We start from the raw sequence: 72,089 nt of genomic DNA, 5'->3' as shown, positions 1-72,089 counted from the left end.
GATAATAGTAAATCTATGTTTAAGGAGAGTAGCAAGGAAGAAGACACATAGGGAGTCTCCTATGGTGGGATAGATAGTTTGGAATTTGTTATTCAGACAATAGGAAGTTGCTGGAATTTAAAAAGGGAGAAGACACAATCAAACATGTTAATTAAATGAAATTATATTAAATCACGTGATCATGTTTTCTTACATGTATCAGACCAGAAGTTATTAGGGGCATAAATCACAGAACTGAGAGAAGGAAAGAAAAAAGGAGAATAATGACAGTGGTGTCTGAGGCAGAAGAGATCCCTGGATAGTCCAGGCTGGGGGAAGAAAAGGTGTCTGCTGTCCAGGAAAGGATTTTGCTTTCTGTCATGTAAACAGCTGATTTTTTACAAGACTCCTCTCAGTGATGAATAATGACGCTAGTATATTGTGACCTATTGTATAGGTCTGGTAAATTATTCTTAATTCAAAACTGATAGAGTGGCTTCCCTGGTGGCACAGTGGTTGGGAATCTGCCTGCCAATGTGGGGGACATGGGTTCAAGCCCTGGTCTGGGAAGATCCCACATGCCGCGGAGCACCTAAGCCCATGTGCCACAACTAGTGAGCCCGTGAACCTAGAGCCCATGCTCTGCAGTGGGAGAGGCCATTGCAATGAGAAGTCTATGCACTGCAATGAAGAGTAGACCCGGCTTACCACAATCAGAGAAAAGCCCGTATGCAGCAACAAAGACCCAATGCAACCAAAAACAATAAATAAATAAAATAAAATAATAAATAAATAAATAAATTTGTAAAAAACAAAACTGATAGGATTTAGGTAAGGAAAGAAAAGAGTAGAAAAGAAAAGAAAGAGTAGAAAAGAAAAATATTACTTCTGGAATTTATCTGTATCTTTTTTTAAATAAATCTATTCTCTGATATTTCCACGACATTTTAAAGTTCTCAAATCCAATCAGTTGGGGAAGTGGCAATATTATGTTACGTACACAAATTTGTTTCCAGGTTCAGTTTCTTACTTGCAATCCTTATTTGACCACTTGCTAGCTGTATTACTTTGATTTTTTTTTTTTTTTCCGGTACATGGGCGTCTCACTGTTGTGACCTCTCCCGTTGCAGAGCACAGGCTCCGGATGCGCAGGCTCAGCAGCCATGGCTCATGGGCCCAGCCGTAACGTGGCATGTGGGATCTTCCCAGACCGGGGCATGAACCCATGTCCCCTGCATCGGCAGGCAGACTCTCAACCACTGCGCCACCAGGGAAGCCCAGCTGTATTACTTTTAGAAGGTTACAGGATATCTCTAACTTCAGTGAAACCACAAATGGTTGTTGTGAAGGTTAAATGAAATAGTGTGGAACAAGCACTACATGTACTGCTGTCCCAGAGTCACAGCCTAAAAATGTTGGAGGTATTCTCAATATGCTATGCACCCTCAATCCACTTTTCTTGAGACCTAATTTATATTGACTTTCATTTCATCAACAACAAAAAATAATGAATTGATTCATTCAACAAATATTTATTGAGTCCCCATATATGTGGCAGCCCCTAGGAACCAAGGAAAATTAGTTTCAAAAACAGAAAAAAAAACCTTGCCCTCATGGTATTATATTTTTTTATTTATTGAGTGTTTTAAAAGTTAGTCACTGGGAAGCACTTCCAGAATGGCATTGTAAGTACCTGCAAAATTCTCCTCCTCTTTAAAAGCAATGAGAAATTGGCAAAAATGGTCAAAATCAACTTTCAGCACTCTGGAAATTAGCCAAAGGTTTGCAACAATCTGAGAAACTTTTATTAAAGGAAAACAGCTACAAAAAGAAAAGAAAACGTTACAGCGTTTTCAATTGTCCTATTCTCATCCTTCCACTAACAGCCTCATGGTAGTCTCAAAAACAAACAAACAACAACAACAAAATAAACTAGCCTTGCAGTCACAGTAGATGAATACCAACAGTCGAGCACCCTTGGAAGATGGAGAACAGGTTTGGAGCTCCACCAAAAGCCCCAATCCCAAAGAATTGTCAGTACTTGTCCTGTGTGGCAATTCTTTGAAAGTCCCACTTATTGGGCTCATCTTAATTGATCTGACTCAGGTTTTGTTCAATTCAAATAGTCTTTTGCCTAGGTACATCTTAAAATAATCAGCAATTGCCTAACATCACAGATGACTGAGGAGGAGTACCCAAAATGAAAGCCAGAGAAAGAGATGTGCAAATGAGACTCTGAAGTCTGAGATATATCCTGGGAATCTGGAAGGCCAGCGACATGTGCAGGACTGTGTGCACCCCCAGGAATGACCTGAGAAGGCCTGGATCTCTCACCCCTGGCTGATGCTGAGGCTCTGCACAAGCAGGAAGTGAACAATAAGGCCAAGATGGAAACTACCTGATAGAGTCTTGAAGATAGACTCCAAACACACACCACACACAGAGCCCTTCAGAAAAAAAAAAAAAGGCAGTAGATTAAGACAATTAAGGAAACGTCTGTCCAATCATGACCTGACAATTAAGCCAACTAAGCTGAGACTTCAGTGGTCACACATGACACACAATACAGACCTTACAGACTGCAGGAAAGCTGCTAAAAACAGCAACAAGGGCAAATCTTGGGGAAGAAACTGGAGAATGTGATTTCAAAAGTTCCTAAACTATGCTATTTAACATGTCCAATTTTTAACAAAAATATTCATGTCATGCAAAAGACAGGAAAGCAGGGTCAAAAGATAGAGAAAAAAATCAATAAAACTGTTGTTGAGTTGACCAGACATTGCACCTACTAGTAAAAGATATTAAAAGCAAAATTGGGTTATTAAAAGGAGAAATAAAATTAACAAAACTTTATCTTAACAAATCATCTGTTTACAAGAGGAGAATCAAATCACCAAAGTCAATAATAAAAGAGGATACATTACTTCCAACTGTGGGAAATAGAAAAGATTATGAGAAAACATTATAAACAATTGTATGCAACAAATTAGATAACATAGCTGAAATGGACAAATTCCTTTGAATGAACAAATTACTGATATGACTCAAGAAGAAACAGAAAATCTGAATTGACCTATACAATATTGAATTAATAACCAAAAACTTCCCAAAAAGTAAGCCTAATTGTAGATTACTTTACTGGTGAATTCTACAAAATGTTTAAAGGAGAATATAACACTAGTTCTTTACAAACTTCCAAAAACAGAAGAGGAAAAACAAAACAAAACAAAACTTCCTAACACATTCTATGAAACTAGGATTACCATGGTACAAAAATCAGACAACTACAACCTAAGAAGACTACAGAACATTATACCTATGAATATAGGTACAAAAATTCTAATACTAGAACACTGAATGAAGCAAAATATAAAAAGGATTGAACACCATAATGATGTGGATTTATCGTGCAAAGCTGGTTCAACATTTTTTTAAAAAATATATTTCACCATATCAATGGAATAAAGAAAAAAACCACATGATCATCTAAGAATATGTAGAAAGTGTATTTGACAAAAATTAACTGTAGTCAGCCCTGCAATACACAGGTTCTACATCCATAGATTCTATGAACCATGGATCAAAAATATTTGAAAAAAATAATTCCAGAGAGTGCTAAAAAGCAAAACTTAAATTTGTTGTATGACAACAGCTATTTACACAGCATTTACATTTTATTTACAACCATTTACATAGTATTTACATTGTGTTAGGCATTATAAGTAATCTAGAGATGATTTAAAGTATATGGGAGGATGTGTGTAGGTTGTATGCAAACACTTAGCCATTTTATATAAGGGACTTGAGCATCCATGGATTTTGGTATCCAAGGGTATTTTCATATCCTGGAACCAATCCCTCATGGATACCAAGGGATGACTGTACCTTTCAAGATTAAAAACTAAATAAAACAAAAACTCAAATGAACTAGGGACAGAATGCAAATTCTCAAACTGATAAACAGCATCTATGAAAACCACACAATTAACATCACACTTAATAGTGAAAAGCTGATCACTGTACCTCTAAGAGCAGGAAGAATACTCTGATGTCTGCTCTCATCACTTTAATTCTACCTTATTCTTGAGGTTCTAGTCAGAAGAACTACTAAAGGAAAAGAAATAAAAGAAATCCTGATTGGGAAAAAAATAAGTAAAACTTTCTTTCTTTGGAAAGGATATGATCTTTTTTGTAGATATTTCTATGGAATCCACAGAAAGATTGTGAACTTATCAAAGAGTTCATCAGAGTTGTAGTATATAAGACCAATATACAAAAATCAACTGTATTTCTATTCATTAGCAAAGAGCAATCCAAAAATGAATTAAGAAAATAACTCCACTTAAAATAACATCAACAATAACACAATGCTGAGGAATAAATTTAACAAATGAAGTTTGAGACTTACCCTGACACCTATAAAACAGCATGGAAGCAAATTAAAGAAGACCTAAATAAGTGTATTCCATGTTCACAGATTGGAAGACATAATATTGTTGAGATGGTATTATTCCCCAAGGTGATCTAATATTCAATATGATACCCTTGAAATTCTAGAGAGCTTTTTGCAGAAATTGGCAAGCTGATCTTAAACTCATATGAAAATGCAAGGGACTCAGAATAGTCAAAGCAATATTACAGAAGAAAAATGAAGTTGGAAGACTCACATTTCTTCAGAACTTACCTTGAAGCTACAGTAATCATGACAGTGTGGTGCTGGTATAATGATATGTAGGACAATGGAATAGATTTGAGAGTTCAGAAATAAATCTACACATTTATGGTCTTGGTACTTGACAAGAATACCAAGACAATTAAATAGACGAAGTAATTTTTAAAATAGTGTGACTGGGCTTCCCTGGTGGCACAGTGGTTGAGAGTCCGCCTGCCGATGTAGGGGACACGGGTTCGTGCCCCGGTCCGGGAAAATCCCACATGCCGCGGAGCAGCTGGGCCCGTGAGCCATGGTCCCTGAGCCTGCGTGTCTGGAGCCTGTGCTCTGCAATGGGAGAGGCCACAACAGTGAGAGGCCCACGTACCACACACACACACAAAAAAAGTGTGAGACAACTGAATATCCACCTGCAAAAGACGGAGTTAGAACCATATCTCAAATCACATACAAAAATTACACATGGAAATTTAACAGGTAAAACTGTAAAGTTCTTAGAAGAAAACATAGGAGTAAACCTTTTAATCTTGGATTAAATAATGACTTCTTAAATATGACATCAAAAGCCCATGTGACACTACATAAAAAAAATGGAACTTCATCATCACTTTTAAAACGTTTTGTTTCAAAGGACTACTATCAAAAAGGTGAAATAACAGTTCATAGAATGGGAAAAATATTTGCAAATTATATATCTGATAAGAGACTGGTATTCAGAACATATACTCATAAAATTACCATAAAAGACAAATAACTCAATTAAAAAAACATGCAAAAGAATTAACAGATATTTCTCCTATGAATGTACAGAAATGGTAAATAGGCACATATGCTCAACATGATTAGTCAGTAGGGGAATGCCTATCAAAAACACAATGAGGTTGTTTTTTCAACCCCAGTAAAGTAGCTAAATTTAAAACGACAGACAAAAACAAGTGCTTATGAGGATGAGAAATTTAAACCCTCATACATTGCCGGTAAGATTGTAAGTGATACACACACTTTGGGAAACAGTTTGACAGTTTCTCAAAATGTTAAACATGACCCAGCATTTCCACTCTTAGGTACATACCAAAAAGAACTGAAAACATATGCCCATATAAAAATTTATACATAATTGACCAAAGCAACTTTATTCATAATAGCCAAAGAAGTAGATACAGCACAATTATCTATCAATTGATGAATAAATAAGCAAAACATGGCATATCCATACAATGAAATATTATTCAGCAATGAAATGGAATGTAGTACTGATTGTGCCACAACATGGAAAACCTTACATAATGCAATGTTACAAAATGCATTATGTAAACTGAAGGAAGCCAGTCACCAAAGGCCACATACTTTATAAGTCCATTTAAATGAAATCTCCAGAATAGGCAATCCACAGAGACAGAAATTAGGTTAATGATTTCCCAGTGCTCAGGGGAGGTGGGTATGAGGTGTGATTGCTAATGCATATTAGTTTTTTGGAGGGGCAATTAAAAATATGCTAAAATTAGATTGTGGTCATGGGTGCACAATTCTGTAAATGTACTGAAAAACACTTGGATTGTACACTTGAAAGGGAAAATTTTATGATATGTTCATTACCTGTCAATAGGCCTGTTATCTAAAAAATTCTCTGTTAGGAAAAGATACCTCTGGGGTCATTTTGCTGTGCATCTTTAATACCTTCAGGATGTGTATTAAAAAAAAAATACAGCCACTACTTATTGCAATGCATTATTTTATAGTGTCAAGTTTAACATTATATTATGTTCCATTTTGATTATAGAGGTAAATGTTATGTGGGAATCTCAATCCTCATCAATATTAGCTGCTCCATCGCCCTCTGATAACCACTTGGGTCATTGATGGATGACTTACAAATTAGTCAATAAATAAAGAAATCCTTAAATTCTTCATTCTTGAATCTGACCATCAAAGGTCACTTGGATCAGAAAAAGAAGTAATAACCAGAGTGCATATTTATTCTTCTAGTTTTTAATTTCTTCTAGCCCCCTTGTGAGGATTTGCACCACAAAAAAAAAAAAAAAAAAAAAAAAAAAAGCAGGTAAAGAGAAGAACCACTCACTGAGGATTAAGAACCTCTATTCCAGACGCTCCATCAGAGCTATAGTTAATGGCCAGCACCTTCCATCACTCAGGGAGCGTATGAGCTCAGCAACTTGGAACTGTGAGGGCAACATTGTGAAGAATCTGGGACAACAGAATGTAGAAAGCAGGCATCTCAGTGTCTTATTTTTGTGTCTATGAATTAGAATATCCTCCCCTGGGACATCTTGGAAATATTAAAAAGTGTGGCTCTCCCATTCACTCCTCCCTAGGGATGAAAATTAAAGATGGTGAGACTGGAAAAGTGATCTGTGCATAGGTTTTCTCTCTCACTTCTGGCTCTATCGTCCTGGGGTCAACACATCCATCTAGTTCTCCTGGCCTCCATATAGTGAGCTCACCAGTTGTGTGCTGGATTCTACTTATTAGAGGCAAGCCAGTAGGCAAATTCCTAATGCTGCACACTGTTGAGTGCCCAAGAGCTACAGGGCAAATATTCCTCCTTACAGTTGCATCTTCTTCAGACACAAACTCTCCCTTATGCAAAATGTCCCAAGATACAAATTGGAGGACCTAAGTTATTAATAATATGGAGGAACTCCATCTGACCAAACTACTTTCTGTTATAGGAGTAGCAGCAAAATCCTGACCATTGTAATTCTGAATCATGCATCTATGTCTCAAATGATTTTTTTAAATTAGGAGGAGGAGGGTGGGTATTATTGAAATTCAAACACTAATTCATTATGTAAATACTTATACTCCCTTATCAAAATTTTTCTCATTATACTATAAAAATACAATTATTGTGGGCTTAACATCTAACTGTGAGATTGAATGTCATTTTTAATTTGCCATCACTCATTTTGTTCCAAGAATAGGCTTGCTTGGCACTTATAGGAAAATTAAGTAAGTTTTGCTCTGTAGCTGAAAATAAGGAAGAATGTTGTCCTGGTTTCTGGTAGCAGTTATTTCGTGACCATAAAGAGAACCAAACTTAGGGTAAAGCTAAAAGTACACAGAGAAATGCGAGGAGATGCTTGGAACCTGGGACCCTGAAGACACATTTGAACCCTGAAGTTTGTCCTCCATCTAAACCTCCCGTCACGTGTGTGATTCTGTCTGCATTACTTAAGATCATTCAGCTGGGGTTTTGTTAATTAAAGTATATATCAGTTGATTCAAAATAAGGTACTATCTTTGGGTCCCTGCAAGGACAGATTCTAAAATATGGAATTACTTGTAAGGAAAAAGTAGAACTTTAAGCAATGAGGTCTTCATAATTCCTGTCTGAGAACTTGGTTGTGAAGTTGGCTAGGCTGCTGTATGTTCTGCATTGTTTCCAGAACAATAGCCAACTGAGACCACAATATTTCTGCAAATTGTAGTCAAATTATAGAATATTGGTGTGTGTTCACAATTTCTTGTGGCCTTTGGCAAGTTTATAAAGGAATAGGCTAGTTTTGTCTGAAGGTGGCTATCTAAAAAGCGAGACTAAATAAGGACAGTTTGGTCGGAGGACTGTTTTGCCTGTGACTTCAAAACAAGCTGCCTGAGATTTCCATAATTTAAAAAACTGGAGTAGAAAAAGCTTGAATCCTCAATGGCTTCTAAAGCAATTGAATCAACAAACATATCCTGAAGTTTGCCCTACTTCTAAACCTTCCAACTGGAGATAATGAGATCATTATTTGCTAGGCTTCTTTGAGATTGGGTTTCTAATCTTTGCATTAGTAAACATCTTAACAAATACAACAAAAGAGCTTATCTGCTTGCATAGCCAAGGTTTAACTTTGGGGTTAGACTTCAAAATAATTGAGGGTTAGTCTTTGCCATATTTGCTTTTGTATTTCCAGTAAGTCACACAATACCTGGAACATGATAACATTCAATAAATATTTGTTTAAAAGATGAATATGGCAAGCATTTAGCAGAATATCAGAGCCTCAGATAAAATGTTGAGGTTCAGTATCAAGGGGAAATGTTGGCTATGATGGAGATACACAGCAGGCTCCACAAGCCCTTCTGAGATGCTGTCTGCCCTTTGATGACTGGATTGAAAGCTGGAGATGGGCTTGTGGCATTTAGAACTAATTAGTAGATGTAGTCACAGGACAAGTCAAGACAAAGGCAAGGAAATTGATGAAGTGTCTGATATTCCCCTAATTTACATATGTAGTCCTACAGTTCTGGGAAGCTAAGGGTCATTAATCATCCAAATTAAACTTTGTTGCAAAATAGGCTCTACTGACACTGATGAATAATTAACTCCCCTTAGATGTGCTGCTAGTTGCTATAGACCAGATAGTACCTGATAGCAAGTTTGGCTTCCTACCAAGCAGAGTCCTGAGACACTGACACAGCCTTGGCCATCACCAGTACCATAGTCACCATTTGCGAGACCAATAGGCCTCTCCCGTTTTCCCAATGAGGAAAACACCACTCATGCTCACAGACATAATTGGAACTCAGATATGAAAAAGCCTTCATGGGACAAAAAGCCCAGATATAAAACAATAGGAAAGAAGTCAAAATCATGCTACATCAATTGGCCTTACTATTAGTAAATAGTGTAATATTTAGTGAGTCAAGCAGACAAGGTCATGTGAAATCCAGTCCCATATCCATGAATCCAAATACCTCATCTTTGTATGGAGAGATATGCCTGTGCTTTGCTGTGAGTATAGAACTGTTTCCCTGAACAAGCATAACTGATGGAATGTAATCCTAAAGTGCTTTTCATTTTTAAATTTGGCTGGATTAGTCATTGCTCCCTTGGACTGGGAAGGGGGACATTATCAGGTCCCAAACATTTTTGATAATCCTAAAATAATTCAGGCTCCTCTCATCAGGAATTAAAATGTCTACCCCAACATAGCAGTGAACACTTTGAGTGACTTCATGTCATGGCTATTCTGCTTTCCCTAAACCACTCCATCCCTCACTCAAATGTGAGCAAACTTTGAAAAAGTGTGGTATGTTTCTCCTCCTTTAATTTCTTGCCTATTTCTCCTCCACCCAATTGGATTCTGAACTTGCAGCGCTAGTGCACAGGAACAGTGAAGAGGTAAGTAGGCAGTAAAGGGTTCAGTCAACAGGTAGCATCATACCTATGACTTTGGGAACTGTATAAGCCCCAGTCTCTTACATGACTGTTACCATGCATTCCTCAGATACATGGCTGGGAATCTCTCACCTTCAATTTTGGAGAGTTTCTCCCTGGATCATTGCTTTCTAACATATCTCCACCCCGGTATCTAATAATACCCCTAGGTACTCTGGCAAGATCTGTTCACCTTTGCTCTTAGAAAGAATTCTGTATAACCCCATGCTGACTCTATATCATTTGTGCTTTACATCAGGTTGATAGGCAACAGAAAACATACTGTTTACCTTAATAAAATCTAAAAGTGCAGGATGGTAAATATAGCCCTCCAAATTTGGTTCACCCCTCAGCATCTAGGCAATGCAACTCTCTTGATTTTAGATTTGAAAGGTGAGGACAGACATAGGTCGGCTTCAGGGACAGATTTCAAGCTAGGTGATTCTACTTACTACCTGTTACCAGACCTATAATAAAGAGCAGGAAAGTCAAACCATCACCCTCTTTAAAATGGTGGAGCTCATGGGTCAACAAAAATTAATGTGTTTCTCTCCATGCTTCTTTTCTCAGACTTTCCAAACTCTTTTGAAGCATAGTTGGTTGAGTGTGGAGGTTGGTTGGCAGATTTTCTGTTATTAACATTTTGCTATTCCGGGAGAGTGGTTTTAATGCATTGCCAGTTGTTCTCAAGCCTCAGCTGAAACTGATCTTATGTTTCTAATTACACCTTTTTCTCTTTTTTTGAAGGTGTATAAGTGGGTATCTTCCCAAATATGAAATTCATCCTTTTTGATATGTTTATACTTGAGTGTCCTTAATTACATTCTTTACTGCCAGGCTTCTGATCCACACATATAAAAATAAATACTCAAAGTTTCCAGCCAAGATGGAATAACAGTGATTAGACTTACCCTCACTTTTGAAATAAAAACAAACAAAATGGACAAGATGTCTGAAACAATGGTTTCGCGCAATTGTATATCAGGCAACAAAAACAATGATTCCTGAGAGAGAGGAAATAAAGGAGGTGAGCCCTAAAATTGCCAGATCACAGCCTTGAGAGACTGTCCAGGGGCAGAGGACAGGGTTGAACCTGGTCAGAGGATGGTAGACTCCCTGTTTTGAGGAGATAGACATGGGGCCCAAGATAGGCCAAGGCATCTTCAGTACACAGGACAGAGTACTAGATGGGAGAGAGCTGCACAGAGAAGAGGACCCTAGAGGTAATCAGGGTGTTCCCCTCAAATCTTCAGCTGACTACTGATGAGCACATATGTGTCAAACGAACTACTGGAGTCCATGAAAAAATATTCAATCTCTAAGAAGGCCAGGATCTGTTCACATTGCTACCAGCCAGGATGGAATGCTTCATAATTCAATACAGTATTTGGGAGAGTACCCCAAAGGATATTGCCTAGGCAGTGGGCAAAACTAGTCTTGAACTGAAGTCTGCCCTGACCTTACCTAACAAAGTATAAAGCAAGATCTGAAATGATCAAATTGTTTTCATGTATCTTAACTGTATTTTAAATAAAATCTAAAGAACATTTGTAGAGAAAGTTAAATGCAGAAGAAATTAAAACAAATAAATAGAATGGGATAGAAAGGATAAAATCAGTCGAGAGTTATGAACAGAACAAGTCATACAAATTATAATCATCTTCATCAGTTCATTCAGTCTCCTGTAACTAATTCTTGTTTTGTTACATCTTGGATTATCAGAGTTATGAATCAATGTTTTCCATTAGAGTTTTAGAAATTCTTACTTAGTTCAGTGTTATGATCTTAGAGACACCAAACCTGTATTCTAGAGTAGTTGCTAGAGTCTTTTCCATGAATCTCTTTGATGATGAAGCATTTTTGTGTACAGTTGATTGTAAATGCTTTCAGATCAGAATCAAGAGTAAAACAATAATTGTCTGTGAGCAACAAAAGACATGAAAATAGCTATGGTTAAAGATTTGGTGAGTGTTCACCAAAAAAAGTGAGGCAATTGAGAAGCAAATTGTTATTTTTTTGATATACAGTATTATAAATAATACTGGAACTATGAAATATTACACCAAGATATGCCAGAATTTTAGAAGTTTCGTATAATTTCAAGAACACATATTAATAATGTATACACATTATATAAAATCTAAGACTGTTAAACATTATTTTTTATATGATAATGTTTCCCATGCAATTTAACACATCAAATAAACCTAAATAAATTAATATTTCTCTTTTTATAAGGAAAGAGAACAACTCTCAGATCTTTTGGGACCTTCTGGACACCTAGTTTGAGGACAAATGGACTTCATATAGAGTTTGATATGGGGAAGTTTGTTAAAAGTGTCAAAAAATTTAAAACACTTGATCAAATAAGACCACAGGTCACTGTGAAACAATACTCAGTTATCCACTCTTCCAAAGTGACAATTAAAAGACTTTAAAAGCAAATACAGAAAGTTATATAGTTGTAAAAACAAATAAATAAAACCTTAAGGTATTTTAATATTGAAAAAACTCAGTTTTTCTAAGTAATCAAAAACCTTATACAGACAACATGAAGCATAAAAATATTTTCATAAGGCACAGAGTCTTTGTTTCCTAGGCAAATTACATTATATGTAAAGAAAAACATTTTATAATATTTTACTAAGATCAGGGCAATAATCTAAGACAATTTATTATTTTAACAGAGAGAAAATTAAACATCAGTTTTGTATCTACACTACTGAACACATTAAAAAACCTTTATAAATAAACATATTCAATTCTACCTAGCTTTGATGTCATAACATAAAATTTATTTTCCATGATCCTTCTGAAATTTTCTATATCCATTTAGGTCTGTCATTTTTTCTCTTTCCTATTGTGGAAACACCAGTTTCTTTCTTTCTTTTTTTTTTTTTTTTTTAACATCTTTATTGGAGCATAACTGCTTTAAAATGCTGCTAGTTTCTGCTTTATAACAAAGTGACTCAGCTATACATAAGTATGTATCCCCATATCTCCTCCCGCTTTCATCCCACTCCTACCCTCACTATCCCACCCCTTTAGGTGGTCACAAAGCACTGAGCTGATCTCCCTGAGCTATGCTGTTGCTTCCCACTAGCGATCTATTTTACATTTGGTAGTATATATAAGTCCATGCCACTTTCTCACTTCTTCCCAGCTTACACTTCTCCCTCCCCATGTCCTCAAGTTCATTCTCTACGTTTGTGCCTTTATTCCTGTCCTGCCCCTAAGTTCTTCAGAAACATTTTATTTTTTTATATTCCATATATATGTTAGCATATGGTATTTGTTTTTCTCTTTCTGACTTACTTCACTCAGTATGACAGACTCTAAGTCCATCCACTTCACTACAAGTAACTCAATTTCGTTTCTTTTTATGGCTGAGTAATATTCCACTGTATATATGTGCCACATCTTCTTTATCCATTCATCTGTTGATGGACAATTTAGTTTGCTTCCATATCCTGGCTATTGTAAATAGAGCTGCAATGAACATTTTGGTACATGACTCTTTTTTAATTACAGTTTTCTCAGGATATATGCCCAGGAGTTGGATTGCTGGTTCCTATGGTAGTTCTATTTTTAGTTTTTAAGGAAACTCCATACTGTTCTCCATAGTGGGAGTATCAATTTACATTCTCACCAACAGTGTAAGAGTGCTCCCTTTTCTCTATACCATTTCCAGAATTTATTGTTTTAGACTTTTTGATGATGGCCATTCTGACCAGTGTGAGATGATATCTCATTGTAGTTTTGATTTGCATTTCTGTAATGATTAGTGATGTTGAGCATTCTTTCATGTGTTTGTTGGCAATCTGTATATCTTCTTTGGACAAATGTCTATTTAGGTCTTCTGCCCATTTTTGGATTGGATTGTTTGTTTTTTAACATTGAGTTGCTTGTATATTTTGGAGATTAATCCTTTGTCAGTTGCTTCATCTGCAAATATTTTCTCCCATTCTGAGGGTTGTCTTTTCATCTTGTTTATGGTTTCCTTTGCTGTGCAAAAGCTTTTAAGCTTCATTAGGTCCCATTTGTTTATTTTTGTTTTTATTTCCATTTCTCTAAGAGGTGGGTCAAAAAGGATCTTGCTGTGATGTATGTCATAGACTGTTCTGCCTATGTTTCCCTCTAAGAGTTTGATAGTATCTGGTCTTACATTTAGGTCTTTAATCATTTTGAGTTTATTTTTGTGTACAGGGTTAGGGAGTATTCTAAGTTCATTCTTTTACATGTAGCTGTCCAGTTTTCCCAGCACCATTTATTGAAGTGGTTATCTTTTCTTCATTGTATATTCTTGCCTCCTTTATTAAAGATAAGGTGTCCATATGTGCATGGGTTTATCTCTGGGCTTTCTATCCTGTTCCATTGATCTATATTTCTGTTTTAGTGCCAGTACCATACTGTTTTGATTGCTGTAGCTTTGTAGTATAGTCTGAAGTCAGGGAGCCTGCCAGTCATTTTCTTTTAGGACAAAGTTACTCTCCTTTTTCTCTGACAAAAGCAGATTCTATATTCCTTGCATTCTTTTCATTTAAAAACACATCCTATTTTCTTTCCATATTTGTATGCATATTTGTTTCCCTTTCTTCTTATTGTTCCTAGTGGTTTTATTTTTATATATTTGATTATAAGTTGTGAGTGTTAGTAACCTTTAGTTTCCAGTGAAAACTAGGAAGCAGGGAATTGTGAACTGTCTGTCATATATTAGTATCCTGTAGTAGATTAGCAAACTTATAAATACATAATTATAAACACTTATAACATAAAATTTACATAAGTTTTTCATAATATAATTTTAATGTGGCAAAACATATATTTACTAATAGACCCAAATATCCTTTGTCTCTAAAATTTAAGTCAAAAAGATAAGTTTAAATATGTTTCACAATCAATGTCTCAGTATATTATGTTATTTGGAAATGATCTAGATATTCAAAGAATATCCTTTATTCAATTTAACAGTATAAAATTTTATTTTATTTACATTGAATTAAATTAACTTGTTTTTAACAGTTTTGTTTAGATTAGACATCAAACAGCTAACAAACATTTCATTTTTCTTGTTGACAAATTCTGTGCCACAGGGATCGAATAAGCTTATTTGACTTGTAAACCCAGGTAGAAAAAGTTGTTACGTTTGCATTATAGTTAGTATAGACAACTCTGAAGAAAAAATGTCTGCTTTTACTAAACCAACAAACTTACACTAGCTTTTAATTATCAAAGTTTATCATGGGTCATGTGAACTTGAAAAACATTTGGGTTAGTTTTTATATTTCTGAAAGTTTTAGGAATACTTATTTTATATAAATTCTTAGTTTTCTTTAAGCCAATCAATTAGAGCTCTTCAAAAAATATCACTTATACATAGTATACTTATATACATATGACTATATATATAAACATGTAGACAGAAACTGAATTTATTGCTTCCATTAAAAATTTTGCCATGCCTCAGGTACCATAATAAAAGCTCAAAAAAAAAAAAAAAAAAAAAAAAGGATCCAAATTGTTTTTCTGGCATTTGGACTACTTGGACTACGTTAAGTTTACATGTTTAGATGGCCAAAATTTTTTACTAAAGACTTTTTATTTGCATGCTGTAAGGATCCTTTCAGATCTATTTTTAGAGTTGTTTTGTTTTTAAGAAGATTCTGCATGCAGATAAAAGAATGAATTCCATTATCTTTAAGTAGTTTAGGATCCTCTCTTTTCAAGGGTATTTCTTAAGGTGGACTGTATTATCTAAGTTAAATATTCCTCAGTGTGGCCATTACAGTTCTCAATTATCCAAAAGTTCACCCATTTTCCAAGAAGATGCAAGATCTTGGTCCATAGTGGGCATACATATAGGAAGTAGGAGGTTTTTTGGGGGTGGTGGAGAAAGAGTTTTAGATCAGGTAGAACCCATCCTTGCCTTTAGATTTCCTAAGAGATCTTAACTATGAGAGAACTTTTTTTGAACAGCTGTTCCAAAACACAGGGACTCACACATTGCCCCCCATCAACTTTGAACAGAATAGGGTGACTTCAACAAACAAAATACAAGTATTCACAATAAAATCATACAGCTCAAAATGCAGAGAGAGACATATCTTCAAACTCCAGGGTCAGCGAGAAAGCAAGTGAGATCAGTGGGCTCTGTGGGTAAGAGCACCTGGTTTCTCAGTGGCCTCAGAGACTTTGGCAGTCATCTTTGTGTTCCAAGTCTGACACCAGAAACTGCCAAAAACCCAGAAATAGCAAAACTAAAATCACCAAATTAATAAATAGCATTTAGTAAGAGTTTATTGTGCATGTAAGAACAGTTTGGGAACTGGAAGCTTCAAAATCAAAGACTGATATGAAGATGTTCAGGGTTATGAAGTTATAGGACAGCTTATAAAGTGAAAAATAAGAAGGTTATTTACCATTTACAATGATTCGTTATTACAATGGAGGTTTCCAGGTGGCAAGGATTGTTTTGAAGTGATTATATTATGTCATTTTTAGAAAGATGACATGTTTCTTTCACGATTATCAGAGGCATTTATAATGAATAACCAAAATTAAGTTTTGCTTATGTTCATGACATAAACTAGATTTAATTTTGCTAACATAGTTTAAATGTCTTTGTCTGCTCAGGGAATTCTCAAGTCCAGTTTCCATTTTGTATTTAATTTTAACAGTAGGGACAATTTTCCTCTATTAGAGGGACAAATGTAAGAGCTTAAGGCGTTCAGCTTCCCCTACTGCACAGCAGTAGTGTAGTTCCCCAGCTGAGGTTTACTTCAGGGTAAGGCCAATAAATAAAAAGGAGAAAAATTAGGGAAATGTCCCTCATCCCCCCAACACACACGGAAAAATGAGGGTTCTTCTCACACACCGGGGCTGGCAAACATTTTGGTTTTGAAGTTCCTTTTATCAGAAAGATGGGATCCTCTCCGTGGGTTTACTAAAATCATCTGCTGTGCATTTCTTGATTTAGTCTGCTCTTATATCAAAACTGGGAGATAATGAGAGAAACGCAACCCAGAAACTCATTGCCACTGATCTTGTCTTGCTGTTTTTCAAATTTTAGCTTCCATTACCAATCTGCCTGCTAATATTTACTTCTCAGAGTCCTTACGCAGTATAACCTCTCATAAAGGTAGGAGAAGTAAATACTTTGGTTCTTCATTAAACATCATTACTACTAGTTTCCTGAGCAAAGACAGGCAATTCAGAAGAATGTGTACTCCAGGACCTTATTTCATGATTTTTCACATCATTCAAAACTCAGTCTACACAAAGGAGCTTCCTGAATAAGGTCCTCTTTCCCAGAAAACACTTTACCTCAGTTGTGGTTGGAGATATCAGCCCATGACTCCAGGAGTGGTGGTTATAAGAGAAGCAAAACACCAGCTATGCTCTGATCCGGTGGCCTGTGCCTTTTGTCTTAAATTTGGTGGTGAGGGAGGATTTCATTCTGAATTGAGTGAGGAAAGGAGATAGAGTGGGCCTGTGTTTCCTAAATCAAAATTTGGATACATTAAGTATATCACATGTTGTAAACTACTCTAAGTCTCCTATTCAACTGCGGTATTTCTTGTGCCTTACTATCATAGAAGAAAGCTTATTTCAGCCATTATAAAGTAACTCCTTTGGTTTCTTTTTTTGTTTTGTTTATTTTATATGTATCAGTTTACAGGCTAAAACTGTTTTTGGTTGTGTTGGGGAAAGTGTGGTGATATCTCATTCTGTTATATAGGATTGAAAAAAATATGTGAAAATATGTCTTAAAGTCTGATATATATGAGAGTTCAAAACTGTTACTTCAATCTAGCATGAGAAAACCATGATTTAATAAAATAAAATACATTAACCAATATTATCATATTAAAAAACTGTTGCAAATAACTCGAGCACTTAAAAATGGGGCTATAAAATTTGTTTCTCTCTATGAAGTTAACATTATATGCTTTCATCTAAAAACTTTTTCGCCAATGGTTGCCAGTGTTTTCTCTCCACATCAGATAATTAACTGATATCTTTGCAGCAGTGTGTTTACCTCTCAGTTACTTTTTTTTTTCAATGTTGAAATTTACTTTTTTTTTTAACAGCTTTATTGGAGTATAATTGCTTTACAATGGTGTGTTAGTTTCACCTTTATATCACAGTGAATCAGTTATACATATACATATGTTCCCACATCTCTTCCCTCTTGCGTCTCACTCCCTGCCACCCTCCCTATCCCACCCCACTGGGTGGTCACAAAGCACGAAGCTGATCTCCCTGTGCTATGCAGTGGCTTCCCACTAGCTATCTATTTTACGTTTTGTAGTGTATATATGTCCATGTTACTCTCTCACTTTGTCACAGCTTACCCTTCCCCTCCCCGTATCCTCAAGTCCATTCTCTAGTTCTGTGTCTTTATTCCCATCTTACCCTTAGGTTCTTCATGACATTTTTTTTTTCATAAATACGATATATATGTTTTACATATGGTATTTGTCTTTCTCTTTCTGACTTACTTCACTCTGTATGACAGACTCTAGGTCCATCCACCTCACTACAAATAATTCAGTTTCATTTCTTTTTATGGCTAATATTCCATTGTATATATGTGCCACATCTTCTTTATCCATTAATCCGATGATGGACACTTAGGATGCTTCCACCTCCTGGCTACTATAAATAGAGCTGCAATGAACATTTTGGTACATGACTCTTTTTGAATTATCATTTTCTCAGGATATATGCCCAGTACTGGGATTGCTGGGTCGTATGGTAGTTCTATTTGTAGATTTTTAAGGAACCTCCATACTGTTCTCCATGGTGGCTGTACCAATTCACATTCTCACCATCAGTGAAAGAGGGTTCCCTTTTCTCTACACCCTCTCCAGAATTTATTGTTTCTAGATTTTTTGATGATGGCCATTCTGACTGGTGGGAGATGATATCTCATTGTAGTTTTGATTTGCATTTCTCTAATGATTAATGATGTTGAGTGTTCTTTAATGTGTTTCTTGGCAATCTGTATATCTTCTTTGGAGAAATGTCTATTTAGGTCTTTTGCCCATTTTTGGATTGGGTTGTTTGTTTTATTGTTATTGAGCTGCATGAGGTGCTTGTAAGTTTTGGAGATTAATCCTTTGTCAGTTGCTTCATTTGCAAATATTTTGTCCCATTCTGAGAGTTGTTTTTTGGTCTTGTTTATGGATTCCTTTGTTGTGAAAAAGCTTTCAAGTTTCATTAGGTTCCATTTGTTTATTTTTGTTTTTATTTCCATTTCTCTAGGAGGTGGGTCAAAAGGGATCTTGTTGTAATTTATGTCATAGAATGTTCTGTCTATGTTTTCCACTAAGAGTTTGATAGTTTCTGGCCTTATATTTAGGTCTTTAATCCATTTTGAGCTTATATTTGTGTATGGTGTTAGGGAGTGTTCTAATCTCATACTTTTACATGTACTTTCCAGTTCAATAGCAAATATAAATAAAACTAAAAGCTGGTTCTTTGAGAAGATAAACAAAATTCATAAACCATTAAAGAGACTGATCAAGAAAAAAATGGAGAAGACTCAAATCAATAGAATTAGAAATGAAAAAGGAGAAGTAACAACTGACACTGCAGAAATACAAAAGATCATGAGAGATTACTAAAAGCAACTCTATGCCAATAAAATGGACAACCTGGAAGAAATGGACAAATACTTAGAAATGCACAACCTGCCAAGACTGAATCAGGAAGAAATAGAAAATATGAACAGACCAATCACAAGCACTGAAATTGAAACTGTGATTAAAAATCTTCCAACAAACAAAAGTCCAGGACCAGCTGGCTTCACAGGTGAATTCTATCAAACATTTAGAGAAAAGCTAAGACCTATCCTTCTCAAACTCTTCCAAAATATAGCAGAGGGAAGAACACTCCCAAACTCATTCTATGAGGCCACTATCACCCTGATACCAAAACCAGAAAAGATGTCACAAAGAAATAAAACTACAGGCCAATATCACTGATGAACATAGATGCAAAACTCCTCAACAAAATACTAGCAAACAAAATCCAACAGCACATTAAAAGGATCATACACCATGATCAAGTGGGGTTTATTCCAGGAATGCAAGGATTCTTCAATATATGCCAATCAATCAACGTGATAAACCATATTAACAAATTGAAGGAGAAAAACCATATGATCATCTCAATAGATGCAGAGAAAACTTCAAAAAACTTCAACACCAATTTATGATAAAAATGCTGCAGAAAGTAGGCATAGAGGGAACTTTCCTCAACATAATAAAGGCCATATATGACAAACCCACATCCAACATCGTCCTAAATGGTGAAAAACTGAAAGCATTTCCACGAAGATCAGGAACAAGACAAGGTTACCCACTCTCACCACTCTTATTCAACATAGTTTTGGAAGTTTTAGCCACAGCAATCAGAGAACAAAAGGAAATAAAAGGAATCCAAATCAGAAAAGAAGTAGTAAAGCTGTCACTGTTTGCAGATGACATGATACTATACATAGAGAATCCTAAAGATGCTACCAGAAAACTACTAGAGCTAATCAATGAATTTGGTAAAGTAGCAGGATACACAATTAATGCACAGAAATTTCTGGCATTCCTATACACTAATGATGAATAATCTGAAAAAGAAATTGAGAAAACACTCCCATTTACCATTGCAACATAAAGAATAAAACATCTAGGAATAAACCTACCTAAGGAGACAAAAGACCTGTATGCAGAAAATTATAAGACACTGATGAAAGAAGTTAAAGATGATACAAATAGATGGAGAGATTCACCATGTTCTCAGTTACTCTTCATTGAACAATTTTCAAATGCATTCCATTTTTCTTATTGGGATTTGGCAGATTATTCTGTTAAATGTTCTTTCAAAATGGCCTTTATAGGCCTCTGGTATCTCAGTTATTTTACTGTATCGATTTCAATATGCATTAGTCGAACCTACTATTGCAAACCAATCAAAACACTGTTTTTCCTAGCTTTGCAGCTTCAATTTTGGTATAATTTACAGAAGTGTTTGCACCCTTAGAATCTACTCCAATTGCTAATTTTTTCACGATAACAAGCAATTGTTTCTTGGATCTATTACTTATTTTCTGTTTAGTGTTTATTTTCCAAGTTAACAATCTGGGTGACCTCTTTTAAACAGAGGAAAAACTAAAACTGTGTCGGTCAAAATTGCATTTTCTTTGTTTCTATTAAATCCCGGTCTGAAATTATTTGGGAGTATAATTGTTAAGATTAAATTATCTTCTAATCAGAAGCATAGATTTTTTTTTTCCTATTACATAAAAATGATTTTTTTAAACTACAAATAGAACTACCATATGACCGAGCAATCCCACTACTGGGCATATACCCTGAGAAAACCATAATTCAAAAAGAGTCATGTACCAAAATGCTCAGTGCAGCTCTATTTTCAATAGTCAGGAGATGGAAGCAACCTAAGTGTCCATCATTGGATGAATGAACAAAGAAGATGTGGCACATATATACAATGGAATATTACTCAGCCATAAAAATAAATGAAATTGAGTTATTTGTAGTGAGGTGGTTGGAACTAGAGTTTATCATACAGAGTGAAGTAAGTCAGAAAGAGAAAGACAAATACCATATGCTAACACACATATATGGAATCTAAGAGAAAAAAAATATCATGAAGAACCTAGGGGTAAGACAGGAATAAAGAAACAGACCTACTAGAGAATGGACTTGAGAATATGGGGAGGGGAAGGGTAAGCTGTGACAAAGTGAGAGAGTGGCATGGACATATATACATTACCAAACGTAAAATAGATAGCTAGTGGGAAGCAGCCGCATAGCACAGGGAGATCAGCTGGGTGCTTTTTGACCACCTAGAGGTGTGGGATAAGGAGGGTGGAAGGGAGTGAGATGCAAGAGGGAAGAGATGTGGGAACATATGTATATGTATAACTGATTCACTTTTTTATAAAGCAGAAACTAACACACCATTGTAAAGAAATTATACTCCAATACAGATGTAAAAAAAAAAAGAAAAAAGATTTTTTACAAGCAAGTGAAAGAAAGCAACTCGAAAGACAAAATGACATCAAGTGTGAGTAGAGATATTACCTTCAAAACATTAGTGATAAAGATAAATTTGGAAAATATTCAATATTATCAAAACCTCAGAGAAAAAAAAATCTAAAATAGCACCATTTATTATATCATCATTTATTAAAAGTAACAATAAAGTTAGTAATCAGGATGGAGGAAGTATGAAGAAATGAGCACTATTATATACTACTAATGTGAATTTAAATTCTATCAGGTTTATAGACACAATATGCATATACATATGTATATATATAAAAACACCTATATATATATGTGTGTATAAACACATACACACATATACATAATTCTATATACCTGAATACAATTTAAATTCACATGAGTAGTGTAGAGTAGTATATATTGATATACATATATGAGTATAAATGTAAATTATAAATTGTCTCACAAAAAATCCCTTAAATATGGTGATTATTTTGTTCACCCAATATCCTTCAAGTAATATATCTTCACAAACTGATAAGACACCCATACATATATTTATTTCCAAGGCTGTTCAGTGCAGTTTTATTAAAGGTAAAGACAAATGAAAACTATTTCAATGTCCAATGACAATGAATGGGTTAAGTATGTCAGAGGCTATAGCCATATTATGAACTACTATGAAAATATGAAGCACCGTGTTTTAAATGGTATATAACATATAGTAATAGGTAAAATATTATAAGCAATACATGTATATTGTGTAATCTAATGCACACTAATATAATCACAGCTATATAAATATGTAATAATATTTATTACTCATTAATATTTAAATTTAACAAGGAACTGTAATTTTTTTCTAGATTATTTATTTTCACATAAAGTTCTTCTTTTAATTCAGATATAAACATAAAACCAAAAAAGGAGAATAAAATATTGTTACACAGACAAGAAGTTAAAAAATAAGTATATGTTTAGCATAATTCCATTTTAGGTTTAAAATTGTTATATCTGAGGAAACCAAAATGACTTCTAAAATAAAAGGACTAGATCTGTGCAAAAAATAACTGGAGTCCATTAATTATCTGTGCCTAGTTACCGAAGAATTATATACCAGTTTATTATATGCAGTTATAATAACAGTATATAAAATGTATAATTTGAGAAAGAGCTGATGAAAATTGCACCCTCCTTTTAGCAAACGTATACCATCATTTACATAGAGAAAAGGCAGAGTACACTTTAATTAGATTTCAATTCTGACTTCCTCTTTGGTGGAATTCATCTAATCCTAGATCATGAGTCTAAAATAGGATGCAAGTTGTAGTTTATGTATGTTATTGAAAGAAAGCATTTGAGGGAGTCTCAGACATCTTGGAATTTTTCCAAGCAAGATGACTCTTGGTTCTATATAAGGTTCATTCAGGAGTCAAACCTCTGATGTCTTTTTTTTTTTTTTTTTAACATCTTTATAGGTGTATAATTGTTTTAAAATGGTGTGTTAGTTTATGCTTTAAAACAAAATGACTCAGCTATACATATAAATACATCCCCATATCTCCTCCCTCGTGCATCTCCTTCCCACCCTCCCTATCCCACCCCTCTAGGTGGTCACAAAGCACCGAGCTGATCTCCCGGTGCTATGTGGCTCCTTCCCACTGGCTATCTATTTTACTTTGGGTAGTATATATAAGTCCATGCCACTCTCTCACTTCGTCCCAGCTTACCCTTCTCCCTCCCCTTGTCCTCAAGTCCATTCTCTATATCTGTGTCTTTATTCCTGTCCTGCCCCGAGGTTCTGCAGAACTTTTTTTTTTTTTTTAGATTCCACATATATGTGTTAACATACGATATTTGTTTTTCTTTCTGACTTACTTAACTCTGTATGAGAGTCTCTATGTACATCCACCTCAATACAAATAATTCAATTTTGTTTCTTTTCATGGCTGAGTAACATTACATTGTATATATGTGCGACATCTTCTTTATCCATTCATCTGTCAATGTACAGTTAGGTTGCTTCCACGTCCAGGCTATTGTAATTAGAGGGGCAGTGAACATTGTGGTACATGACTCTTTTTGAATTATGGTTTTCTCAGGGTATATGCCCAGTAGTGGGATTGCTGGGTCATATGGTAGTTCTATTTTTAGGTTTTAAGGAACCTTCATATTGTTCTCCATAGTGCCTGTATCAATTTACATTTCCACCAACAGTGCAAGAGGATTTCCTTTTCTCCACACCCTCTCTAGCATTTATTTATAGATTTTTTGATGATGGCCATTCTGACTGGTGTGAGGTGATACCTCATTGTAGTTTTGATTTTCATTTATCTAATGATTACAGATGTTGGGAATCCTTTAATGTGTTCTGGCAAAGTGTATATCGTTTTTGGAGAAATGTTTATTAGGTCTTCTGCCCATTTTTGGATTGGGTTTTTTGTTTTTTGACATTGAGCTGCATGAGCTGCTTGTATATATTGGAGATTAATCCATTGTCAGTTGCTTCATTTGCAAATATTTCTCCCTTTCTGAAGGTTGTCTTTTCGTCTTGTTTATGGTTTCCTTTGCTGTGCAAAAGCTTTTAAGTTTCATTAGGTCCCATTTGTTTAATTTGATTTGATTTCCATTTCTCTAGTAGGTGGGTTAAAAAGGATCTTGCTATGATTTATGTCATGAAGTGTTCTGCTTATGTTTTCCTCGAAGAATTTTATAGTATCTGGCCTCACATTTAGGTCTTTAATCCATTTTGAGTTTATTTTTGTGTACGGTTTTACAGAATGTTCTTATGTATTGAGGTGCTCCGATGTTGGGTGCATAAATATTTACAATTGTTATATCTTCTTCTTGGATGATCCCTTAATCATTATATAGTGTTATTCTTTGTCTCTTATAATAGTCTTTATTTTAAAGTATATTTTGTCTGTATGAGAATTGCTACTCCAGCTTTCTTTTGATTTCCATTTCCATGGAATAAGTTTTTCCATCCCCTCACTTTCAGTCTGTATGTGTCCCTAGGTCTGAAGTGGTCTGTTGTAGACAGCATACATATGGGTCTTGTTTTTGTATCCATTCAGCCAGTCTATGTCTTTTGGTTGGGGCATTTAATCCATTTACATTTAAGGTAATTATTGATATGTATGTTCCTATTATCATTTGCTTAATTGTTTTGGGTTTGTTATTGTGTGTCTTTTCCTTCTCTTGTGTTTTCTGCCTAGAGAAGTTGCTTTGGCAATTGTTGTAGAGCTGGTTTGGTGGTGCTGAATTCTCTTAGCTTTTTCTTGTCTGTAAAGTTTTTAATTTCTCTACCAAATCTCAATGAGATCCTTGCTGGTTAGAGTAATCTTGGTTGTAGCTTTTTCCCTTTCATCAGTTTATGTATGTCCTTCCGCTCCCTTCTGCCATGCAGAATTTCTTCTGAAAGATCAGCTGTGAAACTTATGGGGAGTCCCTTGTATGTTATTTGTTGCTTTTCCCTTACTGCTTTTAATATTTTCTCTTTGTATTTAATTTTTGATAGTTTGATGAATATGTGTCTTGACATGTTTCTCCTTGGATTTATCTTGGATGGGACTCTCTGTGCTTCCTGGACTTGATTGGACTATTTCCTTTCCCATAATAGGGATATTTTCAATCTTAATCATTTCCAATATTTTCTCAGTCCCTTTCTTCTTCTCGTCTTCTCCTGGGACCTCTATAATTCAAATGTTGGTGCATTTACTGTCCCAAAGGTCTCTGAGACTCTCCTCAATTCTTTTCATTCATTTTTCTTTACTCTGTTCTGTGGTAGTTTTTTCCACTTTTTTATCTTCCCAATCACTTATCCGTTCTTCTGCCTCAGTTATTCTGCTATTGATTCCTTCTAGAGAATTTTTAATTTCATTCATTGTGTTATTCATCATTGTTTGTTTACTTTTTATTTCTTTCAGGTCCATGTTAAACATTTCTTGTATTTTCTCCATTCTATTTCCAAGATTTTGGATCATATTTATGATCATTACTCTGAATTATTTTTCAGGTAGACTGCCTATTTCTTCTTCATTTGTTTCAGCTAGTGTGTTTTTATCTTGCTCCTTCATATGATGTGTATTACTCTGTCTTCTCATTTTGCTTTACATCCTGTGTTTGAGGTCTCCTTTATGCAGGCTGCCAGTTTGTAGTTCCCATCATTTTTGGTGTTTGCCCCCAGTTGGTAAGGTTGGTTCAGTGGCTTGTCTAGGCTTCCTGTTGGAGGGGACTAGTGCTTGTGTTCTGGTGGATGAGGCTTGTCTTTCTGGTGGGCAAAACCACATCTTGTCGTGTGTTTTGGAGTGTTTGTGAATGTATGATTTTAAGCAGATTCTCTGCTTATGGGTGAGCTTGTTTTCCTTTCTTGCTTATCATTTGGCAGGGGGTGTCCAGCACTGGAGCTTGCTGGTCATTGTGTGGAGCTGGGTCTTAGCCTTGAGATGGAGATCTCTAGGAGAGCTCTTGCTGATTGATATTATGAGGGGCTCGGAGGTCTCTGGTGGACCAAGGTCCTGAACTCGGCTCTCCAACCTCAGAGGCTCAGGCCTCACACCCAGCCAGAGCACAAAGGCTCTGTCAGCAACACTGCTCAGAATAAAAGGGAGAAAAGAGAAAAGAAAAAGAAAGAAGGAGAAATATAAAATAAAGTTATTAAAAATATAGTTTTAAAATAAAAAAGTAATTATAAAAAAAAGGAGAGAGCAACCCCACCAATAAACAAATCCACCAATAATAACAAGCACTAAAAACTATACTAAAAATAATGGACAGATGGAACCTTAGGACAAATGGTAAAAGCCAACCTATACAGACAAAATCACACAAAGATGCATATACAATCACAAAAAGAGAAGAAAAAAATATATATATATATATTAAAAAGGAAGAGAGCAACCAAATCAATAAACTAATCTATCAATGATAATAAGGTCTAAATACTAAACCAAGATATACATAAATCTAGAAACAAATTAGGCACAGAAAGCAGACCACAAGTCTACAGTTGCTCCTAAAGTCCACCATCTCAGTTTTGGGAGGATTTGTTGTCTCTTCAGGTATTCCACAGATGCAGGGTACATCAAGTTGATTGTGGAGATTTGGTCTGCTACTCCTGAGGCTGCTGGGAGAGATTTCCTTTTCTCTTCTTTGTTCGCACAGCTCCTGGGTCTCAGCTTTGGGTTTGACACTGCCTCTGCTTGTAGGTCACCCTCTGGCATCCATTCTTCACCCAGTTAGGAGGGGGTTAAAGGAGTGGCTGATTAGGTGACTCTGGCTCATTCAGGCCTGGAGGAGGGAGGGGTACAGAATGCGGGGCGAGCCTGCAGTGGCAGAAGCCAGCATAACGTTGCCACATCCTGAGGCACACTGTGTGTTCTCTTGGGGAAGTTGTCCCTGGATCACGGGATCCTGGCATTGGCAGACTGCACAGGCTTCTGGGAGGGGAGTTGTGGATGGTGACCTGTGCTTTCACACAGGCTTCTTGGTGGCTGCAGCAGCAGCCTTAGCGTTTCATTCTTGTCTCTGGTATCCACGCTGATATCCGCAGCTTGTGCCCGTCTCTGGAGCTCGTTTAGGTGGTGCTCTGAATCCCCTCTCATTATGCACCCCAAAACAATGATTTCTTGCCTCTTAGACAGTTCCTGACTTTTTCATGGACTCCCTCCTGGTTAGCTGTGGTGCACTAACCCTCTTCAGGCTGTGTTCATGCCGCCAACCCCAGTCCTCTCCCTGGGATTTGACCTACAAATCCCGAGCCTCAGCTCCCAACCTCAACCCTCGGGCTGGTGAGTGCTGGTTGGCACTGATCCTCTGTGCGGCAAACTCTCCACTCTGCCCTCTGCACCCTTGTTGCTGCACTCTCTTCCATGGCTCTGAAGCTTCCCCCACACCACACCCCATCTCCACCAGTGAAGGGGATCCTAGTGTGTGGAAACTTTTCCTCCTTCACAGCTCCCTCCCAGAAGTGCAGGTCCCATCCCTATTCTTTTGTCTCTGTTTTTTTCTTTTTTCTTTAGCCCTACCCAGGTACGTGGGAAGTTTCTGGCCTTTTGGGAAGTCTGAGGTCTTCTGCCAGTGTTCAGTAAGTGTTCTGTAGGAGTTGTTCCACATGTAGGTGTATTTCTGATGTATTTGTGGGGAAAAAGGTGATCTCCATGTCTTACTCCTCCACCATCTTGAAGGTCCTGCCTAGATAATTTTTAATTTCAGTTTTCATGGCTTCTACTTCACCATAGATGATTCATAAAAATTTAAATATAGCAGCTCTAAATATATACACACAAATTTAAAAATGCCAGAGTTATTTTTTTTTCTTGTTCACATAATTCTACTCTTAATTTTATCTGTATTTTGGATACATATAATTAAGAAATAATATTCCTAGGATAGGAAGTTGCCTTGCCTTCTTTTAATAAGCAGAACCTCAGCTCTCTAGTTAGGAGAGGAAATCCTTCCCCAAGGAAATATTCCCTCTTGTACATTGATATTTTTAGCAGTTTCTGAAACCCATGATTATACCAGTTAGATAAAGCAGCGGCTAGAATTTTTAAAAGGGTTAGTGTCCTTTAAGGTGGAATATGCAAGATAGTAAATGTCTTTTCTTTTATTTAGTGTAGCAATGCTTTATTATAACAAGAATTGCAGCTGAGAGGGTTGCTGAGTGTGAATGAGTGGGGTAACAAAAGTGAACCAGTTTCTGAGAGAAGACACCACATTATATTACTCAGAGTTGGAGGATTTCAATATAAAATCCATTAATGCAAAAAGCAAAGGTGGTGTCTGCATTTTGAAGTTGTGTCATGTGTCACTAAATAAAAATACAAATTTGTACATAAATTGTAATATGAGTTCAAGGCAAAGTGAGTGTAATGAAGTCTGTACTGTCTCATTTAGTAGTTTGCACCTTGCAAACTCCTAAGGAATTATTCATCTGCCTGTATGTGCATTTTTGGCATGTCATATGTATATATTCATAAAAAGTAAATCTTTGAGTCCCCAAAAATCTTAAAATTTGTGTGGTCAGGTAATTTAAGACATGTTATTTGAAACAGCGGTTAAGTAGTAACATATATTTGTAAAGTAGAAATTTAAGACAGAATGAAAGAATGGACTCTAAGTATTGGAATTAACTTCAATTTAAAAATTCATATTTTCCTTTTTCTATGTTTTATAAACTATCTACAATAAACATATTTTGCTTTATATTATCAAAAAGATAATGCTGGGCTTCCCTGGTGGTGCAATGGTTGAGAGTCCACCTGCTGATGCAGGGGACATAGGTTCGTGCTCCAGTCCGGGAAGATCCCACATGCCATGGAGCAGCTGGGCCCGTGAGCCATGGCTGCTGAGCCTGTGCGTCCGGAGCCTGTGCTCCACAACAGGAGAGGTCACAACAGTAAGAGGCCCGCGTACCACAAAAAAAATAAATAAATAAAGATAATGCTTATTAAAAATAATAAAGACGTATATGGATCAAATTGCAAAATTATTAGCCCTAAATCAAAAATTCATTTTGGAGCAAGGAGAGGCAGGAGAAAATGATATTAAGTATGTCATCCTCATTAGTTCTTTATATTTAAGTTCAGGGGTGCTATGGATAGAGATTCCTCATATGATATGGATAGCTTCACTCTCAGTTCTGATCGTTCAAGGTTTTCTAAAACTAGCTTAAATAATCTCAAATATGTGGCAATAATTTTAGGAAAGCAGGGAATATTGTCTAATAAAATATATATTAACTGAAACCCACATTTAAGTGACATTTTGACATTAAGTGACAAAAAAAAAGCATTTTTTTAAAAAGGAAAAGATGGTTGGTAATTACTTTTCTCCCCAGCTATATTGAGATATAACTGACACATAATATTGTGTAAGTTTAAGGTGTACTACGTGTCCACATTGATTTTATACAATTATATATTTAAAATGATTAATACCATAATGTTAACACCTGATACCTGAATCACACCCTATAATTACCATGTCCTTTTTTGTGGTAAGAAAATTTACAATGTACTCTCTTAGTGATTTTCAAGAATATAATACAGTATTATTAAATAGATCATTGTGCTGTACATTAGATCCCCAGAACTTATTAATCTTATAATTGGAAGTTTGTACTCTTTAACTAACTTCTCCCCATTTCCCACATCTCCCAGCCCCTAGTAACCACACTTTACATCCCTGTTTCTTTGCGTTCAGCTTTATTTATTTATTTTTTTTAGATTTCACATATAAGTGATGGCATACAGCCTTTGACTTTGTCTGACTTAACTCACTTAACACAATGCCCTCAAGGTCTATCCATGTTGTTACAAATAGCAGGCTTTCCTTCTTTCTCATGGCTGAATAATATTCCACTGTGTGTGTTTGCATGTGTGTGTGTACCTCAACTCTATCCAATCATTGATTTACACTTAGGTTGTTTCCATATCTTGGCTATTGTGAATAATGCTGAAATAAAAATGAGAATGCAGGGCTTCCCTGGTGGTGCAGTGGTTGAGAGTCCGCCTGCCGATGCAGGGGACGCGGGTTCGTGCCCCGGTCCGGGAGGATCCCACGTGCCGCGGAGCGGCGGGGCCCGTGAGCCATGGCCGCTGAACCTGCGCGTCTGGAGCCTGTGCTCCACAGCGGAAGAGGCCACAACAGTGAGAGGCCCACGTACCACAAAAAAAAAAAAAAAAAAAAAAAAATGAGAATGCAGATATCTCTTCGATATCCAATTTTTATTTTCTTTGCATATATACCCAGAAGTGGGATTGCTAGATCATATAGTAGTTCTATTTTTAAAGTTTTGAGAAGCCTCCACACTGTTCTCCATAGTGGCTGCACCAACTCACATCCCCAGCAACAGTGCACAAAGTTTCCTTTGTCTCCACACCCTCTCCAACGCTTATTTTCTATCTTTTTGATGATAGCCATTTTAACAGGTGTGAATAGCTCATTTTGGTTTTGCATAGTATTTCCCTGATGATTACTGATATTGAGCACCTTTTCATGCACCTATTGGCCAATTTGACGTCTTCTTTAGAAAAAAATGTCTATGTGGTTCCTCTGCCCATTTTTTAATCAGGTTTTGGATTTTTTTACCATTGAGTTGTTGTATGAGCTCTTTGTATTTTGGGGGATATTAATTCCTTTTCAGATATATGGCTTGCATTTTTTTTTTCTTATTCCATAGGCTGCCTTTTCACTTTGTTGGTGGTTTCCTTTCCTGCTCAGAAGAATTTTTTTAGGTGACAAGCATTGTTTTTAAAGAAAAGTGTATACATAGTATACACTTTAAAGTGTATACTACATATATGTATATATATTATATATATGTATTTTTATTTTTTTAATTTTAAAATATACCTAGCTTATCATAGTTTATCCTTAGACTATAATTTATATTTATTTTATAAACGTTGATAAATTGTGAAGATATTACAGAGTGTCTATATAAGCTGAAGCCAGTTTCCCCTATTATTGGTACCTTAGATTAAGTTGATTCATTTGTTACATTTAATGAACCACTCACTACTGATGTTAACGTCTCTAGTAGCAGCAGCAGCAGCAGGAGTACTAATTAAATCCACCATTTATCAAGATATTCTTAGCTTCCATCCACTACCCTTTTGCTGTTCCAGGATCCTAGCCAGGATACCTCATTACATTTAGTCATAATGTCTCCCTAGACTCCTCTTCTCTGTGACAATTTCTCAGACTTTCCATACATTTTATTAATTTGACTGCTTGAGAAGTATTGGTCAGGTATTTTATTGAAAGTTCTTCAATAATCATTTCAACTTCTTTTACACAAGATATTTTTCTCTTCTACACCATTTGTTTGTTTGTTTGTTTATATCAGTATTAATTCATGGATATTCATTTAACATATTGAGTTATAAACAAATAATGCTGTATTTAGTTGCTAAAATTGTAGCCTTGGACATTGGGACTCTTTCTGTTTACTCCTGTGTCACTTTGACATACCCTCACCATGCGGGTTGCTATTTTTAGTTGAGCACATTTTACTTTCTGGAACCACAAGATGATCTAGGCTAATTTGTATATTGCCTGCCCCAGTCCTAGAATCAGTCATTTCTCCAAGGACCTCCGGTTCCTTTAATGGGAGAATCTTAACAGAAGCCTATATTAGGCTCTAGGTGTGCTCATTATTACTGGGATAGTAATTGGATCCAGACCCTCTCAGTGGAGGGAAAAAGAGAATATGTGTGTACTTCCCTGGGTATATTTGCATATCTATAAATATTTCTGTATGTAATCCCTTGTACCTACATTACGCTAAACTTGAGTTGATACTAATATCTCCAAATCTAAGTCCATAGAAAATGGATTAACATACACTCCTCCCCTGGGTTATTTGTAACATTCAACTCAACAATAAGAAACCTGGCTCCCACCATAAATAATTGCTCACTTTCAATATACATGCATTGTGCTTTCAGACTTTTTAACCCATATCTTTGCTTTTGATAAAGAAAAGAGCTTTATCAACTAGAGTACAGCACTGCATACAATTTCCTTTAGTGGTATTTTTTTTTTTTCTTTAATCCTCTAGATTCCACTCACTTCCAAAGTAACTAGGTCAGCAACTTTTTTCCCTAATCACCTTCCATGGAGTCATTTCATACGTTTCTAATACAGTTAGACTGTGTTAATTACAATTACAGTTAAGTAATATATTCTACATTCTATCCTGGGAACCTGGACCACCTAAATGACTTTCTAAGATTTGTTGCATTAAGTTCCTTCTTTGTGCTGTAAAGCTCTGTGCATTTAGATGAATGAATAGTGCTATGCACCCTTCTTTATAGTATCATACAGAATAGTTTCACAGACTTACAAAGTTCACATTTATTTCACCTACTTAAACTTCCTCTCTCCAACCCTGGACCCCTCAAAACCACAGATTATATTTACTCTCTGTATAGGTTTGCATTTTCAGAGTGCTATATATGGAAAGGTTACAGTATGTAATATTTTCAGATCAGTTTCTATCACTTAGGAATATGCAATTAAAATGTATCCTTGTCTTTTCATGGTGTGATAGCTTATTTTATCACTGAATAGTATCCCTTGTTTTAATGCATCACACTCTTTATTCATTCACCAACTGAAGGACGTATTGATTTTTCTAGACTTTGGCAATTTCAATCAGTTGTAAAATTACCAGTGTGTGGAATTACTGGAGTATTTTTATAATTTTGTATGAAATTGCTAAACTGCCTTCCAAAGTACTTGTACCATTTTACTTTCTCACCAGCAATTAGTGATCCAGTTTCTCTGTGTGCCTGATAATGTGGTAGGTTACACTGATTTAGTTTTGAGTATTGGACCAGACTTTGAGACCTCTAATAAATGCCACTTTTCATGGACTATAATTCTTTTTATACATTTTATTTGATTTGTTAATATTTTGTTGAGGATTTCTTTTGTTTTCTTTTGGAATTTTCTTTTATTTATTTTTTTATACAGCAGGTTCTTATTAGTTGTCCATTTTATACACATCAGTGTATACATATCAATCCCAATCACACAATTCAGCACACCACCATCCCCAACCCATCGCGGCTTTCCCCCCTTGGTGTCCATACATTTGTTCTCTACATTTGTGTCTCAATTTCTGCCATGAAAACCGGTTCATCTGTACCATTTTTCTAGGTTCCACATATATGTGTTAATATATAATATTTGTTTTTCTCTTTCTGACTTACTTCAGCCTGTGTGACAGTCTCTAGATCCATACACGTCTCAACAAATGACCCAATTTCATTCTTTTTATGGCTGAGTAATATTCCATTGTATATATGTACCATATTTTCTTTATCCATTTGTCTGTCAATGGACATTTAGGTTGCTTCCATGAGCTGGCTATTGTAAATAGAACTGCAATGAACATTTTGGTACATGACTCTTTCTGAATTATTGTTTTCTCAGGGTATATGCCCAGTAGTGGGATTGCTGGGTCCTGTGGTAGTTTTATTTTTAGTTTCTTAAGGAAACTCCATACTGTTCTCCATAGTGGCTGTATCAATTTACCTTCCCACCAACAGTGCAAGAGGGTTCCCTTTTCTCCACACCCTCTCCAGCATTTATTGTTTGTGGATTTTTGGATGATGGCCATTCTGACCAGTGTGAGATGATATCTCATTGTAGTTTTGATTTGCATTTCTTTAATAATTAGTGATGTTGAGAATATTTTCATGTGCTTCTTGGCCAACTGTATGTCTTATTTGGAGAAACGTCTATTTAGGTCTTCTGCCCATTTTTGGATTGGGTTATTTGTTTTTTTAATATTGAGCTGCATGGGCTGTTTATATACTTTGGAGATTAATCCTTTGGCCATTGATTCATTTGTAAATATTTTCTCCTATTCTGAAGGCTGTCTTTTCAACTTATTTATGGTTTCCTTTGCTGTACAAAAGCTTTGAAGTTTCATTAGGTCCCATTTGTTTATTTTTGTTTCTATTTCCATTACTCTAGGAGGTAGATCAAAACAGATCTTACTCTGATTTATGTCAAAGAGTGCTCTTCCTATGTTTTCCTCTAAGAGTTTCATAGTGTCCAGTCTTACATTTAAGTCTCTAATCCATTTTGAGATTATTTTTTGTGTATCGTGTGACAGAGTGTTCTAATTTCATTCTTTTACATGTAGTTGTCCAGTTTTCCCAGCACCATTTATTGAAGAGACTGTCTTTTCTCCATTGTATATTCTTGCTTCCTTTGTCATAGGTTAGTTGACCATAAGTGTGTGGGATTATCTCTGGGCTTTCTATCTTGTTCCATTGATCTATGTTTCTGTTTTTGTGCTAGTACCATATTGTCTTGATTACTGTAGCTTTGTAGTAGATAGAGTCTGAAGTCAGGGAGTCTGATTCCTCCAGCTCCATTTTTTTCCCCTCGAGGCTGCTTTGGCTATTCGGGGTCTTTTTTGTCTCCATACAAATTTTAAGATATTTTGTTTTAGTTCTGAAAAAAATGTCATTGGTAACTTGATAGGGATTGCATTGAATCTGTAGATTGCTTTGGGTAGTATAGTCATTTTCACAATATTGATTCTTCCAATCCAAGAACATGGTATATCTCTCCATCTGTTGGTATCATCTTTAATTTATTTCATCAGTGTCTTATACCTGCACACAGGTATTTTGTCTTCTTAGGTAGTTTAATTCCTAGGTATTTTATTCTTTTTGTTGCAATGGTAAATGGGAGTGTTTCCTTAATTTCTCTTTCAGATTGTTAATCATTAGTGTATAGAAATGCAAGAGATTTCTGTGCATTAATTTTGTATCCTGCAACTTTACCAAATTCATTGATTAACTCTAGTAGTTTTCTAGTGGCATCTTTAGGATTCTCTATGTATAGTATCATGTCATCTGCAAACTGTGACAGTTTTACTTCTTCTTTTCCAATTTGTATTCCTTTTATTTCTTTTTCTTCTCTGATTGTCATGGCGAGGACTTCCAAATGTATGTTGAATAATTGTGGTGAGAGTAGACATCCTTGTCTTTTTCCGCATCTTAGAGGAAATGCTTTCAGTTTTTCACCATTGAGAATGATGTTTGCTGTGGGTTTGTTGTATATGGCCTTTATTATGTTGAGGTAGGTTCCCTCTATGCCCACTTTCTGGAGAGTTTTTATCATAAATTGGTGTTGAATTTTGTCAAAAGCTTTTTTTGCATCTATTGAGATGATCATATGGTTTTTATTCTTCAATTTGTTAATATGGTGTATCACATTGATTGATTTGCATATATTGAAGAATCCTTGCATCCCTGGAATAAATCCCACTTGATCATGATGTATGATAGTTTTAATGTGTTGTTGGATTCTGTTTGCTAGCATTTTGTTGAGGATTTTTGCCTCTATATTCATCAGTGATATTGGTCTGTAATTTTCTTTTTTTGTATTATCTTTGTCTGGCTTTGGTATCAGGGTGATTGTGGCTGCATAGAATGAGTTTGGTAGTGTTCCTTCCTCTGCAATTTTTTGGAGGAGTTTGAGAAAGATGGGTGTTAGCTCTTCTCTAAATTTTTGATAGAATTCACCTGTGAAGCCATCTGGTCCTGGACTTTTGTTTGTTGGAAGATTTTTAATCACAGTTTCAATTTCAGTGCTTATGATTGGTCTGTTTATATTTTCTATTTCTTCCTGGTTCAGACTTGGAAGGTTATACCTTTCTAAGGATTTGTCCATTTCTTCCAAATTGTCCATTTTATTGGCATAGGGTTGCTTGTAGTACTCTCTTAGGATGCTTTTTGTTTCTCCAATGTCTGCTGTAACTTCTCCTTTTTCATTTCTAATTTTATTGATGTTAAGTCCTCTCCCTCTTTTCCTTGATGAGTCTGGATAAAGGTTTATCAATTTTGTTTATCTTCTCAAAGAACCAGGTTTTATGTTTATTGGTCTTTGCTATTGTTTTCTTTGTTTCTATTTCATTTATTTCTGCTCTGATCTTTATGATTTCGTTCCTTTTGCTAACTTTGGGTTTTGTTTGTTCTTCTTTATTTAGTTCCTTTATGTGTAAGGTTAGATTGGTTATTTGAGATTTTTCTTGTTTCTTGATGTAAGCTTGTATAGCTGTAAACTTCCCTCTTAGACCTGCTTTTGATGTAACCCATAGGTTTTGGCTCATCATGTTTTCATTGTTGTTTGTCTCTAGGTATTTTTTGATTTCCTCTTTGATTTCTTCATTAATCTCTTGGTTATTTAGTAACGTATTGTTTAACCTCCATGTATTTGTGTGTTTTACATTTGTTTCCCTGTAATTCATTTCTTATCTCATAGCGTTGTGGTCAGAAAAGATGTTTGATATAATTTCAGTTTTCTTAAATTTGTTGAGATTTGATTTGTGACCCAAGATGTGATCTTTCCTGGAGAATGTTCCATGCACACTTAAGAAGTGTAATCTGCTGTTTTTGGATGCAATGTCCTATAAATATCAATTAATTCTATCTGGTCATTTAAAGCTTCTGTTTCCTGGGCTTCCCTGGTGGCGCAGTTGTTGAGAGTCCACCTGCCGATGCAGGGGACACAGGTTCTTGCCCCAATCCGGGAAGATCCCACATGCCGCAGAGCAGCTGGGCCCATGAGCCATGGCCACTGAAGCTGTGTGTCCAGAGCCTGTGCTCCACAATGGGAGAGGCCACAACAGTGAGAGGCCTGCATACCGCAAAAAGAAAAATTTCTGTTTCCTTATTTATTTTCATTTTGGTTGATCTGTCCATTGGTGTAAGTGAGATATTAAAGTCCCCCACTGTTATTGTGTTACTGTCAATTTCCTCTTTTATACCTTTTAGCAGTTGCCTTATGTATTGAGGTGCTCCTATGTTGGATGCATATATATTTATAGTTGTTATATCTTCTTCTTGGATTGATCCCTTGATCATTATGTAGTGTCTTTACTTGTCTCTTGTAACATTCCTTATTTTAAAGTCTATTTTATGAGGATTTCTAATATATATATTTAATGCTCTAAATTACAGAAGGACAGCTGTAAAATCCCCTAAATATTTTGTGATTAAACAACACACTTTAAGAATACATAGGTGTAATAATAATCCTCAAAAGATATTTAAAAATATTTTGGACTAAATGAAAATTAAGCTACAATTTATCAAAATTTAGGGGATGCAATAAAAGTAGTGCTTTTAGTGAAATTTACAGCATAAATGTATACATTGATGTTAGATCTTTTCCAATCTAAAAACAATATTCTATTCTTCCATTTTAAGAAACAGAAAAAAGAGAAATCTAAGCATACTGTAAGCTAAAGAAAATAGTTAACAAAAATTGAAGCATAAATTACTGAAATTGAGATGGGAAAACAATACAAAATTAATGAAACCAAGAGTTGATTCTTTGAAAGACAAATAAAATTGATTAACCTCTGGTCAGGCTAACCAAGAAAAAAGAGAAGACACATGTGACCAGAAATGAAGAAGAGATCATTAATTCTGGTCTTACAGCCATTAAAATTATAATAAAATAAATTATGAACAACTGTATTCCCATTAATTTGGTATCTTACATGTAATGGAACAATTAGTTGAATAACACATACTACCAAAATTCATAAAAGAAGAAATAAATAAGTTGAATAGGACTATCTCTATAAAATATATTGAATCACTTATAACTTTCTGAAAAAGAAATCACCTCGCTTAGATGATTTCACTTGTGTATCCCATCAAATATTTAAGAGAGAAATTTTAGTATTTCTTCTCAGTCCCTTTCCGAAAATAGAAGTAGAGGGCATACTTCTTAACTCTTTCCATGAGGTCATTATTATGGTAACATTAAAACTAGATAGGGCTTCCCTGGTGGCGCAGTGGTTGAGAGGCCGCCTGCCAATGCGGGGGACACGGGTTCGTGCCCCGGTCCGGGAAGATCCCACGTGCCGCAGAGCGGCTGAGCCCGTGAGCCATGGCTGCTGAGCCTGTGCGTCCAGAGCCTGTGCTCTGCAATGGGAGAGGCCACAACAGTGAGAGGCCCGCATACCACAAACAAAACAAAACAAAACAAAATAAAACAAAACAACAACAACAACAAAAACTAGATAAAGGCACTGCAAGAAATGAAAACTACAGACCAGTATCTTTCATGAACAAAAATACTCAAGAAAACATTAGCAAACTGAGTCCAACAAGGTATGAAATTTTAATATTAAAGTTATTTCTGTGTTTTACAATCCCTTCCTTATATCTGCCTGTTTTCCAAGAGAATTTTAATTCCTCCAGGATTAAAAAATGAATCTTCTTGAGCTAACTTGGCTATGATTCTGCCCTCATGCCCCCATATTGCCAGACAACTTGAAAGTTTGGTTTGTAACAGTAGTCTGAAAACTGGGTAGAAAACTTGGAATTGTACAACCACCACCAAATCACCATGTCTGACACCTTGGAAATTAGTAAAACAGCTTAATTTTAAACATTTGTTACTGGATACTGTTTTCTAATTTTTGTTTCAACTCCAATTTCTCCTCTTTGCTGCTTTCTCTTTTTCATGTCTATTGCTAAGTTTTGAGATGTTTTGAAGCCAAGACCTTAATATGATGTCATCCCATTTTATTCCTTTCCTTAAGATTATCCAAAACAGTAATTTAATGTGCTATTCTAGAATTTTCCCTTTACTTTGATTACTACTAGGGGCTTAACAGCCTGCAGCTTTCCAAAACCTTATTTATCTTATTTTTTTTAAATCTGCCATTTTTAGTTTTCTGACATTTCTCCTTCGCTTTTGCAATCTCAAATATTTCAGGGTTTTGGTGATCATATCAGAAAAGCCTGTTTTTGGTCTGTTGAGACAGCTGTTCTTATGAAAGCTTTTCTTGTTATAATACATAATCAACATAGAAACTTTTTATTTCTATGTTGTTCACACTTTCGAATATATTTAATATTACTCTCTTTGATTTATGTCACAGGTATCCTTTAAATTTTTGAAAACTAATTTTTGAAGTCATAATTTTATTTTCCAAGTTAAAGTATCTCTGGTGTTCTATTCACCATTGACTCAATATTTTTTTCTTATTCTTTTTTTTCAAATTATACCACATGCATGTATACACAGACAACACAGCCAACTTGATCTGGATGACTTTTGTAAGTTTGCATTTGATAGCATATCTGGAGAAATTTAAAGAATTGTCTTGTGCAAGACAACTTTTGTTGAGTTAGTCTCTTATTAATAGTTTCTTTTCCTGAAGAAGTCAATTGTTACCTATATAATGAACCCAGCTTCTAACACTTTGAACATGAAAGGCCTCATGTTCTTCCCTGAATGCTAAAGGCCTGCCTGTTCCTGGACACACTGCTGCCTTGCCAACAGTCTAGCAAACATTTATTTACAACTGACAACAGGCACATCCCTCCTGCTGATTTTGCCCAAAGTGTTTTCAATCCTTTTGACATTCAACCTACGAAGTATACAATTAGAAAGCAATATAACAATTAAGAATTATACTCTTTCTTAATCTCTCCAAACTTATTCCAAAAGAAATGCACAGAAAATGTTCTGTCTTAATATTTATAATTTCAAATGCTTTAGTGTTGTGTAATTATTCCTGGGAGGTACAATGTGTGAGCTATTTACATGAGATGAATAGGTCCATGAATTTATAAGTACATGCTCCATCACACTCAAAGTGTATTACTTCTTAATTTACATCTTGCTTTGGGCCATGCAGAAGATTATTCTGACAGTTTTTAAAGAGCTGTTCCAAAATCTGTAGATTCATCTCCCAAGGCTATTTTTTATTTTCTGATTTGAAAATCATTTGGTGGGTAGAAATTTCATCATGCATTTGTCAGATAAATTTCACATTGATCATATTTGGCTTATGGCAATATGGTGGTTTCAGAAGAAGAAGAAAGCATACAGCCCATGACTTACTCTAGTGGGACAGGGAAATATAGAGCTAGAATAGAAAGAATATAATCACATTCTTATGAGCAATCATGTAACTATATTACTAACAGTGTTCTTTAAATAGCACAGTCAAATGGAGAAAGAAGAAAAAGCATCAGAAGCCAGACTAAAAAATCATTTTATCTGACTTCCAGACTGCTCTAGCTAGCAAGTTGAAAGCATCAACTTTATGTGTCTTCCTAAAATGCAGCTGGTTTAATTAAGGATATCATTAACCAGGATCTTGCTAGAATAAATAAATAAATAAAGATTAAAACTTTTGAAGCTTGAGGGACTTCCCTGGTGGTCCAGTGGTAAAGAATCCACCTTACAATGCAGGGGACACAGGTTCAATCCCTGGTTGGGGAACTAAGATCTCACATGCCATGGGGCAACTAAACTGGCACACCACAACTACTGAGCTCATGTGCCTCAACTAGAGAGGCTGCATGCTGCAAACTACAGAGCCCATGTACTCTGGAACCTGCATGCCACATCTACAGAGCCCTTGTACCCTGGAACCTGTGCACCACAGCTAGAGAGAAGCCCGCACAGCACAAGAAAGTATTTCACATGCCTCAACGAAGACTTCATGTGCTGCAACTAAGACCCAACACAGCCAAAAATAAATAAAATAAATAAATAAATCTTAAAAAGAAAAAAACTTGTAAAGCTTGAGAAATAAATGTTGCTTCTAAACAAAGTGAATAATTTATTTCAGAAGAAAATGAGATTTCATATACCAAAAGTAGCATGTTTGTCACTGAATTCATCATTTAAAATAATTCAAAATAATCACCATTTTCTGTGAGAGAATGGGAGAAATACAGTAGTTATGATTCTTTCTTATTTATTGTAAATTCATTAATTTGATAAAAATTTAGGCAGCACTTGAATGAAAAATTGGGAAATGACACTAAAAACCTGACTTTTTCACATATTGGTTATATATCTTTGGGAAACCCTTTTAAGCTTTCTCTGTGTCACCTATAAAATAAGGTAGGTATAATAGCAGTGGTCAGAAGACCATTCTTGGAACTTCAGGATTTTGTTTCTAACGTGCTACCAAGCATATTCTTTGTAATTCCCTACAGAAGAACAATAAAATTTTCTTTCTAGTTAACAGACTTTCAATTCATTGTATAGAAAATAAGTGATTGAATGCTTACTCTTTGATCATTAAATCAATAGTTTCCATACAAGAAAAATGCCTCTTTGAGTGTCTGAAGGAATGTTTCCCAGGTTACACATGCTCCCTGCCCTTTTCCACATTTGTGAATCCCAGAGATGCTCTTGCGTTGAGGAGGTTTGTGGAAAGCAAAGATGGTGAAGCAGTTGATGGCCGTGTGTATTTTGAAAATGTCACAAGGTATCTAACATGAACCTCTTCCTAACCTAGTTGAATAATACTTTTTTAGATTTAACATTTTTAATTATGTTTTTCTCTTTTTTAACCTGTATATTATTTTTCGTATTCTTTTCCATTATAGTTTATTACAAGATATCAAGTATAGTTCCCTGTGCTATATAATAGGTCCTTGTTGTTTATATATTTTGTATATAGTAGTTTGTATCTGCTAATCCCACACTCCTAATTTATCCCTGCATCCTCCCCTTTCCTCTTTGATAACCATAAATTTGTTTTCTATGTCTGTGAGTCTAATTTTGTTTTGTAAATAAATTCATTCGTATCATATTTTATTTTTTGTTTGCTTTTTCCATTATCTCACACATACATGTATTTTAGTAGGGATTATTTTATTTTATTTGTTTTTTTGCTTCACAATGTTGTGTTAGTTTCTGCTGTATAACAAAGTGAATCATATACATGTATACATATATTCCCATATCCCCTCCCTCTTGCACCTCTCTCCCACCCTCCCTCTCCCACTCCTCTAAGTGGTCACAAAGCAACGAGTTGATCTCCCTGTGCTATGCAGCTGCTTTCCACTAGCTATTTTACATTTGGTAGTGTATATATCATATTTTAGGTTCCACATATAAGTGATATTTAAATTTTTATATGCTTTTTAAAGGTTACTTTACATTTACAGTTACTACAAAATATTGGCTATATTCCCCATGTTGTACAGTACATCCTTGAGCTAATCTTACACCCAATACTTTGTACCTCTCACTGTCCCACCCCTATGTTACCCCTCCCCCTCAGAGAAAGACAAATACTGTATGTTATCACTTAAATGTAAATCTGACAAATACAACAAACTAGTGAATATAACAAAAAAGAAGCAGACTCAGATATAGAGAACAAACTAGTGATTTAACATTTTTTCAGAGTATATGTAGCTGTATGGACTGTTTTCTTGATCCTCCTAAAACCAGAATATTAGCCATATATACAAATTCACAGATTTTTTATGTGTGAACATTTGTACGTGCACTTCTTGAAATTCAATCACTTTTAATTATGGCTTTCGTGAATCATCACTCTTGAACTTGAAAAATAATAAGCATTAAGGCTAACTTGAACTGTTTGCCCCCCATAATTATGGATATGTCATACCTCTACATTATACCCAATAATTTCATGTCATAAACACTCATTAAATATTTAGAATCTCTTCAACACATAGGACCTTTTACTACATACACTTATCTTCTTCCTCCTTTCCATGTTTGTGCATATAAATCATGGGAGGAAGGTGTTCTCTAAGAAGAGGTTCACTGAGGCTATGGAGGGCTCATTGCAGAGAAGCCAAATGAGATGGCCCAGGGCTTTTGTGCCAGCACAGATGTTTATCCTTATCAGGGCCCTTATCAGGGCTACTGATACCTGCAACACAGGACAGAACACTCATGTGTGTCCATAATCAATCAGTTTTTCTCCCTGTAGCCAAAGTACACGGGCAACCAAATCACGACCAAAGTTTTTTGGTGAGCATGGAATGAGAGCAAAGTGAGTTTAATGAGTTAATGTCCAACCACTTCAAGCTAATGTCGTATAACAGCAGTATCACTGGTTATGTCCCAAACATAGAAGCACACATCTCTACAAGTTCCCATAGAAACCACTGTTGGAAGGAATTGCATTTATATTAAATATTCATATCTATAGATATAAATATAGATAGAGATACATAGCACATGGAATATTTTGTAATATGAACAACACAAGGTAAAGCTTTCCCAAATCTTTCTCCACCTCAGATATGAATATATTGATCTAAAGGCTATATTGAAAAACATCTATATGTATTGAATATCATACTAATTTTAAAAACTCCAGGCTCTTGTTTCATCTCTCCAACCATAAAACTCTTTTTGCAGGTGCTTAGAAGTTTTCATCTCTCCTGACTCTGATCTTTTAGCACACTAACCTCTTACTGGAACACTTCTATTTCCACTTGGTTTTCCAGCTAAGTCCTATCCATATTTTAGCAGATATTTTAAGTACTACTTCTCCAGGTGAAATCTTCTATTGTCTTCTCTATCCACACCCAGTGCTTACTCTTTGTTAGAACAGTGGTGTTTGATACCTGCAAAGACATGTGATATATTTTTAATAAAAGAATTAATGAATAAATGATTCCTTTTCTATGTTTTTATTGAATTCTAAACTTATTTTAGAATAGTACATTTCAAATAAAATCTAGATAAAGTAACATCAGGTTAAGCCCTGTTCCGAAACCTTCTTTGCCTCTTCCAGGTGACTTTTCATTATTAGTATTTTTTAAAACATATTTACTTTAGTATTTTTAACCCCATTTTAAAGTAACAGATTTACAGAACAGCAAATCTACTCAAATATGTAAGGACTGACACTGAATAGTAAGTTTTCATATTGTTTCTTTTTTCCCATTGCATTTCCTCTTTCACGATGATATCTAACTCTTCAGGTTCCTGGCCCAGCTCCACTTCCTTCTCTGCTCCACAACACTTAGTATTGAGCTTTTGCTCTCCATCCTTGCTGTCATCACATCATCTTTATTCCTCACAGGGATGGAGCAGTAAAGGCCCTTCTGGAGGAGGCCCATTATTACAGATATATTCTTAACAGCAGCTCTGAGATGACTACAGATATTATCTTTCTTCTAAAAAATTAATGACCTCAGACAATCTCTAAAATGACATTTTTTCTAGCAAATATTAGAAGAATTGAATCCAGGAAGCCTTCAATTGGGCCTCTTCTATAATTGGTGTTCAAAAAACATGTGTTTCATGGTGCAAGATTGCAAGAGTAGCCAATAATCTCTGTGTGTATTCATGATATGTTAGTATTAATGCACTGAAAAGCTGCAAACATCTTGAGATAGAGGCACTGGACAGATCTTTAGTCAGTGTACTTTCAAATCTGCCCAGGAGAGAGGTTGCCAATACGGGCAAACATAATTATCAATAACCATACTCATTATGATGTGGATAACTATTTTCCTTTCTCTGAGCTAACATACTTTCCTTGTGGCAATGCCATCTTATTCTACTACTTTTTAAATTTACTTATTTTATTTTTGGCTGTGTTGGGTTTTCGTTGCTGTGCACAGGCTTTTCTCTAGTTGCGGAGACCAGGGGCTCCTCTTCATCATGGTGCATGGGTTTCTCATTGCTGTGGCCTCTCTTGTTGTGGAGCATGGGCTCTAGACATGTGGGTTTCAGTAGCTGTGGCATGCAGGCTCAGTAGCTGTGGCTCACGGGCTCTAGAACACAGGCTCTCCATGGCCTGTGGGATCCTCCCGGACCAGGGCTCAAACCCGTGTCCCCTGCTTTGGCAGGTGTATTCTTAACCACTGCGCTACTAGGGAAGTCCTCTACTATCTTAGTAGCTTACTCTAATAAACAATTAATGTGAAAATTGGTTATCAGTGTATACATCTGCATTTCTCTTGTAATTTAACATTTTCTGGGCTTTATAGTAATCATTTGTTTGACTAATAGTTTATATCTTTTGTTAACCAGTAAGTAGTTCCATTTTGTTAATAACTAAAGGAAATGGCTGTCAACTATATCTGGATTTTCTTAAATATAAAAAAAGTACAAAAAATACTATATTTGTAAAATGGCACCTATTTTGCAAGTATTAAAAGACTAGTCAAGAAATAATCATTGTTTTAGAAAATAATTTGATTATAAGAAAAAAATTAAAAATGTATTCTTTGAAAACATTTGATAATGTAGCCCTTTATGTTATGGTTTTTATATACATTCAAATAAGTGACTTCTCTTTCTCTTGAAAAAAAAATCAGTTTGATTTGATGATTAATTTTAAGAAAATTAGATGTTTCTCCTTTTGAGGTTTACAATAAATATAATGGAACTTATATATAAATAGAATATGAGTAGAATTATGTCTCCTTTTAAAAAGATAAACTAAGAATTTTCAGCAAAAACAAAGAATTGATCAAAAGGGATTCATTTTGACACTTGACCCAGGTTGATCCTATTCAATTATTTTTCAGTAATTTAAATAAGAAACACAGAAAAGAGTAATTCAACTCTTAAGTCAGACATTGGAACAGTAACATTAAGTGGAACCAGGCTGGAGTAGTCACCATTGTATGCCAACCTTGCACAAGCTCAGTGTGGATAAGCAGAGGCCAATCACTGAGGAGAACTAATGCATTTAGGAGAGCAGTAAGTAGTATTTCTCTTTTTTTTATTATATAAATTACAGGTGTACAATATAGTGTTTCATAATTTTTAAAGGTTATACCTCATTTATAGTTATTAAAAATTTTGGCTATATTCCCCCTGTTGTACAATATATCCTTGTAGCTAACATTACATGTAGTAGTTTGTACCTCTTAATTCCCTCCCATTTTGTCCCTCACCCCTTCTCTATCCCCACTGGTAACCACTAGTTTGTTCTCTGCATTCATGAGTCTGCTTCTGCTTTGTTATATTCACTAGTTTTGTTTTTGTTTTTTCTTAGATTCCACATATGTGTGATATTATACATCTGTTGACTTTCTCTGTTTGACTTATTTCACTTAGTATAATACCCTTCAAGCTCATCCATGTTGTTGTGAATGGAAAATTATCATTTTTTTTTTATGTCAGGGTAGTATTCTATTGTGTGTGTGTGTATACACATCTATCTCATCCATTCACCTGCTAATGGACACTAAGGTCACTTCCATATCTTGGCAATTATAAATAATACTGCTATGAACATTGGGGTGCATGCATCTTCTCAAATTAATGTTTCTTTGTTTTTATCAGATATATACCCAGGAGTGGAATTGCTGGGTCATAAGGTAGCTCTATTTTTATCTTTTTGGGAAACCTCTGTACTGTTTTCCACAGTGGCTCCATCAATTTTCGTTTCCACTGACACTGGAAATGTAACATAGAAGTAGTATTTCTATAGTGAGAAATAGAAAATAGAGACCATACAACCCCAGACATTAGGACAAGATCAGCCAAGACAGTTTTCCTGAGATATAACTGTGCTGCCTAAAATTAGGTACCGGGAGAGTGCTCTGTGTATTCTCAATGAGCTACCTTTGGAACCTGGGCTTATATGAAAAATTCTTCAGTTCTTCAAACCAAATATTCCCCAGCTAAAACAATCTCATACTAAATGAGTTAACTGAGTGTATACATATAGTCCAATATTTTAAATTGTACATAGATAACCTAAGCAGTTTAAATTTGGATCCATGTAATATATAGCAAGGATAATTCTTCAAAAGGTATAATCAGGGGCTTCCCTGGTGGCGCAGTGTTTGAGAGTCCGCCTGCCAATGCAGGGGACACGGGTTCGTGCCCCAGTCTGGGAAGATCACACATGCCGCTGAGTGGCTGGGCCCGTGAGCCATGACCACTGAGCCTGCACGCCCAGAGCCTGTGTTCCACAACGGGAGAGGCCACAACAGTGAGAGACCCACGTACCGCAAAAAAAAAAAAAAAAAGGTATATTCAGGAATTGGCTCCTTACTTTGTAATGTTCACTGTAATTATCAAATTGTCAAATGTTCCTTTCTATGCTTTTATTATATTAAAGATTCTTCAAATTAAAACTTCATAATTATGTTAAAAATTTAAGAATGAACAAAACTTACTGCATAAAGAGAAATGTTAGTACTTTTTCTCTAACTCTATAAGTAAATATGTCTAATAAAGTATAGTTATATTAGAAATTGTAGAAAGGGAATATGAGTTCTAGTTTATCCCAACAGAAATTCCACATTAACCCTTCATGAGAGTTTTGACCAAGAGGGCCAGCTTTTTTTTTTTCCAGAAATTACTCTGCATTTCTTAGATAAAAGTGCCTTAGAAGAGACTACTACAAACAACTATATTCCAATAAAATGCACAACCATGAAGAAGTGAACAAATACTTGGAAAGGTACAATTTTCCAAGACTGAACCAGGAAGAATTACAAAATATAAACAGACCTATCACAAGTAATGAAACTGAAAGCATAACAAAAAATCTTCCAACAAACAAAAGTCCAAGACCAGATGGATTCACAGGTGAATTCTATCAAACATTTAGAGAAGAGATAGCACTGATCCTGCCCAAATTCTTTCAAAAAAATTGCAGGAGGAGAAACACTCCCAAATTCATTCAACAAAGCCACCATCACCCTGATACCAAAACCAGAAAAAGATATCACAAAGAAAGAAAATTATAGGCCAATATCACTGATGAATATAGATACAAAAATCCTCAACAAAATACTAGCAAACGGAATCCAACAGCACAATAAAAGGATCACACACTATGATCAAGTGGGATTTATCCCAGAGATGCAAGGATTCTTCAACATATGCAAATCAATCAATGTGATAAACCATATTAACAAATTAAGGAATAAAAACCATATGATCATCTCAATGGATGCAGTAAAAGCTTTCAACAAAATTCAACACCAATTTATCATAAAAACCCTCCAAAAGGTAGGCATAGAAAGAACTTACCTCAACATAACTAAGGCCATATATGACAAACCCACAGCCAACATCATTCTCAATGGTGAAAACCTGAAACCATTTCCATTAAGATCAGGAACAAGACAAGATGTCCACTCTCATCACTCATATTCAGCATAGGTTTGGGAGTCCTAGCCACAGCAATCAGAGAAGAAAATGATATAACAGAAATACAAATTGGAAAAGAAGAAGTAAAACGGTCACTGTTTTACTGATGACATGATACTATACATAGAAAATCCTAAAGATGCCACCAAAACACTACTAGAACTAATCAACGAATTTGGTAAGGTTTCAGGATACAAAATTAATGCACAGAAATCTCTGGCATTCCTATACAACAACGATGAAAAATCAGAAGGAGAAATAAAGGAAACACTCACATTTACCATTGCAACAAAAGGAATAAAATACCTAGGTATAAACCTGCCTATGCAGGTGAAAGATTTGTACTCAGAAAACTATAAAACATTGATGAAATAAATCAAAGATGACATAAACAGATGGAGGAATATGCCATGTTCTTGGATTGGAAGAATCAATATCATGAAAATGACTATAATACCCAAAACAATCTACAGATTCAATGCAATGCCTATAAAACTACCAATGGCATTCTTCACAGAATTAGAGCAAAAAAACTATACAATCCGTATGGGTATACAAAAGACACAGAATAGTCAAAGCAATCTTGAGAAAGAAAAACGGAGTTGGAGGAATCAGGCTCCCTGACTTCAAACTATACCACAAAGCTACAGTAATCAAGGCAGTGTGGTACTGGCACAAAAACAGAAATATAGATCAATGGTACAGGATAGAATGCCCAGAGATAAACCCACATGCACATATGGGCACCTAATTTACAACAAAGGAGGCAAGAACATACAATGGACAAAAGACAGCCTCTTCAATAAGTGGTGCTGGGAAAACTGGACAGCTACAGGTAAAAGAATGTAATTAGAACACTACCTAACATCATATGCAAAAATAAACTCAAAATGGATTACAGACCTAAATGTAAGGCCAGACACTCCAACCTTGTAGAGCAAAACATAGGAAAAACACTTTGACATAAACCTCAGCAAGATCTTTTTTGACCCACATCCTAGAGTAATAGAAATAAAAACAAAAATAAACAACCACAGTTTTAGGTTTGGAATATCAAAAAGTTTTAGTTTTATCCTAGTGTAATGAGAACTTAGCTTCTGAAGAGATTGGCGCTCTTCTTTCTGCTATTGTAATTCTGGACCGCAAGTGGATAATGGATTAATTCCGGTCCAGTTTGTGTATGTTTTGTGGGCCCAAATTTTTGCTATCCCAGGTACCCTGTGAGATCTGCATTTGGCTTTATGGCCCTTACTTCCAGGAGTTCTTGGTGTCTGATAAGGCACAAGTTCAGAGGAGGGTCTTTCAGTACCTCACGTCAGTCACCTGAATGCTCTGGAAGACTATACTTATTTTTCCCTAGTGTTCTGTAAAATGTTAGCTGGATGGTGCTTCAGCCTTTGTCCTTCTGTGCTACAGTGCCTCTCCAGCCATTGTGGTTTATGATGTGTGCTTTTGTGGATACCAGGGGGAAGTGACCCTCACAATATCCCTTCCTCACACTAATCAGAGTTCAGCCCAGGATCTAGGCTGTTACTGGAGGATTTCCCTATGGTGTATCCTCTCTGGTCTAGTCAGCATTTTCTTCTTATTACCAGCCCTTTTTCTTTTTCTTTTTTTTTTTTCAAGTAATCTAAGGATAGAGAGATAATTTCATTTCTATGTTGAGAGAAAATGTGTTTCCTGTTTTGAGTCTGAGCCTAAAACAGTTCCCTTGTAGCATAACCCTGTGATTTTCCCCTTTATAATGATGTTAATGTTTCTCCATGACCCGTGACTTGGAGTAATATTGTTCAGTCATTTAATGGCTAATTAATTTGGAATACAGGTTTTCATTGGATTATATACATCCCGGTTTTAAAACACAAGAAAGGATGCTAGAATCATATGAAAATGGTGCAGTTTTCCTAAATGAATTCTTTTTATAAACATAGCTCTTGGTAGGTTTTCTTTCCCTTTATTTGCTAATTTATGTTTATACTTTTTCTTTTTCTGTTGAAAATATTGTCTTATGGCTGAATTCAATGAAGAAGGAAACTGGTTTCTTTACCAAAACAATCTATCATCATATTAAAAGCTATTTTTTAAAGTTTTTGTGAGCATCAGTTTTTTTCTTGTTGATGTTAATACACATATTTTACATGGTCAGTAGCCATGGTTATTTGTTTCTCTTTCCTATTTTTCTTTCTTTTAAGGCAATGTGAAATGAAATACAGAATAATATAAAACTCAGTCTCAATAAAACATTATAAATACAAGGGTCTTACAACAATTCAAATCATGTTAAATATGTCATTTTAGAGGTAGGAATGCTTCATCCTACACCACAATTTTATTTAATTTAGTGTAAAAGAGTAGAAAATTTTATATAAGGGGTTCCCACATTTAGATATTGACACTATTATATATGATTGTGTTCGATTAGTTCCTTCAGAAAATCCTATCAAAATCATAAGTAGACTTTGACTTTTAATCTGTCTTAATTTCTGTAACTGGAGAGAGATCATAAAATACAAAGTAATGCTTAAATTCAGATTCCAAATTCACCTTTTAGTACTTGTATTCTGTTAACATGAAGCTACATATGGTAATTTTTATTTGGAAAATTATTCAAACTGAATTTCCCATTTTTTAATTTAAAAAAAAATCTAAATTTTAACCTAAATATTTGCTTATTTACTGTGTTAAAGAATTTACTGACTCTCTTTACTAGTATTTGAAAGCGAAGTGAAATTAACTTTTTGTAGGAAAAAAAAAGTCTACCAAATAAAATAAGGACTATTAAATTTGAAAGTATAAAAAAATTGAAAGTATGCATACACACATGGAATCAAGAGTTATCTTAGGGTCTTTAATTAGTGTAAGCTATAAATAGAAAATGTTTACTTTGTACCAATAGTATTCTTTATTGTTTTATCAATATTATTCTATATGCAAAAACTCCAAACCTTAGACTTTAAAAGTTCTGAAAAGAATTATACAAGTGTTTTATCAGTTTATGAAAAGAAATGATGTTTACATTTAATTAATTGAAAATAATTTTAAATATGTATCACCTGGATTCAAGTTTCATTTTATCTCTTTGGCCCATACTGTCTTCCTAAATATCAAGCAGGTTCTAAATTAGAACTTAAACACTGAGTCCACCTCTCTCATTAACTGCTTGTGTCACTAATGTAAGTTGTTTTTCATCTTTATAAAAATCAAAATTTTATAAATGAGCTACAATCCTAAAGTTAAAAATCTAAAACCTTGTATGGAGTCATATTTCTGACAGACTTGAATTTAGGTCTTAAGCTTGTTTGTTTATTTTCCTGAGAAGATAATTCTAATACACTGTTAGTGGATGCTGATTATTATTATTATTTTAAGCTCTTTCCCAAGAAACTTACATACAAGGCACACAGACCTTGATCACAAACAAGTTCAATAACCACAAAGTGACTTTCTTTTTTACTTCCTAAGAGGTTGTTAAGTGAAATAATGGATTATGCATGGGTGCTTGTCATAAAAACATTTCCACATAACTTAGCTGACATACCCAGCAGTTCTCTTAAACATAGTTTTGTAGCCTATGTAAGATGCCAGAATATTTCACCCTAAAATATGTCTCTTTGACATAAATATTATTTTGAACTGAAGAAAATTAAGAAGCAGCAAACTCAGAAAAAGCTCCCTCTTTTTTGCCTAATGGCAAGGCACAAATTTTCCTTTTACTGGACACCCTCTCCTCAGGCCAGGGTTGCAACCAGCAGAATCTGCAAATAAACCTTCCCACTCCATTACTTTCCTCCCATATGTTTACCCTCGCAGAGTTTGCCACCCTTGGAGCCTCGGACTTCTTTCTTTTGTCTTTTCATTTCTCTAAATTGACGATTCATAGTTGATGATGCTATATAAGCTGCAGTTCTAAGCTGCTGTGTTGAGTTACATTTTTTTTTTGTTTTACTTATTTATTTTTTAACATCTTTATTGGAGTATAATTGCTTTACAATGGTGTGATAGTTTGTGCTTTATAACAAAATGAATCAGTTATACATATACATATGTTCCCATATGTCTTCCCTCTTGCATCTCCCTCCCTCCCACCCTCCCTATCCCACCCCTCCAGGCTGTCACAAAGCACCAAGCCAATATCTCTGTGTCATGCGGCTGCTTCCCACTAGCTATCTACCTTATTACCTTTGTTAGTGTGTATATGTCCATGACTCTCTCTCGCCCTGTCACAGCTCACCCTTCCCCCTCCCCATATCCTCAAGTCCGTTCTCCAGTAGGTCTCCATCTTTATTCCTGTCTTACCCCTAGGTTCTTCATGACATTTTTCTTTTCTTAAATTCCATATATATGTGTTAGCATACGGTATTTGTATTTTTCTTTCTGACTTACTTCACTCTGTATGACAGGCTCTAGGTCTATCCACCTCATTACAAATAGCTCAATTTCGTTTCTTTTTATGGCTGAGTAATATTCCATTGTATATATGTGCCACATCTTCTTTATCCATTCATCTGTTGATGGGCACTTAGGTTGTTTCCATCTCCGGGCTATTGTAAATAGAGCTGCAATGAACATTTTGGTACATGACTCTTTTTGAATTTTGGTTTTCTCAGGGTATATGCCCAGTAGTGGGATTGCTGGGTCATATGGTAGTTCTATTTGTAGTTTTTTAAGGAACCTCCATACTGTTCTCCATAGTGGCTGAACCAATTCACATTCCCACCAGCAGTGCAAGAGTGTTCCCTTTTCTCCACACCCTCTCCAGCATTTATTGTTTCTAGATTTTTTGATGATGGCCATTCTGACTGGTGGGAGATGATATCTCATTGTAGTTTTGATTTGCATTTCCCTAGATGTTGAGCATTCTTTCATGTGTTTGTTGGCAGTCTGTATATCTTCTTTGGAGAAATGTCTATTTAGGCCTTCTGCCTATTTTTGGATTGGGTTGTTTGTTTTTTTGATATTGAGCTGCATGAGCTGCTTGTAAATTTTGGAGATTAATTCTTTCTCAGTTGCTTCATTTGCAAATAATTTGTCCCATTCTGAGTGTTGTCTTTTGGTCTTGTTTATGGTTTCCTTTGCTGTGCAAAAGCTTTGAAGTTTCATTAGGTCCCATTTGTTTATTTTTGTTTTTATTTCCGTTACTCTAGGAGGTGGGTCAGAAAGGATCTTGCTGTGATTTATGTCATAGAGTGTTCTGCCTATGTTTTCCTCTAAGAGTTTGATAGTTTCTGGCCTTACATTTAGGTCTTTAATCCATTTGGAGCTTATTTTTGTGTATGGTGTTAGGGAGTGATCTAATCTCATACTTTTACATGTACCTGTCCAGTTTTCCCAGCACCACTTATTGAAGAGACTGTCCTTTCTCCAGTGTACATTCCTGCCACCTTTATCAAACATAAGGTGTCCATATGTGCATGGGTTCATCTCTGGGCTTTCTATCCTGTTCCATTGATCTATCTTTCTGTTTTTGTGCCAGTACCATAATGTCTTGATTACTGTAGCTTTGTAGTATAGTCTGAAGTCAGGGAGCTTGATTCCTCCAGCTCCTTTTTTCGTTCTCAATATTGCTTTGGCTATTCGGGGTCTTTTGTGTTTCCATACAAATTGCGAAATTTTTTGTTCTAGTTCTGTGAAAAATGCCAGTGGTAGTTTAATAGGGATTTCATTGAATCTATAGATTGCTTTGGGTAGTAGAGTCATTTTCACAACGTTGATTCTTCCAACCCAAGAACATGGCATATCTCTCAATCTATTTGTATCATCTTTAATTTCTTTCATCAGTGTCTTATAATTTTCTGCATACAGGTCTTTTGTCTCCTTAGGTAGGTTTTTTCCTCGATATTTTATTCTTTTTGTTGCAATGGTAAATGGGAGTGTTTTCTTGATTTCATTTTCAGATTTTTCATCATTAGTATATAGGAATGCCAGAGATTTCTGTGCATTTTGTATCCTGCTACTTTACCAAATTCATTGATTAGCTCTAGTAGTTTTCTGGTAGCATCTTTAGGATTCTCTATGTATAGGATCATGTCATCTGCAAACAGTGACAGCTTTACTTCTTCTTTTCCGATTTGGATTCCTTTTATTTCCTTTTCCTCTCTGATTGTTGTGGCTAAAACTTCCAAAACTATGTTGAATAAGAGTGGTGAGAGTGGGTAACCTTGTCTTGTTCCTGATCTTAGTGGAAATGCTTTCAGTTTTTCACCATTGAGGATGATGTTGGCTGTGGGCTTGTCATATATGGCCTTTATTATGTTGAGGAAAGATCCCTCTATGCCTACTTTCTGCAGGGTTTTTATCATAAATGGGTGTTGAATTTTGTCAAAAGCTTTCTCTACATCTATTGAGATGATCATATGGTTTTTCTCCTTCAATTTGTTAATATGGTTTATCACATTGATAGATTTGCATATATTGAAGAATCCTTGCATTCCTGGAATAAACCCCACTTGATCATGGTGTATGATCCTTTTAATGGCTGTTGGATTCTGTTTGCTAGTATTTTGTTGAGGATTTTTGCATCTATGTCCATTAGTGATATTGGCCTGTAGTTTTCTTTCTTTGTGACATCCTTGTCTGGTTTTGGTATCAAGATGATGGTGGCCTCATAGAAGGAATTTGGGAGTGTTTCTCCCTCTGCTATATTTTGGAAGAGTTTGAGAAGGATAGGTGTTAGCTCTTCTCTAAATGTTTGATAGAATTCGCCAGTGAAGCCATCTGGTCCTAGGCTTTTGTTTGTTGGAAGATTTTTAATCACAGTTTCAATTTCAGTGCTTGTGATTGGTCTGTTCATATTTTCTATTTCTTCCTGATTCAGTCTTGGCAGGTTGTGCATTTCTAAGCATTTGTCCATTTCTTCCAGATTGTCCATTTTATTGGCATAGGGTTGCTTGTAGTAATCTCTCATGATCTTTTGTATTTCTGAAGTGTCAGTTGTTACTTCTCCTTTTTCATTTCTAATTCTATTGATTTGAGTCTTCTCCCTTTTCTTCTTGATGAATCTGGCTAGTGGTTTATCTATTTGTTTATCTTCTCAAAGAACCAGCTTTTAGTTTTACTGATCTTTTCTATTGTTTCCTTCATTTCTTTTTCATGTATTTCTGATCTGATTTTTATGATTTCTTTCCTTCTGTTAGGTTTGGGGGTTTTTTGTTCTTCTTTCTCTAATTCCTTGAGGTGCAAGGTTAGGTTGTTTATTCAGATGTTTCCTGCTTCTTAAGGTGGGCTTGTATTGCTATAAACTTCCCCCTTAGAACTGCCTTTGCTGCATCCCATACGTTTTGGGTTGTTGTGTCTCCATTGTCATTTGTTTCTAGGTATTTTTTTATTTCCTCTTTGATTTCTTCAGTGATCACTTCATTATTAAGTAGTGTATTGTTTAGCCTCCATGTGTTTGTATTTTTTACAGATCTTTTTCTGTTATTGATATCTAGTATCATGGCATTGTTGTCAGAAAAGATACTTGATACAATTTCAATTTTCTTAAATTTACCAAGGCTTGATTTGTGACCCAAGATATGATCTATCCTGGAGAATGTTCCATGAGCACTTGAGAAAAATGTGTATTCTGTTGTTTTTAGATGGAGTGTCCTACAAATGTCACTTAAGTCCATCTTGTTTAATGTATCATTTAAAGCTTGTGTTTCCTTATTTATTTTCATTTTGGATGATCTGTCCGTTGGTGAAAGTGGGGTGTTAAAGTCCCCTACTATGAATGTGTTACTGTCGATTTCCCCTATTATGGCTGTTAGTATTTGCCTTATGTATTGAGGTGCTCCTATGTTGGGTGCATAAATATTTACAATTGTTATATCTTATTCTTGGATTGATCCCTTGATCATTATGTAGTGTCCTTCTTTGTCTCTTCTAATAGTCCTTATTTTAAAGTCTATTTTGTCTGATATGAGAATTGCTACGCCAGCTTTCTTTTGGTTTCCATTTGCATGGAATATCTTTTTCCATCCCCTTACTTTCAGTCTGTATGTGTCTCTAGGTCTGAAGTGGGTCTCTTGTAGACAGCATATATAAGGGTCTTGTTTTTGTATCCATTCAGCCAATCTGTGTCTTTTGGGGGGAGCACTTAGTCCATTTACATTTAAGGTAATTATCGATATGTATGTTCCCATTCCCATTTTCTAAATTGTTTTGGGTTCATTATTATAGGTCTTTTCCTTCTCTTGTGTTTCTTGTCTAGAGAAGATCCTTTAGCATTTGTTGTAAAGCTGGTTTGGTGGTGCTGAACTCTCTCAGATTTTGCTTGTATGTAAAGGTTTTAATTTCTCCATCAAATCTGAATGAGATCCTTGCTGGGAAGAGTAGTCTTGGTTGCAGGTTTTTCTCCTTCATCACTTTCAATATGTCCTGCCACTTCCTTCTGGCTTGTAGGGTTTCTGCTGAGAGATCAGCTGTTAACCTTATGGGGATTCCCTTGTGTGTTATTTGTTGTTTTTCCTTTGATGCTTTTAATATGCTTTCTTTGTATTTAATTTTTGACAGTTTGATTAATATGTGTCTTGGTGTATTTCTCCTTGTATTTATCCTGTATGAGACTCTCTGTGCTTCCTGGACTTGATCAACTATTTCCTTTCCCATATTAAGGAAGTTTTTAACTATCATCTCTTTAAATATTTTCTCAGTCCCTTTCTTTTTCTCTTCTTCTTCTGGAACCGCTATAATTTGAATGTTGGTGCGTTTAATGTTGTCCCAGAGTTCTCTGAGACTGTCCTCAGTTCTTTTCATTCTTTTTTCTTTATTCTGCTCTGCAGTAGCTATTTCCACTATTTTATCTTCCAGGTCACTTATCCATTCTTCTGCCTCAGTTATTCTGCTATTGATCCCATCTAGAGTATTTTTAATTTCATTTATTGTGTTGTTCATCGTTGCTTGTTTCATCTTTGTTTCTTCTAGGTCCTTGTTAACTGTTTCTTGCATTTTGTCCATTCTATCTCCAAGATTTCGGATCATGCTTACTATCATTATTCTGAATTATTTTTCAGGTAGACTGCCTATTTCCTCTTCATTTGTTAGATCTGGTGCATTTTTATCTTGCTCCTTTAACTGCTGTGTGTTTTTCTGTCTTCTCATTTTGCTTATCTTACTGTGTTTGGGGTCTCCTTTTTGCAGGCTGCATGTTCATAGTTCCCACTGTTTTTGATGTCTATCTCCAGTGGCTAAGGTTGGTTCAGTGGGTTGTGTAGGCTTCCTGGTGGAGGGGACTAGTGCTTGTGTTTTGGTGGATGAGGCTGGATCTTGTCTCTCTAGTGGGCAGGTTCACGTCTGGTGCTGTGTTTTGGGGTGTCTGTGGCCTTATTATGATTTTAGGCAGCCTCTCTGCTAATGGGTGGGGTTGTGTTCCTGTTTTGCTAGTTGTTTGGCATAGGTTGTCCAGCACTGTAGCTTGCTGGTCGTTGAGTGAAGCTGGGTGCTGGTGTTAAGATGGAGGTCTCTGGGAGATTTTCGCCATTTGATATTATGTGGAGCTGAGAGGTCTCTTGTTGACCAGTGTCCAGAGGTTGGCTCTCCTACCTCAGAGGCAGAGCCCTGACTCCTGGCTGGAGCACCAAGAGCCTTTCATCCACATGGCTCAGAATAAAAGGGAGAAAAAGTAGGGAGAATTAGTAGAAGTATGAAGAAAGAAAGAAAGAAAGGAGGGAAGGAAGGAAGAAAGAAAGAAATAAAGAAAGAAACAAAGAAAGAAAAAAGCAAAGAAGGAAAGAAGGCAAGAAGGAAAGAAAGGAGGGAGCGAGGGACGGAGAAGGAAGGAAGGACGGAAGGAAGGAAAAAAGACAGAAAGAAAGAAGATACAGTAAAATAAAATAAAGTATAATAAAGTTATTGAATTAAAATAAAATAATTATTTAGAAAAAAAAAAGGGACGGATAGAACCTTAGGACAAATGTTGGAAGCAAAGCTTCCTTAGGACAAACCTTAGGACAACCCTTAGGACAAATGTTGGAAGCAAAGCTATACAGGCAAAATCGTACACAGCAGCATACACATACACCCTCACAAAAAGAGGTAAAGGGGAAAATATCATAAATCTTGCTTTCAGAGACCACCTCCTCAATTTGGGATGACTCGTTTTCTAAAGGAGGGAAGGAAGGAAGGAAAGAAAGAAAGAATGAATGAATGAAAGAAAGAAAGAATGATGGTAAAGTATAATAAAGTTACTAAAATTAAAATTAATTATTAAGAAAAAACATTTTAAAGAAAACCATGGACGGATAGAACCCTAGGATAAATGGTGGAAGAATATACAGACAAGATTTCACAAAGAAGCATACACATACACATTCACAAAAAGAGGAAAAGGGAAAAAAGTCATAGATCTTGTTCCTAAAGTCCACCTCCTCAATTTGGGATCATTCCATGTCTATTCAGGTATTCCACAGATGCAGAGTACATCAAGTTGATTGTGGAGCTTTAATCCGCTGCTTCTGAGGCTGCTGGGAGAGATTTTCCTTTCTCTTCTTTGTTCTCACAGCTCACAGTGGCTCAGCTTTGGATTTGGCCCTGCCTCTGTGTGTAGGTCACTGGAGGGCATCTGTTTTTTGCTCAGACAGGACGGGGTTAAAGGAGCCGTTGATTCGGGGGCTCTGGCGCACTCAGGCTCGGGGGGAGGGAGGGGCACTGCGTGTGGTGCGGGCCTGCGGCGGCAGAGGCCAGCATGACGTTGCACCAGCCTGAGGCCCGCCGTGCGTTCTCCCGGGGAAGTTGTCCCTGGATCCCGGGAAACTGGCAATGGCGGGCTGCACAGTCTCCGCGGAAGAGGGGTGTGGAGAGTGACCTATGCTCGCACACAGGCCCCTTGGTGGCGGCAGCAGCAGCCTTAGCATCTCCCGCCCGTCTCTGGGGTCCGTGCTTTTAGCCGTGGCTCACGCCCGTCTCTGGAGTTCCTTTAAGCAGCGCTCTTAAACCCCTCTCCTCGCGCACCAGGAAACAAAGAGGGAAGAAAAAGTCTCTTGCCTCTTCGGCAGGTGCAGACTTTTCCCTGGACTCCCTCCCGGCTAGCTGTGGTGCACTAACCCCTTCAGGCTATGTTCAAGCCGCCAACCCCAGTCCTCTCCCTGCGCTCCAACCGAAACCCGAGTCTCAGCTCGCAGCCCCGCCCACCGCGGCGGGTGAGCAGACAAGCCTCTCGGGCTGGGAGTGCCGGTCGGCACCGATCCTCTGTGCGGGAATCTCCCCGCTTTGCCCTCCGCACCCATTGCTGTGCACTCCTCTGCGGCCCCGAAGCTCCCCGCTCCGCCTCCCGCAGTCTCCGCCCGCAAAGGGGCTTCCTAGTGTGTGGAAACTTTTCCTCCTTCACAGCTCCCTCCCACTGGTGCAGGTGCCGTCCCTATTCTTTTGTCTCTGTTTTTTCTTTTTTTTCTTTTGCCCTACCCAGGTACGTGGGGGAGTTTCTTGCCTTTTGGGAGGTCTGAGGTCTTCTGCCAGCCTTCAGTAGGTGTTCTGTAGGAGTTGTTCCACGTGTAGATGTATTTCTGGTGTATCTGTGGGGAGGAAGGTGATCTCCGCGTCTTACTCTTCCACCATCTTCCTACAAGCCGAGTTACATTTTTGTTGAGATTTCTTCCAGATGATGAGCCCAGCACACATTATTAAACTGTTAGTTTTTCTTTTGTAAAACTTTTTGTTGAAGAGTCCTAGATGAAAACCTAAAATATGTAAGGTTCTGCTTCCCTTATAACTACATGGGCATTAAAATCCCAGAGGTTTTTCTTAAATATTGGTTTGTGGCCTACATGTCTATTAGAACCCCAGGTGTTTTTATTTTGCACTATCATTCATCCCATCATGACAATTATCTTGAGTTTATTATGAACAGCTAGAACCCTTGAAATAAGGAAACCTTCTATTTTTTTCACAGTAATGCTGAGGTTCCATTGATATCCTCAGAGACCTCACTAGGTCAGGTGGGAGCCTTTCCTGTTCCTGCCACAGTTATATAGTAAATGTCTCTAAATCTTAAATGAGAAAGTATAATATAAAAGATGCAAGGACATCTATTTATCATTGGAATTGTATGTGATTTTTCAGAAGAAATCTGATATCATTCAACAGACACATTTTAATGCACAAGGACATTTTTTTAATAAAAATAAAAATAGTTATTGGTACTCAAATAAAAAAATACACAAGGTGCAGAGAAGAGAAGTGATCTTGCTTTCAATGTCCCAGTGTATATCCTGAGGAGAGGTGGTATCTCACCTCCTTTGTGTCTCATACCCTGTAAAGCTTTGCCCATATTTGGTGACAGTGTTGGTAGAACTATTAATGGTGCTAATGAAGTATACTTTTCGAGCTGCCTTTGATGACAATATGGCAAACCCTTCAGAGTAGAAACTGGGAAAAATTTATCTCATCCATTACCTGGTACAACAGTTGGCTTCCTCCATTCTTTCTCCTTTTGATGTTTCCCATTAATGTATTTTTTTTCTAGCTTCCATTTATTTCATTCAGTTTAAATACTTACTCAAAATTACAGCCAGGAGACCTTCAAGATGGTGAAAGAGTAAGACTTGGAGATCACTTTCCTCCCAAAAATACATCAGAAATACATGTACATGTGGAAAAACTCCTACAGAACACCTACTGAACACTGGCAGAAGACTTCAGACTCCCCAAAAGGCCAGAAACTCCCCACATACATGGGTGGGGCCAAAAACAGAAATATGTGTTCCCTTCCACACACTAGGAAGCCCCTTCAATGGCGGAGATGGTGGGTGGCAGAGGTGAAACTTCAGAGCCACGGAGGAGAATGCAGCAACAAGGGTACAGAGAGCAAAGTGGAGAGATTCCCGCACAGAGGATTGGTGCCGACCAGTACTCACCAGCCCCAGAGGCTTGTCTGCTCACCCACCAGGGTGGGCAGGGGCTGGGAGCTGAGGCTCGTGCTTTGGAGGTCAGATCCCAGGGAGACAACTGGGGTTGGCAACATGAACACAGCCTGAAGGGGGCTAGGACAACACAGGAGGGAGTTCAGAAAAAAGTCTGGACCTGCCTAAGAGGCAAGAGACAATTGTTTCTGGGTGAACGAGGAGAGGGGATTCAGAGCACCAACTAAACGAGCTCCAGAGATGGAAGTGAGCCGTGCTATCAGTGCTGACACCAGAGACGGGCATGAAACGCTAGGGCTACTGCTGCAGCCACAAGGAAGCCTGTGTGTAAGCACAGGTCACTATCCACACCTCCACTCCTGGGAGTCTGTGCAGCCCACCACTGCCAGGGTCCAGTGATGCCGGGACAACTTCCTCGGGAGAATACATGGCACACCTCAGGCTGTTGCAACGTCACGTTGGCCTCTGCTGCCACAGGATCATCCCACATTCTGTACCTCTTCGTCCCCCTGGACTCAGTGAGCCAGAGCCCCCTACTAAGCTACTGCTTTAACCCCGTCCTGTCTGAGGGAAGAACAGATGCCCCCTGGCGACCTACATGCAGAGGCGGGGCCAAGCCCAAACCTGAATCCCAAGAGCAGTGCAAACAAAGAAGAGAAAGGGAAATCTTTCCCAGCAGCCTCAGGAGCAGCAGATTAAATCTCCACAATCCACTTGATGTACCCTGCATCTGTGGAATACCTGACTAGACAATGAATCACTCCACGTTGAGAAGGTGGACTTTGGGAGCAATGATATATAAATATTTCTCCATTTTTGTGAATGTGTATGTGTATGATACTTTGTGTGAGTTTGTCTGTATACCTTTGCTCTACTATTTGTCCCAGGGTTCTGCCTGTCTGTTTTTTGTTGGTTTGTTTTTTGCTTCATTTTTTGTTTGTTTATTATAATTTTAAACAACTTTGATCATTTGTGGATTTGGTTTTTGGTTTGGTTGCTCTCTTCTTCCTTTCTCTCTCTCTCTCTCTCTTTTTCTTTTTCTTATTACTTTTTAATTATTTCTATTTTAATTAAATACTTTTTATTTTAATAACTTTATTATTATTATTTATTTATTTCCTTTTTCTCCCTTTTTTTCTGAGCCGTGTGGCTGACAGGGTCTTGGTGCTCTGGCCGGATGTCAGGCCTGTATCTCTGAGGTGGGAGAGCTGAATTCAGGACTTTAGTGCACCAGAGACCTCCTGGCTACATGTAATATCAAATGGCAACAGCTCTCCCAGATTTCTAGAACTCAAGGTTAAGACCTAGCCCCACTCAACAACCAGAAAGCTACAGTGCTGGACACACTATGTCAAACAACTAGTAAGACAGGAACACCCCCCACACACACTCATTAGCAGAGAGGCTGCATAAAATCATACTAAGGTCACAAAACCCCAAAACACACCACTGGAACCGGTCCTGCTCATCAGAAAGACAAGATCCAGCCTCATCCACCAGAACACAGGCACAAGTCCCCTCCATCAGGAAGCCTTACACACACTGAACCAAACTTAACCACTGGGGGCAGACACCGAAAACAATAGGAATAATGAACCTGTAGGCTGTGAATAGGAGACCCCAAACACAGTAAGTTAAGCAAAATGAGAAGACAGAGAAACACATAGCAGATGAAGGAGCAAGGTAAAAACCCACCAGATCAAACAAATGAAGAGGAAACACACAGTTTACCTGAAAAATATTTGAGAGTAATGGTAGTAAAAATGATCCAAAATCTTGCAAATAGAATGGAGAAAATAAAAGAAACATTTAACAAAGACCAAGAAGAACTAAGGAACAAACAAACAATGAAGAACAATAAAATAAATGAAATTAAAAATTCTCCAGAAGGAATCAATAGTGAAATAACTGATGCAGATGAATGGATAAATCAACTGGAAGACAAAATAGTGGAAATAACTACTGCAGAGCAGAATAAAGAAAAAAATATGAAAAGAATTGAGGACAGTCTCAAAGACAACTGGGACAACATTAAATGCACTAACATTCAAATTATACGGGTCCCAGAAGAAGAAGAGAGAAAGAAAAAGATGATTGAGATAATATTTGAAGAGATTATAGATGAAAATTTCCCTAATATGGGAATGGAAATACTTAAGTCCAGGAAGCACAGAGAGTCTCACATACAGGATAAGTCCAAGGAGAAACATGATAAGATAAATATTAATCAAACTATCAAAAATTATATGCAAAGGAATATATTAAAAGAAGCAAGGGAAAAATAACAAATAAAATGCAAGGTAATCCCCATAAGGTTAACAGCTGATCTTTCAGCAGAAACTCCGCAAGCCAGAAGGGAGTGGCAAGACATATTTAAAGTGATGAAAGGGAAAAACCTACAACCAAGATTAAACTACACAGCAAGGATCTCATTCAGATTCAAAGGAGAAATTAAAAACTTTACAGACAAGCAAAATCTAAGAGAAATCAGAACAACCAAACCAGCATTACAAGAAATTTTCAAGGAAGTTCTCTAGGCAGGAAACACAAGAGAAGGAAATGACCTATAATAACAAACCACAAACCATTAAGAAAATGGTAATAAGAACATACACATCGATAACTACCTTAAATGTAAATGGATTAAATGCTCCAACCAAAAGACATAGACTGGCTGAATGGATGCAAAAACAACACCCGTATATATGCTGTCTACAAGAGACCCACTTCAGACTTAGGGACACATACAGACTGAACAAGATGGGATGGAAAAAATATTCCATCCAAACGGGAATCAAAAGAAAATTGGAGAAGCGTTTCTCTTAGCAGACAAAATAGACTTTAAAAGAAAGACTATTACAAGAGACAAAGAAGGACACTATATAATGATCAAGGGATCAATCCAAGAAGAAAACATAACAATTGTAAATATTTATGCACCCAATATAGGAGCACTTCAGTATATAAGGAAAATGCTAACAGCCATAAAAGGGGAAATTGAAAGTAACACAATCATAGTAGGGGACTTTAAAACCCTACTTTCATCTATGGAGAGAGCATACAAAATGAAAATAAATAAGGCAACACAAGCTTTAAATGATACAATAAAAAAAGAGGACTTAATTGATATCTATAGGACATTCCATCCAAAAACAACAGAATGCACTTTCTTCTCAACTGCTAATGAACTTTTCCAGGATAGATCATATCTTGGGTCACTACTCAAGCCTAGGTAAATTTAAGAAAATTGAAATCGCATCAAGTATCTTTTCTGATCACAGTGCTATGAGATTAGATATCAAATACAGGAAATAATCAGTAAAATATACAAACACATGGAAGCTAAACAATACACTACTTAATAAAGAAGAGATCACTGAGGAAATCAAAAAGGAAATCAAAAGATACCTAGAAACAAATTACAATGAAAACACAATGACCCAAAACCTATGGGATGCAGCAAAAAGCAGTTCTAAGAGGGAAGTTTTTAGCAATAAACGCTTACCTCAAGAAACAAGAAACATCTCAAATAAACGACCTAACCATACAACTAAAGCAATTAGAGAAAGAAGAAAAGAAAAAAAAAACAAAAAAACAAAAAACAAAAAAGCACCTAAAGTTAGAGAAAGAAATCATAAAGATCAGAAAAGAAATAAATGAAAAAGAAATGAAGGAAACAAATGCAAAGATCAATAAAACTAACAGCTTGTTCTGTGAGAAGATAAAAAAAAATTGATAAACCATTAGCCAGATTCATTAAGAAAAAAAGGGAGAAGACTGAAATCAATAGAATTAGAAATGAAAAAGGAGAAATCACAAATGACACTGAAGAATGGCAAAGGATCATGAGAGATTACTACAAGCAACTATATGCCAATCAAATGGACAACCTGGAAGAAATGAACAAACTCTTTAAAAAGCACAATCTTCCAAGACTGAACCAGGAAGAAATAGAAAATATAAACAGACCAATCACAAGCATTTAAATTGAGACTGTGATTAAAAATCTTCCAACAAACAAAAGCCCAGAACCAGATGCCTTCACAGGCGAATTCTATCAAACATTTAGAGAAGAGCTAACACCTATCCTTCTCAAACTCTTCCAAACTATAGCAGAGGGAGGAACACTCCTAAACTCATCCTAATAGGCCACCATCACCCTGATACCAAAACCAGACAAAGATGTCACAAAGAAAGAAAACTACAATCTAATATCACTGATGAACAAAGATGCAAAAATCCTCAACAAAATACTAGTCAACAGAAACCAACAGCACATTAAAGGGATCATACACCATGTTCATGTGGAGTTTATCCCAGGAATGCAAGGATTCTTCAATATATGCTAATCAATCAATGTCATACATCATAACAACAAATTGAATGATAAAAGCCATATGATCATCTCAATAGATGCAGAGAAAGCTTTTGACAAAATTCAACACCCATTTATGATAAAAACCCTGCAGAAAGTAGGCATAGAGGGAATTTTCCTCAACATAATAAAGGCTATATATGAAAAACCCACAGCCAACATCATTCTCAATGGTGAAAACCTGAAACCATGTCCACTAAGTTCAGGAACAAGACAAGGTTGCACACTCTCACCACTATTATTCAACACAGTCTTGGAAGTTTTAGTCACAGCTATCAGAGGAAAAAGGAAATAAAAAGAATCTAAATTGGAAAAGAAGAAGAAAAGCTGTCACTGTTTGCAGATGACATGATACTATACATAGCAAATCCTAAGGACATTACCTGAAAACTACTAGAGCTAATCAATGAATCTGGTAAAGTAGCAGGATACAAAATTAATGCACAGAAATCTCTTACTTTACTATACATTAATGATAAAAAAATCTGAAAGAGAAATTAAGGAAACCCTGCCATTTTCCACTGCAACAAAAACAATAAAATACCTAAGAATAAACTTACCTAATGGGACAAAAGACCTGTATGCAGAAAACGATAAGACACTGATGAAAGAAATTAAAAATGATACAAACAGATGGAGAGATAGACCACGTTCTTGGATTGGAAGTATCAGTATTGTGAAAATGAATCTATTACCCAAAACAATCTACAGATTCAATGCAATCCCTATCAAACTACCAATGGCATTTTTCACAGAACTAGAACAAAAAATTTTGCAATTTGTATGGAAACACAAAAGACCCCGAATAGCCAAAGCAATCTTGAGAACGAAAGAAGGAACTGGAGGAATCAGGCTCCCTGACTTCAGACTATACTACAAAGCTACAGTAATCAATACAGTATGGTACTGACACAAAAACAGAATTATAGATCAATGGAACAGGATAGAACGTCCAGAGATAAACCCATGTACATATGGTCAGCTTATTTTTCATAAAGGAGGCAAGAACATACAATGGAGAAAAGACAACCTCTTCAATAAGTGGTGCTGGGAGAACTGGACAGCTACATGTAAAAAAATGATGTTAGAACACTCCCAAACACCATACACAAAAATAAACTCAAGAGGGATTAAAGACCTAAATGCAAGGCCAGACACTATAAAACTCTTACTGAAAACATAGGCAGAACACTCCATGATATAAATCACGGCAAGATCCTTTTTGACCCATGTCCTAGAATAATGGAAATAGAAACCAAAATAAACAAATGAGACCTAATAAAACTTAAAAGCTTTTTCATAACAAAGGAAACCCTAAACAAATGAAAAGACAACCCTCAGAATGGGAGAAAATATTTGCAAACGAAGTAACTGACAAAGGATTAATTTCCAAAATATACAAGCAGCTCATGCAGCTCAATATCAAAAAAACAAACAACCCAATCGAAAACTTGTCAGAACACCTAAATAGACATTTCTCCAAAGGAAATATACAGATTGCAAAGAAACACTTGAAAGAATGCTCAACATCACTACTCAGTAGAGAAATGCAAATCTAAACTACAATGAGGTATCACCTCACACCAGTCAGAATGGCCATCATCATAAAGTCTACAGGGTTTCCCTGGTAGCACAGTGGTTGAGAGTCTGCCTGCTGATGCAGGGGGCTCGGTTCATGTCCTGGTCTGGGAGCATCCCATATGCTGCAGAGCGGCTGGGCCCATGAGCCATGGCTGCTGGGCCTGCACATCCAGAGCCTGTGTTCTACAACGGGAGAGGCTGCAGCAGTGAGAGGCACATGTACCACAAAAAAAATAAATAAATACAATAAAAATAAAATAAAATCTACAAATAATTAATGTTGGAGTGGGTGTGGATGAAAAGGACCCTTCTTGCACTGTTGGTGGGAATGTAAATTGATACAGCCACTATGGAGAAGAGTATGGATGTTCTTTAAAAAACTAAAAATAGAACTACCATACGACCCAGCAATTCCAGTACTGGGCATATACCTTGAGAAAACCATAATTCAAAAGAGTCATGTACCACAAAGTTCATTGCAGCTCTATTTACAATAGCCAGGACATGGAAGCAACCAAAGTGTCCATCGACAGATGAATGGATAAAGAAGATGTGGCATATATATATATATATATATATATATATATATATATATATATATATATATATATATACAATGGAATATTACTCAGCCATAAATAGAAATGAAATTGAGTTATTTGTAGTGAGGTGGATGGACATAGAGTCTGTCATACAGAGTCAAGCAAGTCAGAAAGTGAAAAACAAATACCGTATGCTAACACATATATATGGAATCTAAAAAAATAAAATGTTTCTTAAGAACCTAGGGGTAGGACAAGAATAAAGGCACAGACGTAGTGAATGGACTTGATGACACGGGGAGAGGGAGGGTAATCTGGGATGAAGTGAGAGAGTGGCATGCACATATATACACTACCAAATATAAAATAAATAGCTAGTGGGAAGCAGCTGCATATCACAGGGAGATAAGCTCGGTGCTTTGTAACCACCTAGAGGGGTTGGATAGGGAGGGTGGGAGGGAATCGCAAGAGGAAGGACTTATGGGGCTATTTGTATATGTATAACTGATTCACTTTCTTATAAAGCAGAAACTAACACACCATTGTAAAGCAATTATACTTCAAGAAAGATGTTAAAAGACAAAAAATAAATAAATAAAAACCAGAAAAAACAACACACATTTGGTAAGGCTTAAGTCCTGAGCTATTATTCTGAAAATTTTCCACAGTGGAGGACTTCAAAAAAAAAAAAAAAAAACTTTCTATTCAGTGCCTGGTAAATGCCAACCAATTATTCAATCTTCAATAAATATATGATGGAAAAAAATTTTTAAATACATACTTTTAGGTTTTCTGAAACAAATTCTTAGTGACTTTCTAATTGAAACTTCTCCATTAAGGGAAATAATAGATAAATATTCAATTATGTAAGTACCAAATTGGTATAGTTCTTGCATTTGCTGTATGAATAAAAAAAGCTACTCATATTTATCCCTCTCTTTATGGCTACTCTTCCCCAGAAACCAATTTACGAAGGTCAGTAAACTATAGATGTGGAGACTTAAATATTCTTTCATCAACTTGCATCCTCTTTCACTAACAGTGTATTAATTACAATCTCTGACATTATTATTTCATCCATTTATTCATGTCCTATATGAAAATCAACAGTTCTGTATACACGTTTTATTCTTTCCCCATTGGTTTTGATCTAAATTCACAATGAAGGCTTATTTAAATATTAATCTATTTATAAAAATTTAAAGTGTACTTACTATGAATATAATACACAAAAGCTGCATATTATTATAATTTTTGAGTGAGAATATCAGTAAAATATGTTAATGTGCTATATATGAGAAAGTAATATAAAAATAAAAAAGTATAAACTTATTTCATTAATCTCTAAACCAATAAACTTTTTATTTCATTTTAAAATGAATTTTAAAATTATAATAAAAATACAGACTACTAATATTGTCAACATTTAGTACAATCACTTGCTTCTTCTAGCTACTAATTTGTAAGTGCCCTTAACGGTACATTTTTCAGATGGAATATTGCACTACCAAATAGAATTGTGCTGTAACCATCCAGAGGGAAGATTTTTTAAACCTCAGTGTAAGTGGTAATCTGAAAACAGGTGAAAATACCCTCTAGGCACAAAGGTATCAAAAAGATTTCACAAGATTCCCCATAATAAAAAAGAAAAAAAAATACCTCTTAGTAGTTGGGAAAATGAGTCAGAAGGTTTTTAATGGAAGGAAGGGGAGAGAATGAAGATGGTTGACAACTTACTATGCACCATGTAATTTCTTTAATACATTACATTTACCATCTCAGTGAGATGTACAGACTGCTGAGAAGAAAACAAGACTTTTAAGAGAAATGTATATTTTGGAATATTATACAGTTTTATAACCACTTAGAATCACCACTAGACTCTTTACAATGAAAGTACAGGGCTCCATGTGTTTTGTTCACAATCATATTTTGTAACGTGTCAATGCACATTGCAAGTGATAATAACTATTGAAGGAATTAATATTAAACCAGGTTAGCACATCATAGTGCAGTTTAATAAATTATACTGATAATCTTCATCCTGATTTGCCAAGTAAAGCTTAAATTTTATTGAATGAAGTCTATTTAAAATTTTATCTTCAACTAGCTCCTACATTAAAGGCTTCCATTCCCAAATTCCCAAGCAACTAGATTTCAATCTACTGTTCGTTCTAGTACCAAAAGTTCACTTGTTGACAAGATTGCTACAGTTAAATATTGGCTGTGTGGGCTTCCCTGGTGGTGCAATGGTTGAGAGTCTGCCGGCTGATGCAGGGGACATGGGTTCGTGCTCCAGTCCGGGAAGATCCCACATGCCACAGAGTGGCTGAAGCAGTGAGCCATGGCTGCTGGGCCTGCACGTCTGGAGCCTGTGCTCCGCAACGGGAGAGGCCACAACAGTGAGAGGCCCGCGTACCGCAAAAAAAAAAAAAAAAAAAAAAAAAAAAAAAAAAAAAAAAAAAAAAAAAAAAAAATTGGCTCTGAAGGAAAAATAAGTGAGAATACATCCATCAGTTAAACGTCAGGGGAAAGAAATTTCTCAAAGATCTAAAATATGACAAAACCTTTGTTAGAACATTTAAATAAACTATTCAGCCACTTATTTTTTTTAGAGCCACAGAATGAGAGGCAAGGTATTACTCTGATTTCATACATGAGAAAATCGTTTAACTCAGAAACGTGAAATGTCATACATCTAGTTAAGTGAATCTAATCTTAATTAGTTGAATCTAACCACTAATTAGATTCAACTCCTATGTTACTTCAAGCCCAGGACAGTTCCAATTTACCCCTTTTCATTTGTGTTATGTATTTCTCTACAATATTATTCTTTTCTTTCCTTTTTTGTTTTTCGGTTATTTTTATTTTTGGTACAATTTTTAAAGTTACTTTGCATTTACAGTTATCACAAAATATTGGCTATATTCCCCGTGCTGTACAGTATCTCCTTGAGTCCACCTTACACCCAGTAGTTTGTACCTCCCACTCCCCCACCCCTATATTGCTCCTCGCCTCCCACTGGCAACCACTAGTTTGTTCTCTATGTCTGTGGGTCTGTTGTATTTTTTAGATTCCACATATAATATCATACAGTATTTGTCTTTCTTTGTCTGACTTATTTCACTTAGCATAATGCCCTCCTAGTCCATTCATGTTGCAACAAATAAACACACACACACCACATCATCTTTATCCATTCATCTGTTGATGGACACTCAGGTTGCTTCCATGTAAATAATGCTGCTATGAACATTGGGGTGCATATATTTTTTTGAAGTTTTTTTGGGGTGGGTGTGGTTTGTTTCTTTTTTTCGATACATACCCAGGAGTGGAACTGCTCGGTCATATGGTAGTTTTACTTTTAGACTTTTGAGAAACCTCCATACTGTTCTTCATAATAGCTGCACCAATTTACATTCCAACCAAGTGTGCACAAGGGTTCCCTGTTCTCCACATCCTCGCCAACATTTGTTATTTGTGATATTTTTGACAGTAGCCATTCTGACAGTGAGGTGATATTTCATTTTGGTTTTTATTTGCATTTCCCTGATGATTAGCAATGTTGAACATCTTTTCATGTGCTTGTTGGCCATCTGTATTTCCTCCTTGGAAAATATCTATCCAGTTCTGTCCATGTTTTAATTGGGCTGTTTGTTTATTTGAGGTTGAGTTGTATGAGCTGTTTATGTGTTGGATATTAATCCCTTATCTATTATATCACTTGCAAATATTTTTTCCCATTCAGTAGGCTGTCTTTTATTTTGTCAATGGTTTCCTTTGCTGTGCAAAACCTTTTAAGTTGAATTAGGTCCCATTTGTTTACTCACTTTTACTTCCTTTACTTTAGGGGACAGATCCAAAAACATATTGCTGTAATCTACCTCAAAGAGTGTTCTGTCTTTCCTTTCTACTTAAACCCTTGTAAATATTGTGCATTTTCATTTGGATCCTGCATATAATTAATTTCTCCTTCTAATATCTGTTAAAAACTCAGCTTCATTATAAGATTTTCTTAAATATTTGATATTTTAAAGGAAACACTACCTATTTATTTTATTCTTCAATATACATGTATTACCCTCCAGTGCTATAATTGTTTAATCACTCAAATATTTCTCTACCAAACTGTTGCTCTGTCTAGACTATAAAGAAATACTCTTATTTTCTTCTGTATTTCTTTTTGTCTGTATCTCAGTATTTCCTTTTATCTACTACACATAGTAATATAGGCATTTTACTGAGGAGATTTTTTCACTGTATTAAATACATACTTTGGGAGACTTCCCATGTTAGTCCTGACATGTAAAGAACTAGGAAGTCATCATTCCCATCCTAATGACAGGACAAAGCTGAGGAAACTGAAATCAATGATGTGTAGGACTTTTCAGAGAACTGAGGTGCAGGACAAACCACCACTCTGACATTTGAAGAGAGAGATGAACCCGGATGGTTGCAGCTGAAGTCTGCTTCCCAGAACAGAAGCTGCT

Source organism: Delphinus delphis, chromosome 14 (genome assembly GCF_949987515.2).
Source record: "Delphinus delphis chromosome 14, mDelDel1.2, whole genome shotgun sequence".
Classification (NCBI taxonomy): domain Eukaryota; kingdom Metazoa; phylum Chordata; class Mammalia; order Artiodactyla; family Delphinidae; genus Delphinus; species Delphinus delphis.
The sequence above is the reverse complement of the archived record's forward strand: the minus strand, read 5'-3'. Positions refer to the sequence as shown.